The sequence below is a fragment of the Muntiacus reevesi genome, chromosome 3, assembly GCF_963930625.1.
Source record: "Muntiacus reevesi chromosome 3, mMunRee1.1, whole genome shotgun sequence".
In the NCBI taxonomy this organism is placed as follows: domain Eukaryota; kingdom Metazoa; phylum Chordata; class Mammalia; order Artiodactyla; family Cervidae; genus Muntiacus; species Muntiacus reevesi.
The window spans coordinates 269,593,031-269,651,587 of record NC_089251.1 but is presented as its reverse complement, the minus strand read 5'-3'; the positions used below and the strand labels follow the sequence as shown (position 1 = coordinate 269,651,587).

The following is a 58,557-nucleotide window of genomic DNA, read 5'->3' as shown; positions in this document are numbered from 1 at the left end:
GGTCCACCTACTCCAGTATGGCCTCATTTGAACTTAATTACATCGGCAATGATCCTATTCTGAAAAAGTTCATATTGTTGAGTACTTTTTGTTAGGAATTCAACATATCTTTTGAGGAGTGCGAGAATATTCAACCAACAACAGATGGTAACCATGAGGAGAGCATCCCACAGAAACCAAAGACATTGCCTTGATTCCAGAATTTATTTCAAGAAGGAGTCCTACTACAGTGGGGGTAGAAGATCGAAGAATCTTGTTAAGTATGTATTCCCACCTACTATTTGGTTTGCTTATGGACTAACTGGGTTTGATTGACAGGTGTATGCTATCATGAGTTAATGATATTAAAAAAACTGAATGCCTTCATATAAAGCCTGAATGGCCCTGGATACAGGATAGCGGCCCTATCCTTTCTCGTAGTTTCCCCCTGCTATCCCGTTTGGAGAGAAATGTTGGTGTATAATTTTGATGAGCAAATGGGATAAGTGATTGTTGTGATGAGGCTGTCACTCTTTGCCAGAGAACTGTCTTTGATGTCTAAAGGATTACTTGGGACCTAGATGAAAGAGTCATAAAATAACAAGCCTAACCAAGGGGATGCAGCTAGCATTTAGGAAATGCACACATTTTTCTGTATCTCCTCTTTTCCTTTGATCAAATGTGTACACATTATTAATAAAAAGAAATACAAATTTTAAAAAGACATGAAGAGGGAATGGTCAAATGAACCCTGCCATAGTGCATAAGAGAAAAAAAAATCTCAGCAATTTCACATCAGGCCCTTTGTTGAGATCCTATACAAGAACAGCAGGATGATTGGGATTCTTAAATGACAGTGGCTGAAATGGCTAATAAAAGCCTGCTAATGACACAGAATCAAATCACCAAACAAACCCATCTCAAAATCCAGTTTCTCTCGAAGGGAAGGGCATGAACTTTATGGTTGGCACTGTCTCTTAATGTAGGACCTTAGGCAAGTTACTTAATCTCTCTCAAGTTTGCTATGTATAAAACTAAGGATAACTACCTAGCAAGGCTGTAGTGACCATTAAGCCAAACGCAGGACACATGTAACAGGTGCTTCACTAAATCGAAGCCTTCCACCTCCCAGCCCTGCAAATATATGCAAAATACAATCTTTGCACACTACCCCTCACCTACTCTTCATCTCATTCTCTTCCTCTCTCTCTCTGCCAAAGTTCTTATTTATAGTCTAGCAGAGGGTATATAAACAGGAAATGACTTGCATTTATTTTTAAAAACCAGTGTAAAACAATGGAGTATACCCCTGGCTACTTAAGTGCTGACAAACTCGACATTCCTAAAAACAGCAAACACATATTGAGTGATCATTCATGCCAGGCATGGTGCTAGGCATGGAGTATTCACTAGTAAGTGAAACATCTTCCCTCCCTGATGGAGTTCAGTTTAGTGAACTGAATGGTGAAGAAGCAATGAATATATAATTGAAAAATATGTTCAGTGCCCATAAAGAAATGATCAGGTGCAATGATGGAGACTAATGAAAGGGCAGGTGGGATACTTAGTTTAGGAAGGATGGCCTTTCTGAGATGACATTTAAACTGAAACCTGAAAGATGAGAAGCTAGATGTGTAAAGAACAAGAGCAAGTGTCTTCAAGACAGTGGAATCAGCATGTCCAGCGAGGCAGTCAGGAGCTAGAAGTGTTTGAGGAGGAGTTCTGGCAGTGTCAGCAAGATGGAGGGGCTGCCATCGGGTAAAAATCCAGTTTCTTACCATGGCCTCAATGTCCCACCTAAACTGCCCCGGTCCCCCGCCCCGCCCCCCCCACATATCCTCCCCAGGTGTCCACATCACCTAGTCTTTCTGTCCTTTATGTGCTGGTCTCACTCCCACCTCAAGAATGAGAGGTGTGCTGCATTTGCTGTTCTTCTGTCTAGAACGCTCTGCCTGGATGATTCTCATAGCTTCTGGCCCCCGTGGTCAGTCAGGCCTCAGATCAAGTGTCATCTCTGGAGAGAGATTGCTAATTACCACCCCTCACCCAACATTAACTTTGGTGGTATTTTCCTCTTCCCATCCCTCACCACTATGAAATGTTATTTCGTTGATTTTTTGAAGTTTGTTTTTTTTGTTTGTTTGTTTTATACTCTCCCCTAAAATAGAAGTCCCATGAGTTTATATTTCTTATTGCTATAACCTAGAACCATATCTAGACTATAAATGAAACTCAAATAGTACTTGTTGAATTTACAATGAATGAAATAAAGCTTAAAGAGGTAAGGCGAGGTATTAGAAAAGAACTAACCAAATTGTGTGAGAGTAAGGACTTCCTGGAAGAGATATGTTTTCAGTTATTAAAATCAAAGGGGCAAGAGAGCGAAGGTGGCGTGCAGGTAACAAACAAGAATTGTGGAAATCACTCGTTCATCCCCGTCCTTTTTCACTAGATTAGGAACACCTTTAGCACTGGACGGAGAAGGTGATGGCACCCCACTCCAATACTCTCATCTGGAAAATCCCATGGACGGAGGAACCTGGTGGGCTGCATTGCCTGGGGTTGCTAAGAGTCGGACAGGGCTGAGCGAGTTCACTTTCAGTTTCATGCATTGGAGAAGGAAATGGCAACCCACTCCAGTGTTCTTGCCTGGAGAATCCCAGGGACCGGGGAGCCTGGTGACCTGCCATCTATGGGGTGGCACGGAGTCGGACACAACTGAAGCGATTTAGTAGCAGTGGCAGTTAGCGCTGAAGCCGCGTTTTACTAATCTTTCACCAGCGCCTGTCCCGGGACCTGGCACACAGATAGGGTTTTACACAATGACTGACTGTGAGGTGCGCAGAAGGGTCTATTAACTCGGCTGCGGTGCAGTTTGTGGCTGGCCACTAAGCTTGGCAGCACCCGTGCGAGGGAGCAGACGGCTTTGCGGAAGACGGCCTCGGCGGGTGGGGGTGGGGGGTGGGGTGGGAAGCGCCCCCCGCGCCTGCGCGTTATGGCGGGGAGCCGGCAGCGTCGGCGCGCGCCTGCGCAGTGCGGTCTTTCCCGCCTCCGACAAGATGGCGGCGGCCGAGTAGCGCGGGGGCGGGTTGTGGCCGCAGGAAGCCCGGCCGCTGCAGCGGGCCGAGGCGGGATGCTGTTCCCAGGGAGCGCCGTTGGCCACCGGTGAGGAAGGTCAAGCACAGAGCTGCCTTCCCGAGCCCCCCGGCGCCCCCTACGTACACCCCCGTCTGCTCGAGTGCGGTCGCCGCTTTGCCTACTTCGCTACCGCCCTGTGCTGTCGGGTCCGGAGCTCCGGCGGCGGCAGGGGCTGTGTCCGGCAGGAGAGGAAGCGCCCGTGCTTCTGTCCGCGGGGCGAGCGTCTGGCAGGTGGGTGAAGCTGCAAGCTTCGGTGTCTCCTCTTGGGGCAAAGCTTTCTTGGCTTTGCCCCGCCGTGGCTCAGACCCTGGTGGTGTTCAGCCAGAGTCCACCGCTGCTTTGTCTCCACGTCCCGCCCCCTCTCCGCGCCCCACTCCAGGCCTCCGGCTGGCCCCTGACTTTGCGTGCCCTCCATTCCCACGCAGGGGCCGGGGGTCGCAGCGCCGGCCGCCCTCCGCAACCTTTCCTGCCTCCTGCTGAAGCGTCAGCCCTTGCAAGCGGTCCCTCCTTCGCGTTAGGTGGGTGGGTCGTCTGCCTGTTTTAGTCACCTCCCCATCTTCCTGGTCTCGACCTTTTGCTTCCTTGAGAAGTCTTTTTAACTGTCTGGAAAGCTTTCCCAGGCTTATAGACTTACAGAGAAAAGCTTGCTATCCAGACGCCAGTGGATTTTGTTCATCTTGTCGGGGGGATCCAGCCCCCAGGAGACTTTGATGGTTTTGAGGAATGGTGCCAGTGACGGCAAGTGATTCTTCATCTAAATTAATCCTTTTCTGACTACAGCGAGTCTTCGGTCTCTAACCTTTTTTTGGAGGGGGGGGGGGCAGACGGAGGGACATATGTATACTAGATCCAGGGAAAGAATTGAGAAGTGGTCCTGGTTTTAAAAGAAGGCTTTGTGAGGGTAAGAAATGTAATAGCCCAAGAAAGGATAAGCGATTTTAGTGATTCTTTTATTCACTGTTAGCTAAATCGTCCGTTGAAGCTTCACAATCTTGTGTTGTCCAAGCCCTTTGTTTTATTTGGAAAGGACTGAAATGGAGAAAACGCTTTTTAAACTTGAAACTTCTCAAATTTCTTGGGTTCTCAATTGTTACTAGTACTACTTGGCAATCTTTCTTGTACTTGATATTTTCTGCAAAATTTAGATTGTGCCAGTGTCATTTCTTCTTCATTTATTACTAGGGCAAGAGTAGTCAGAATTAATGGTGTAAAAAGTGCAAACTGAAGGAGGGATGTGGTAGTGGAGGTTGCCATGTCTGATTTTTCCCAATTTTTTCCTGTAATTGGATAATGTGTCAAGAGCAGCAGAATGGTGAAAAATGAAGCTATGAGTATAAATGGTAGTGTATCCACTGAGATTGCAATGGGTGGAGCTTTTAAAATTAAATTGAGTGATATCCTTTTTTTGAAGCCATGCTAGGTGCTCTCCAGAGTTTCTAAAGCACAGACTGTTGTTGCCTTATTGGAAATTTATGCTAAAAGTCTTTTAACAGGTGGGTTACAATTGGCCTGACAGATTTAACTTTTTGTTCTACCTCCTGACACACATCTGCCTTAACCTTTATTGTAGACTTTTAGCCTCTTGATGAATTTCTTAAATTTGGAGATAGAATTGTTCATTTTAAAAGGAGAGGAGATATTTTAAGTGTTTGATTCCTGTACGGGCAGATTCATTCACTTGTTTGTTGCTGTGTTATGCTAAGTCGCTTCAGTCACGTCCATCTCCTTGCAGTCTCCACAGGACAGCCAGACTCCTCTGTCCATGGGACTTCTCCAGGCACGAATATTGGAGCAGGTTGCCATTTCCTCCTCCACAGGACTTTCCCGACCTAGGGATCAGAGCCACATCTCTTCTGTCTCCTGCGTTGGCAGGTGGGTTCTTTACCACTAGCGCCACCAGGTAAGCCTGTTTGTTTCCTGCACCCGAGGACTGCGTGTTTTTACAGGCACTTGTCTCTCAATTCTGTGCTTTTAGCTGACGGGGTAGTGCTCAGCCCTAGGCAGTAGCTCATTGCCTGAGGCATTGTGTCAAGACCTGTCTGACCACAAACAAGCACTCTTCCACACTTATGGAACCCGTTTTCTCTCTCTCTTTCTTCCCCTCTTCCTGTCTTTAGGAACCCTCCCGTCTTTGTGTCTATTCATTCAATTCTTTAGCCTACTGCTCTTTTCATTTGCCTCCCCTAGTCACCAGGATCCCATGGTCATCAGTTTTTACCAGCCCATCATTGATACCTTAGAATACTTAACTTTATGTCAATTTATCTTTCTAGTGCCCAGTTCTGAACAGGCCTAATCACTATCTTGATCCCTGAAGGATACAAGAGACAGTTGTGTGAGGATTTTGGATTGTTTTCATACCAGTTAGTGTTCTGTTATCCTCCAGATCTATAATGTCGATTGTGAGGGGTTTTTTTGTCTTACTTCATGAAAGTGTTTATAGCAAATAACTTGATCTTTTCCTTTCCTGAGAAAAATCTCAAGCATCTGAGGTATAATCTTTTCTATCCTGATATCATTTCTTTATTTACTCTTCTCTGAAAAGAAGGAATTGTCCTTCCTTTTCTTCAAGAGCAACCTTCTCCAGATGTGTCCATGATCATCCCTCTTTATCTTTCTTTCTCAGTAATTATCCATGATCACTCCTTTTTAAGTTTTGCCCTCTCTAGCCTCCATGCATGCTTAAATATACCTTTGCCAGGGCTGCCAAACACCGTGCTGTGTGCCGTGCAGCTCACAGAAGCCAGTCTGAATTTTGAGCCTGCTGTGCCACTGTATTTTTATTCTTTAATCCTAGGAGCCTGGTGTAGTTGTTGTTCAGTCGCTCAGTTGTGTCCAACTCTTTGCAACACCAAGAACTGCAGCATGGCAGGCTCCTCTGTCCTCCATTACCTCCTGGGGTTTGCTCAAATTTATGTTCATTGAGTCGGTGACACTACCTAGCCATCTCATCCTCTACCACCTCCTTCTCCTTTTGCCTTCAGTCTTTCCTAGCATCAGGGTCTTTTCCAGTGAGTTGGCTTTTCGCATCAGGTGGCCAAAGTATTGGCGCTTCAGCTTCAGCATCAGTGCTTCCAGTGAATATTCAGGGTTGATTTCCTTTAGGATTGGTTGATCTTCTTGCAGTCCCAGGACGCTTAAGAGCCTTCCCCAGCACCACAATTCTCAATTCTTTGACACTCAGTCTTTATGGTCCAACTCTCACATCCATACATGACCACTGGAAAAACCATAGCCTCGACTCGACGGACCTTTGTCGGCAAAGTGATGTCTCTGCTTTTTAGTATGTTGTTGAGGTTTGTCATAGCATTTCTTCCAAGGAGCAAGCATCTTTTAATTCCATGGCTGCAGTCACCATCCACAGTGATTTTGGAGCCCCAAAAAATAAAGGTCTGACACTGTTTCCACTGTTTCCCCATCTATTTCCCATGAAGTGATGGGACCAGATGCCATGATCTTAGTTTTCTGAATGCTGAGTTTCAAGCCAACTTTGTCATGCTCTTCTTTAACCCTTATCAAAAGGCTCGTTAGTTTCTCTTCACTTTCTGCCCTTAGAGTGATATCATCTTCATATCTGAGGTTATTGATATTTCTCCCAGCAGTCTTGATTCCAGCTTGTGCTTCATCCAACCCAGTGTTTCTCATGATGTACTCTGCGTAGAAGTTAAATAAGCAGGGTGACAAGATACAGCTTTATTATAACTCTTTCCCAGTCAGTTGTTCAATGTCCGATTCTAACTTGCTTCTTGACCTGCATACAGGTTTCTCAGGAGGCAGGTAAGGTGGTCTGGTACTGGTGTTTCTTTAAGAATTTTCCACAGTTTGTTACGATCCACACATTCAAAGGCTTTAGCGCAGTCAATGAAGCAGAAGCAGACGTTTTTCTGGAATTCTGTTGCTTTCTCTATAATCGAACAAATGTTGGCAGTTTGCTCCCTGGTTCCTCTGCATTTTCAAAACCTAGCTTGTACATCTGAAAGTTCTAGGTTCACATTCTTTTGAAGCCTAGCTTGAAGGATTTTGAGCGTAACCTTTTTAGCATGTGAAATGAGTGCCATTGTATGGTAGTTTGAACATTCTTTGACATTACCTTTCTTTGGGATTGAAATGAAAACTGTGACCTTTTTCAGTCTTGTAGCCACTACTGAGTTTTCCAAATTTGTTGACATATTGAGTGCAACACTTTAACAGCATCATCCTTTAGAATTTCAAATAGCTCAACTGGGATTCCGTCACCTCCACTAGCTTTGTTGGTAGTAATGTTCCCTAAGGCCCCCTTGACTTCACGCTCCAGGATGTCTGGCTCTGGGTGAGTGACCACAGTGACTGGTGTACTGTTCTCTGTGTATTCGTGCCACCTCTTCTTGATATCTTCTCCTTCTATTAGGTGTGTACCATTTCTGTCCTTTATGGTGTCCATCCTTGCATGAAATGTTCCCTTGATGCCTCCAGTTTTCTTGAAGAGATCTCTAGTCTTTCCCATTGTGTTGTTTTCTTTGCATTGTTCACTTAAGAAGGGTTTCTTATCTCTTCTTGGTATTCTCTGGATCTCTGCACTCAGTTGAGTATATCTTTCCCTTTCTCCCTTGCCTTTCACTTCTCTCCTTTCCTCAGCTCTTTCTAATGTCTCCTCAGACAATCACTTAAGCTTCTTGCATTTCTTTTTCTTGGACTAGTTTGGTCACTGCCTCCTATACAATGTTACGAACCTCTTTCCAGTGATGAACCTCGTATATAAACTCATATAAAACATATGAATCTCTTTCAATAAACTCATATATGAACCTCTTTCAGTTTTACGAATCTGGTAGACACTTTCTCTACCAGATCTCATCTCGAATCCATTTGTCACCTCCACTGTATAATCATACGGGATTTAATTTAGGTCGTATCTAAATGACCTAGTCGTTTTCCCTACGTTCTTCACTTTAAACCTGAATTTTGCTATTAGGAGCTCACGACCTGAGCCACAGACAGCTCCAGGTCTTCTTTTTGCTGTCTGTGTAGAGCTTTTCCATCTTCAGCTGCAAAGAACATAATCTGATTTTGGTATTGACCATCTGGTGATGTCCGTGTGTATAGCTGTCTCTTGGTTGTTGGAAAAGGGTGTTTGCTATGACCAGCGTGTTCTTTTGACAAAACTCTGTTAGCCTTTGCCCTGCTTTTGCCCTCCAAGGCAAAACTTGCCTATTATTCTGGGTGTCTCTTGGCTTCCTATTTTGTATTCCAATCCCCTGTGATGAAAAGGACATCCTTTTTTTTTTTTTTTTTGGTGTTTGTTCTAGAAGGTGTAGTTCGAGAACTACAGCAGTTCTACTTCATAGAACTGTTCAGCTTCAGCTTCTTTGGCATTAGTGGTTGGGGCAGAGACTTAAGATAACACTGATATTGAACAGTTTGCCTTGGAAATGAACTTAGATTATTTTTTTTTTTCCTGAGATTGCACCCAAGTACTGCATTTAGAACTCTTGTTGACTTTTAAGGGCTACTTCCTTTCTCCTAAGGGATTCTAGGCCACAGTAGTAGACATAACAGTCATCTGAATTAAATTCACCCATTCTCATCCATATTAGTTCAGTGATTCCTAAGATGTTCATTCTTGCCATCTGCTTCACCACATCCGATTTGCCTTGATTCACGGACCTGCCGTTCCAGGTTCCCATGCAAAAAAAGAGCAATAGCTCTTTACAGCGTCGGACTTGACTTTAACCATCAGACACATCCACACAACTGAGCGTCATATCCGCTTTGGTCCAGCCACTTCATTCTTTCTGGAACTAACGACTGCCCTCCACTCTTCCCCAGGAGCATATTGGACACCTTTTGATTGTGGTGCTCATCTTCGGTGTCTTATTTTTCTGCCTCATGCTGTTCGTGGGGTTCTCGCAGCAGGACTGCTGGAGTGGTTTGCCGTTCCCTCCTCCAGTGGGCCACGTTTTGTCGGAACTCTTCACCAGGACCCGTCTGTCTTGGCTGGCCCTGCACGGCATGGCCCATGGCTTCACTGAGTTACACAAGCCCCTTCACCACAACGAGTCTGTGATCCATGAAGGGGTATAGTAGGAAGGACATTTACTTTTAAGCTTCAAAGATCTGATTTTGAAGTCTACTGAAACCAGTTACTGTCTGTGTGGCTGTGGGCAACTTACTACTCAGGCTGTGTTCTTTGTCTGTAAAGTAGAATGTTATACGAGGAAGACATGGCAACCCAATGCAGTATTCTTGTTGGAGAGTCAGCATAGACAGAGGAGCTTGGTGGGCTGTAGTCCATGGGGTCACAAAGAGTCGGACAAGACTGAGCGACTAAGGACACCACAGAATGTTATACTTACCTCACAGAGTTGTAATCGACGGAGTTTAACACACGTTACATGTCTTTCCAAGGGTTTGGTGCATTATGGAGTTCTTAAAAGTGTAAATTATTCTTTCCTTTGCACTCTGACTTCCCTTACCATCGCAGCACCGAAATTGGTTTTTAAAAAGTCATCTTGATGATCTAATTACCAAAGCTAACGGCCTTATCTCAATCATCCAGGTTTTCTTAGACCACTTCTGAAATATACTCCATAGGAATGAAATGATCTGATTTCTTGTTTCTTGGCTTTATAGTTCCTGATTCTCTTACGTCTGAAAGTTTCTTTACATTCCCTGCAGTGTCTCGATTTTGCTCTTTCCCCTAAACATAGCTGTTTCCTGTATCAGTTAGGATGCAAATAGGATTTAAAAACAGAAGAAGTGTATTAGCTCAGGTAATTGGCAAAGGCATAGGTAGGATTAGTTTAAAGGGCAATTTGTGCATAAGCTTGGCTTTGCTCAGTCCTCAGTCCTCAGTCAGCACAGAGGTTCTGTGTTTCCGTTTCCTCTAAACTGCCCTCCCATTTGGGTTCCTGCTCAGACTGGCTTCCCCTCTAGATTGAATCCAAGTGCTTTCCATCTTTATCTGTAGTGTGGCGACCTTTGTGCTCAGGTTTATCCTTTCATAGTTGCATGTTTCTCTTTCTGCTCCAGGCATCACATTCTGACACAACCACCAAAGACGGGAGGAAGTTTGCCCTCTCATCTCTTGATGAAGCAAGTAAACCTTTTACAGAAAGCCTGTATCAGATTTCATTTTGGCCTTATTACTTATGCCCTAGTTGCAAGGGGACTAGAAAAACCAATATCTAGCATTTCAGTCTAGGAAGAAATTAAATGAATGGCTACAGGGAAGATAACCAACATTGTCAGTGACATATATTGATAATATTGTATGGAGAAGTAAGCTTAAATGAATGAGAATTTTCAGATAGTAGTGGCATTCTTAAAGCACTGCTTATCTCAAGAGCAGGTATAAGCTGTGCTTAGGACTGAATCAGTCATTTAGATAGTCATGAATGACTAATTAAAATGGATTACTATATAAAATTAGTATATTTGAGTGGTATATCCCAGTTCTTTTAAGGTTGTTGTTAAGAACATTTACGCGTGCACTGTGAGGAATGGATACAGGTAGCAACTAACAGGGAATAGACCTGTGGTTCTTCTTGAAGATGAGTGGTGTTTGGAAATCTGTGGGTCTGGTAGAGACGAGATATACCAAGTGTCCTGTGATGTTTGCCCGCAAAACAAGAATTGTCCCTTCCAGAATACCAATAGTGCCCCTGTACACTGAAAAAACAAATGCTTTGGTTTTTTCCAAAGAATTCGCTGAGATTCCTCTGTATACTTATATTGCAAGTGACAGAAAACCAAATTCAGACTGGCTACACAGTAAAGGGCATGATTAGGTCTTGTCCTTGAACTTCATCTGGGGCTTCATCCAGTCTGAAATCATCAAGGACTTGGCTTAGTTTCTCTGGTCCTGCTCTGGCATTCCTCTTGTTTTGGTTTCGCTCTCAAGCGAGCTTATCTCATGGTAGCAAATTACTGTAGCACTTTCAGACTTAATACTCTCATTTCATATGTAAAGTAAAATGAAGCATATCTTTTGTTATTTGGTTTTGCAAGTGTTTGTTGAATGTCATCACTGTTGAAACTTCCCTGAACACCTGCCCCTAAAAGTGGATTACTTCCTCTGTTATGTTACAACTTCACAGAACTCTGTTGCATGCCATGTTCTATGGTTATTATGCTCATATGTCTCATGCATTAACTTGCCTTAATTGTCTGTGTGTTCTTAATGTGTAGAATACTCTCTGACTTAGTGGTACACAGTAACCATTTATGGATGAATGAGAGGAAGGAAGGATATGGAAAGGGGCAGAGAAACATAAGAAGTCCCCATTCCTTCCTGTTACTGAACCCTGAATTGTGAACGTTGTACTCCTACCACCAAAGTATGTGTGTCATGCTCTTGTGATTGAGAATGAATTCATTTGAAAGCTTTACTGAATTCTAGTAGTGTTCCATCATTATTTTCTCAGCAAAACTAAAACCAGTTACCATCTTTTGTTCTTTCAACAAGTATTTTTGAAAGCCTGCTATTGGCAGTCATGTGACACAATGGTAAACAAAGTAGAGCTGTGCTTCCTGAGCTTAAATATCAGCGAGGGGCATAGACATTATTCATGTGTGCACACTCAGTCGCACACACACGTCAGGGAGCTCACAGGTTTTGAAGCAGAATAAGATAGATTCAGGGGATTAAAAAGTAACAGGATACTGTAATACTTCAGGTAGTTTGGTGAGAAAAGGCTTTTTGAGAAGCCCTTTTCTGAGTGAAGTGGATTAAGCCATGGAACTATCTGGAAGGAAATGTTCGGGTAGAGCAAGCAGCAGCTTCTAACGTGGAAATGTCCTTGGCATGTTGGAAGAGCAGCATGTGGGAGGCCGTGGCTGAAGCGGGGGTGGGGGGTGTGTGGCAGGGCAGGTCAGAGGGTAGGTGTGGGCAGGGTAGACCAAGGGGAGTTCTGAAGGTCATTTAAGGACTTGATTTTATTAGCTAGAAAGTCTGGAGAAGGCAATGGCACCCCACTCCATTACTCTTGCCTGGAAGATCCCATGGATGGAGGAGCCTGGTGGGCTGCAGTCCCTGGGGTCGTGAAGAGTCAGACACGACTGAGCGACTGCTCTTTCACTTTTCACTTTTGTGCTTTGGAGAAGGAAATGGTAACCCACTCCAGTGTTCTTGCCTGGAGAATCCCAGGGATGGGGGAGCCTGGTGGGCTGCCGTCTATGGGGTTGCACAGAGTTGGACACGACTGAAGCGACTTAGCAGCAGCAGCAGCTAGCTAGAAAGTCACTCAGTCGTGTCTGACCTTTGTGACCCCATGGACTGTACCAGGTCTCCCACATTGCAGGCGGATTCTTTATCAGCTGAGCCACAGGGAAGCCTCAAGGGAACTTCCCTGGTGGCTCAGATGGTAAAAGCATCTTCTTGCAATGCAGGAGACCCGGCTTTGATCCCTGGGTGGGGAAGATCCTCTGGAGAAAGAAACAGCAACTCTCTCCAGTACTCGTGCCTGGAAAATTCCGTGGATGGAGGAGCCTCGTAGGCTACAGTCCATGGGGTCGCAAAGAGCTGGACACAGCTGAGTGGCTTCACTTTCACTTTTCACTTTCTAGCCAGAAAATTGGAGATGATATATCTTTGGAAATCTAATTATTATTTTTAAGTTATATTATTTTAAGTACTAATTATGATTAAAGTTCTCTCTGTGCTAAGTAACTAGCATATGATAGACTTAACACAATTTAAATGTTAAATAATTTATCTGAATAAAATGGTACTGAGATAAAAGTTGAAATTTTAAAGTTACCCTTTGAAGGAACTTCTTAAAATATTTAGGATACTTTACTTAGGTTTGTGATTATTTTCTTCAGCTCTTATGTACCCCATTACTAAAGTTTTCTGTAGTCATTAAAGAAAATTCAGGAAATGCAGAAGTACAGATGACATTCATAAGCTCAACATATGAAGAAAACCAGTTGAGTTTTCGTCTCTCCCAACCCTTCCCTCCCGCTTTCAGTACCCTCTGTCCCTCTCTTCTTCCCTCTGTCTTTCACTTTCTTCTTTGTGCCTATGACTTTTTCCCCCTGTTACAGTGTAAACATGTGTATATGTCTAATTTTTAAAAAATTAGGTTATATTCATTTCTTGGAATATTTGATAAATCTTATTTTTATTGACTGTATAATCCCATTGTAAAAATTATTTTTCTTAATTGTTTCCTGGAGTTGGTTATTTAGTTTAGGTTTTCTATTTTATCATCATGTGGGCAGTGAATGTCTTAACACATGGATTTTTTTCTCTTTGTCTTTTTCCTTAGAATGGAATGATTGGCACTGGAGTAATGTAATGGAATAAGGTTTCATCTTAGACATTGTTAAGGTTCATGATACATGTTGCCACATTGTACCATGTCTTGTAAGCCCAATAAATGTTAACTGGTTTGAAAGTAACGGTAGCTGGGTGGTGGTGGGGAGGTGAGGACCTACGGAGTTGCCAAGCTTGAGTGATAGGCTAGGTTAGCCTTTTATTTCCAAATATTTCTTTCTTTTTTATCTTTAATATATATTTCAAGGTGTATATAAAAGCACCATGGAGAACTTTACATGTTACTGCAAACACACAAACACACATGAACTTATTGCTCAGGTCAAGACGCACAGCGCTGCCGCCACCCCAGAGCTCCTGCCCTTCTGGTTCCCGGTCTCCAAGAGGAAGCTTTCAGCATTTCCCTCCAGGCCTGTTTGCTCAAGTTCGTTTTGTTTTGTTTCTGTGAAACCCTTCATCATGTTTAAAGAAGTTCCCTTCTGTACCGGTTTACTAAGAATTTTGTGTTTTGTTCTGTTTGTTTGAATTTAATGCTTTTTTTGTTGTTGTTGCAGCTTTTCATTACTGTATGACTTTTCTCCTTCACTATGTTAATATATTGAATTACATATTATTTAAAATCTTAAACCTAACCTGATTTCTGAGGTAAACCTAATTTGGTTTTACAGTATTACTCTTTTTATGTATTTCTGGATTCAGTTTGATATTCTGTTAATAGTTTTGTATCAGTGAAGTGGCCTATATTGTCCTTGTCAGGATTTGAAATCAGCGGTTATCTCATACTAGCCTTATAAAATGAGCTGACCCTCATTTTCTATTCTGAAAAAGTTTAAGTAGGACTGAATTGTTCCATTAAATTTCTGTGAGAATCTGGCCGAGAAGCCATCTGGGCTGGTAATTTTCTTTGTGGAAAGATTTTTAATTACTCCTTTGATTTTTAATTTTTAACCTTCTCAGATTTTCTGTTGATTATTTTGGTAGTTTTCCCCCTAAGAAGTTGTCCTTTTCATCTAAACTTTTTAAATTTACTAGCATAAAATTATTTATAATAAATATTAGTATCCGTTTAATGGTTGCAGTAAAGAATTATCTTACTGTATCTGTTATAGGCTAAAACTACCTTCTGTTTTTCCTCATTCAGTCTCCCTGGGAATTTAGTAGTCATTCAAAGGAACCAAATTTTGAATCTTGCTGATTCCTTTTCTTTTTATTATATATTTGTTCTCTATTGCATTGATTTCCACTCTTTATTTCCTTCCTTCTACTTTTTGGGATTTACTTTTTTGTTCTTTTGCTAACTTCTTGTAGATCACTACTTTTCAGCATTTCTCCCTTTTAAATATATGCATTTAAGGCTGAGCATTTCCCTCTAAGTACTGTTTCAGCTAGCAATATTACTCAAATTTTAATATATAGTACTTTTATAATTCACTTTAAAATGGTTTCTAATTTTCACTGGTATCTACTTTAACACTTGGATAATTTGAATGTATTATATTTCTCGATTTCTGAACACATGGAGATTTTCTAGTTGTTTTCAAATGTCTTTTATTTCTAACAACATAAGGTATGTCATCAGAGAACGCTTAACAACATAGCAATGTCATCAGAGAACAATCTCAGTGTTTCAAAGGTCTGTGATTTCAGACCTTTAACATTTGAGATCTGCACTGTGGCCCCAGTATATTATTTTTTCCCTATAGCTATTGAATGTGGTGTTCTAATATATTTACATTGGATCTTGCTGGTTAATTCCGTATTTCAAATCTTCAGGGTCATAAGTGACCTTTTGTTTGCTTGTATCAATTACACAGACAAGAGTGTATTAAAATATCCCATTTACCACTGTAGATATTTCCCCTTGTATTCTCTCAGCTTTTGCTTTATTTATTTGAGACATTGCTAGTAGATGAACATATATATATACACTGTGCTTGGTTGCTCAGTCATGTCTGACGCTTTGCAACCCTTTAGACTGTAGCCCTCCGAACTCCCCTGTCCTTGTGATTTTTTAGGCAAGAATACTGGAGTGGGTTGCCATTTCCTTCTCCAGGGGATCTTCTCGACCCAGGGATTGAACCCACATCTCCTGTGTCTCATGCGTTGCCAGCAGATTCTTCCCCTGCTGAGCCATCAGGGAAGCCTAGTATTTGGATAGAAATGTGTAATAGTTATATCTGCTTAGTGACTTACTGTTACGAAGTATTCCACTTTTATTCTGAAAGTGCTTTTTGCATGAAGGTCTAGTTTGTCTGGGATTGATATAACAACACCAGTTTTCTTTTTATTGTTTTCTAAGGCTGATCTACATACGTGGTTTTAAAAAATCATATTCTGTGCTCGCTTCGGCAGCACATATACTAAAATTGGAACGATACAGAGAAGATTAGCATGGCCCCTGCGCAAGGATGACACGCAAATTCGTGAAGCGTTCCATATTTTTAACGGACCACCAGCCCAGGTGGGATGCATGAATCAGGTGCTCTTGCCTGGTGCACTGGGAGGACCCTGAGGAGTCGGGTGGGGAGGGAGGTGGGAGGGGGGATCGGGATGGGGAATACGTGTAACTATATGGTTGATTCATGTCAATGTATGACAAAACCCACTGAAATGTTGTAAAGTGATTGGCCTCCAACTAATAAAATAATATTTAAAAAAAAAATAAAAAAAAAAATAAAAAATCATATTCTGCTTTTATGTTATCAAAGCCTGATTGTTTCTTGTCGTATCATCTTGGGTGTTTCTAGCATTGTAACATGTAACTTGCTTCAAATGTAGACACTAATAAGATACTGAGATAATGTCTTACTTGGTTGAATTTAAAAAGTAATGAGCATGATTTTGAATAAGTACTGAAGTTGTTTTAGGTTTCTCTTATTTTAAACATTAAAAAATGTAGTTTTGTCAGGAAGAGACTTAAAGATTTATATTCTTGAGCAGATATTACCGGCGTGCAGTATACATATCAAAACCTGCAAGAGAAAACGAAATGAAAATAAATATGCTGTCCCTGTCTCTTCCCTGGTGGCTTAGACGGAAAAGAACCTGCCTGCAATGCAGGAGACCCTGCTTCAGTTCCTGGGTTGGGAAGACACACTGGAAAAGGAATGGCAACCCACTCCAGTATTCTTGTCTGGAGAATTTCCTGCACAGAGGAGTCTGGTGGGCTATAGTCCATGGGGGTCACAGAATCAGACACAACTGAACGACTCACACTTTGACTTTTCATCCCTGTCTCTCTTAGTTACACATGTCCCCTTCACAGAAGCAATCACTGTGTGATTAACACAGGTAACAGTGTAATCACTGTGACCAGTTTCTTGATTAGCTTTTCACACTGTAGTCCACAGAAACCCAAATTTTGCAAATTCAGCTTGTTAGGTGGGCAAATATATACACTACTGTGGTAAACTCTAATTTGTGTCTTCATCACAAGGTAGCATTCTAGAACATGCATTTTAAATCATAATGATAACTCTCATTCAAGCTCCAGAACAGTTTTTTTTTTACTTCAAAAGTTACAAAGCAGATACTGGAAGAGGATAAACAGCTTTCTGCTTCAGTCTGATTAGCCAGTCCTTCAGTTTCGAAATCCTACTGGTTTGGGCTTTAACAGAAGTGGTCCCGTGGTTAAGATAATTGGGGAAATTCTGACAAGGATGGCTCATTTGCTAGTTATTCAAGGGGGTGGTTAGGAGGAATTTCTGTTATGGATTACAGTAAGGTGAAAGAATCTGTGTATTTTGCTTATTCTCTGTCTACATGAGCAACAAGTGCTGAGTAGGGCTAGAGGATCGGCTTCCGGGGTCATTCACTCACTCATCTGGCTGGCAAGTTGGTAGTCATTGTAAGGACACTCAGGTAACCTTATGGAAAGGCCATCCTGGGACCCAAATGTTGACCTTTCCATAAGGTTACCTGAGTGGCCTGAGTGTCCTGATAACCCAGAGGCTGGCTCCACAGTAAGCAATCCAAGGGACCAGGGTAGAAGCCACAGTGTCTTACAGTGACGTAGCCTCAGAAGTCACACGCTTCTGCAATGTTTTATTGGTCACTCATGTGTGCTTAGTCATGTTCAATTCTTTGTGACCCTGTGAACAGTAGCCCAGCAGGCTCCTTTGCTCTTGGGATTCTCCAGGCAAGAATACTGGAGTGGGTTGCCATGTCCTCTTCCAGGGGATCTTCTGACCCAGGGACCGAATTCGAGTCTCCTGCGTCTCCTGCATTGGCAGGTGGATTCTTCACCGCTGAGCCACTGGGAAGCCACTGGTCACTCAGGTCAGCTCTGTTCAGCATAGGTGAACACTGTGCTAAAGCTTGCATATCAGAATTTAAAGATTTTTAAGGATAGTCTTTGAAAGTGGCTCTGGTGCCACTCCCCATTTAAATAAGCATTGGATCAGCGATCTTACAACTGCTGTTTTTGGTAATCTCAAGGTGAATTTATTCAAAAAAGTAATGCTTTTAGGGTGCTGCATACTTTTCTATTATGCATTGCTCAGGAAAATGCCTGTTTGATTGCCAACGTTTTCACAGTGATTTATTTTTTGTTGTATTTGATGCCTGATAAGAACAACATTCACGTAATCTGGGAATATCTAAAGAATTAGCATTCTGGCTTCCTCTTAGAAATTGTAGAATACATCCTCGAGCTTTAATGTGGTGCTGAGATCTTGCCTGCCTTATCTATTGATGTTACTGCTTTAATCTAGCCATTGGATCCAGGTGTCATTCAGAACCCTCACTGTATATAGGGCGTTTTTATTCAGAAAATAATGAATTCTGACTATACTCTTCACAAAATAAGGTGGTGTGAGTGGTAAAGAACCCACCTGCCAGGGCAGGATATGTAAGATACGTAGGTTCAATCCCTGGGTTGGGAAGATCCCCTGGAGGAGGACATGGCAACCCACTCCAGCATTCTTGCCTGGAGAATCCAATGGACAGAGGAGCCTGGTGGGTTACTGTCCATAGGGTCGAAAGAGTCAGACACGACTGAAGTGACTTAGCACATACATACTCAGGCTGCTGTAATAGTGTGGAAGAGCAAGGCTGCCCCTGTAAGAGAAGAAAAAAAAAATTGTCCCTGTATTCTTTGTGACAGAAATCTTCAGAGGAGTAGGTATTTGAAGATTTAAATCTCATAGGGAGAGGGCCAGGAAATTTGTGAATCAGGTATCTGTTTATTTTAAATGTATCCAAGTGAAATATCAGATAGATAGTTGGATATTCACAGAAGAGGGTTAGGATTTAAATTTGAGATTTAACATCATTCAGTTCAGTTCAGTCACTCAGTCGTGTCCGACTCTTTGCGACCCCATGAACTGCAGCACGCCAGGCCTCCCTGTCCATCGCCAACTCCTGGAGTCCACCCAAACCCATGTCCATCGAGTCAGTGATGCCATCCAACCATCCCATCCTCTGTCTTCCCCTTCTCCCCCTGCCCCCAATCCCTCCCAGCATCAGGGTCTTTTCCAATGAGTCAACTCTTTGCATGAGGTGGCCAAAGTACTGGAGTTTCAGCTTCAGCATCAGTCCTGCCAATGAACAGCCAGGGCTGATCTCCTTTAGGATGACCTGGTTGGATCTCCTTGCAGTCCAAGGGGCTCTTCAGGAGTCTTCTCCAACACCACAGTTCAAAAGCATCAATTTTTCGGCGCTCAGCTTGCTTTATAGTCCGACTCTCACATCCATACATGACCACTGGAAAAACCATAGCCTTGACTACGCGGACCTTTGTTGGCAAAATAATGTCTTCTTTTTAATAGGCTGTCTAGGTTGGCCATAACTTTCCTTCCAAGGCGCAAGCGTCTTTTAATTTCATGGCTGCAATCACCATCTGCAGTGATTTTGGAGCCCCCCAAAATAAAGTCAGCCACTGTTTCCACTGCTCCCCCATCTATTTGCCATGAAGTGATGGGACCAGATGCCATGATCTTAGTTTTCTGAATGTTGAGCTTTAAGCCAACTTTTTCACTTTCATCAAGAGGCTCTTTAGTTCTTCCTCACTTTCTGCCATAAAGGTGGTGTCATCTGCATGTCTGAGGTTATTGACGTTAAAGCCTTGGGAGTAGGTGAGAAAACGAGAGAAAGCAGTCCTGGTACAAGTCCTCAGGCACTCATGTTTTAGAAGACGCCTGAAGAGACAAAACAAACCAATAGAGGAAATCAGAGGGAGGAGGAAAGCCAGAAGAACAAGTAGAGGACAAGAGAAGACATCTACTTCAAGTAGAAGAGAGTGGTCTGCTTGGTCTAATGTTCCTGAAGAGGTTACTGTACTAAGATGAGGCAATGGAATTAGGCCACTGGGTAGTCATTAGTGACCTTGACAATTGAGTTTCAGGAGATTGTTTAGGATTAGGGTGGGTTAAAGAGTAAATTAAAGGTGAGAAAATAGAGATAGGAAATGAAGGCCACTAGATGAAGAAGTTTTGCTGTGAGTAGAACAAAGAAATGGTCATATGTACTTGGTGGGGTGGGGGAGGTGAAGGGGAGCTGAGGTCAGGAGAGGAATTTCCTGGCCCAGAGATCGAAACCAGGTCTCCTGCATTGCAGTCAGATTCTTTACCATCTGAGCTATCGGGAAGTCCTGAGGAATTTCTTAAGATGTGTAATAATAGAGCACATTTGTTCATGATAGTGGTTCAGTAGAAGAGGAGAAACTGACTATACGGGAGAGAGAGAGGTTAGTCAGTGGTTTTCTTGCAAAGACAGGAGTAGTTGGACTCCATGCCCACGTTAGGGTATTGATCTTTGATAGAAGCAGTGCTGCTTTTTCTATTTTAATAGAAGAGAAGCAGTGTAGAAGCACTACAATTCTACCGATCTTACGGGACTTGGCAAAGAAAGTTTTTTTAAAGATTTATGAAGTAAATATAAGTTTCAGTTTTAAAAATATTTATCTATATTGAAAGAAGGAATTAAATTTGTTAGTTTGCCTTGATTTTCCTTTCTCTCTTTCACTTTCATAGTGTGAAGTGTTCATGTTGAACTCTTACTGTGATTCATTCTCTCAATCCCTAAAATGAATCTGTGTATTAGATCTACTCTGAGTAGTGCAAGTGACCCAGAGGTTTCTGATTTGATTGACACAATCCAGTAATGCCAGGTAGATTTGGTTTTGTCATTTTACTTAAGAATAAATTTGGATTGTTTACCCTGTAATAGAAAACATTTATCTTCAGATACTCAGAAATGAAATAATTTCATAGGCTATACATTGCCTTACATGCTAAAATTCAGCATAAAGCAGGAGGGAGGGACGACATTAAAAAAAGCAGGAAATGGTAGTATTAGGCAATGCTATCTTCAGTATATCGGGTATTGAAAAGGTCATTGTTTTCTCATCCAAGGTAAGAACTTGAGGATACCGTGTAAGAATAAAAGTCTTGACCCAAGTATTTGGTTTGAGGTTCTAATAAATAAACATCATTGTTACGCCATAAATTTATTCTTGCATATACAGTAGATTTTGTCTTTAATGTCAATTTAAAAATTGGACTTTTTCTTATCAAATCAAATGTATTTCCAGGGCTCTTTTGTGTGCTATAAACTGATAAAATGATTGGCCAAGTGATCTAAGTATTTTAAATGTTAAGGTGATGGTAGTTTTAATTGTGTTTTGGAAAAAAGGCTATTTTTTAAAAACTCATTCTGTGTGCTCCTTTTTCTTGAATTCACAGTGATACCGTAAACATTTGGTGCTGTTTTGGTAATTTAAGTCCCTGAACTCTTTAGTGTTGACATCTCATCTTTATGGAGGAGGGTTTCTAAGTTTGTATTGTAAATTGTACCTTTGGGAGCAGTGTTATAGCTGTTTTAGGTTTTTAGTAAAGATCAAAGCTGAAAACATTAAACAAGACAACAAGACATGATTTTAAAAAGACACATGGGGAGACATAAAATTCTGCTTTAAACATTTATTAAAAAAAAATTAATCAGAATTTGATTTTTTTTTCCCCAGACGAAAGATTGCTTAAAACATTGGATGACCAGAAAGTGGAATTTTATCAGATTAGAGCACATTAAGAATTTAGAAAAAACGTTTCCTTTACTAACGAGGAGATGTTTGAATATTTTTTAATTTGGTAAAATGATTGTCAGAGGTGATTTTTTAGTTCTTTGTCTTATTAAAAACATAAATTAGTAAGTATGCTGTCAAAATTGTCAAAATAAGACTAATTAAAACAATTAAGTTTATTATAGAGTGTAAAATTTTGTGTTTTTTTTTTTCCTGTTGTCATGTTTTTCAATTGAAAAAGTCTTTGGTCATTAGTTTTAACTATAAATTAGTAGTATATGCATATAATGCTTGGTTATTTCTTCTCTAAAGTAAGAAATATCAACTGGTTCTATTAACTTTTGTAAATCTTGCCATAATCATGTATCCTTCCTTATTTGAAATGTCTGTATTTTTCATTGCCTATAAGAAGATGTCTAAAGTTTTTAGCCTACCAGACAAAATGTAAAACTGCCCTAAAATTCCTAAATATCTTTAAAGGCTACTTCTCTTGCTACTTTCTCTCTGAACTCATTCTTGATTGCCTAGCCAGAAATTATCAAATCTCTCATCCTTTGGTACAGATGTTACCTCGTATTAAAACTTTTCCTGTGCACATTTGTAAGTTGATATCTTACTCCTCTTTGTATCATCTACATTCATACATTCAGCAGTGTTATTGGATGTCTGCTGTGCCCCAAACACTGTTGTAGGTGTGAAGGCAACAGCAGTGCATGAGAATCCAGGTCCCTATCCTCATGAAATTTATGTTCTAGTTTGGGAATGATAATGAGGGAGACAAAATTAAATAAACAGATAGATGCCTAGAGCCTTTTAGATGTTAAATGTTTTGAGGAGAAAACAGTGTATATGATAGAAGGTTTAAGGACAGTACCAGTGTTGATTTGATGGCGATGGAAGATCTCTTTGAAGATGTGACATTTATGCCAAAGCTGAACGATAACAGTGAAGATTTGGGAGCAGAGTTCTCGAACTGAAAGACACACAGTGCAAAGGCATTAGAGAGAGGAAAGAACGGGGGAGGTGGGGGAAGAGGGTGGGAATGGAAGCAGGAGGTAGGTTATACAGTCTTGTAAGCAGAGGTAAGGGATTTGAAATTTATTCTAATTTAATTTCGAAGCCTGAGAATTGTTGTTTAGTTGATAAGTTGTGTTTGACTTTGCAACCCCATAGACTGTAGCCCATCAGGCTCCTCTGTCTGTGGGATTTCCCAGGCAAGGCTACTGAAGTGGCTTGCCATTTCCTTCTCCAGGGCATCTTCCCCACACAGGGATCAAACCTGCATCTCCTACATTGGCAGGCGAGTTCTTTACTACTGAGCCACCAGGGAAGCCCCGCATTTACGGGTTCATGTGATTACATTGGGCCCACTCAGGGCCACGCTCCCCCTCCTTTATTGAGAGTGTACTATACAACCAGCACAGTACTAGGCACTGATGTGTATTGCTGAGCAAGCAAAGATTTTAATCCAAAAGCCACATAAAAACAAGACGGAAGTGACCTCCATTCTCAAGGAAAGTCCATGTCAAAATGTCCAGGACCATAGTGCTCTGGAATTGGCCTACTTGAATCATAGGAGTTTGACTGTGGTTGTAAGAGTTATTCCTTACAAGTTACAAGGTAACTTTCTCATGTCTCTCAGTTCAGCTCAGTTCAGTCACTCGGTCGTGTCTGACTCTGTGCGACCCCATGAACTGCAGCACACCAGGCCTTCCTGTCCATCCCCAAATCCCAGAGTCCATCCAAACCCATGTCCATCGAGTTGGTGATGCCATCCAACCATCTCATCCTCCATCGTCCCCTTCTCCTCCTGCCCTCAGTCTTTCCCAACATCAGGGTCTTTTCAAATGAGTCAGCTCTTCACATCAGGTGGCCAAAGTATTGGAGTTTCAGCTTCAGCATCAGTCCTTCCAATGAACACCCAGGACTGATCTCCTTTAGGATGGACTGGTTGGATCTCCTTGCAGTCCAAGGGACTCTCGAGTCTCCTCCAGTACCACAGTTCAAAAGCATCAATTCTTCGGTGCCCAGCTTGCTTTATAGTCCAACTCTCACATCCGTACATGACGACTGGAAAAACCATAGCCTTGACTAGACGGACCTTTGTTGACAAAGTAATGTCTCTGCTTTTTAATATGCTGTATAGGTTGGTCATAACTTTCCTCCCAAGGAGTGAGCGTCTTTCAATTTCATGGCTGCCATCACCATCTGCAGTGACTTTGGAGCCCAGAAAAATAAAGTCAGCCACTGTTTCCTCATCTGTTTGTCATGATGTGATGGGACCGGATGCCATGATCTTCGTTTTCTGAATGTTGAGCTTTAAGCCAGCTTTCTCACTCTCCTCTATTTCACTTTCATCAAGAGACTCTTTAGTTCTTCTTCACTTTCTGTCATAAGGGTGGTATCATCTGCATATCTGAGGTTATTGATATTTCTCCCGGCAGTCTTGATTCCAGCTTGTGCTTCCTCCAGCCCAGCATTTCTCATGATGTACTCTGCACATAAGTTAAATAAGCAGGGTGACAATGTACAGCTTTGACATACTCCTTTTCCTATTTGGAACCAGTCTGTTGTTCCATGTCCAGTTCATTTTTTGTTTGTTTGTTGTTTTTTGGTTTTTTCCATGTCCAGTTCTAACTGTTGCTTCCTGACCTGCATACAGGTTTCTCAACAGGCAGGTCAGGTGGTCTGGTATTCCCGTCTCTTTCAGAATTTTCCTGTTTGTTGTGATCCACACAGTCAAAGGCTTTGGCAAGTCAACAAAGCAGAAATAGATGTTTTTCTGGGACTCTCTTGCTTTTTCGGTGATCCAGCAGATGTTGGCAATTTGATCTCTGGTTCCTCTGCCTTTTCTAAAACCAGCTTGAACATCTGGAAGTTCACGGTTCACGTATTGCTGAAGCCTGGCTTGGAGAATTTTGAGCATTACTTTACTAGCGTGTGAGATGAGTGCAATTGTGTGGTCGTTTGAGCATTCTTTGGCATTGCCTTTCTTTGGGGTTGGAATGAAAACTGACCCTTTCCAGTCCTGTGGCCACTGCTGAGTTTTCCAAATTTGCTGGCATACTGAGTGCTGCACTTTGACAGCAAGCATCATCTCTTAGGATTTGGAACAGCTCAACTGGAATTCCATCACCTCCACTAGCTTTGTTCATAGTGAGACTTCCTCAGGCCCATTTGACTTCGGACTCCAGGATGTCTGGCTCTAGGTGAGTGATCACACCATCGTGATTATGTGGGTTATGAAGATCTTTTTTCTCATGTCACTACATGGTTCTTTATTGCATCCATACTGGTCTTAACTAAAGCAGATATTTTCAATGCCAGCATTGGATAAATGTCAGCCAAACAGAGCCAAAACAAACTTTGCCATTGTTCTGAGCTTTAGGGCAAGGGTCACAGTGCTCTGGGGCTCATCTTCCCCATGTAAGCTCATTCTTTAGAGTGTGTTCCTTCTTTAGGGTTGCAGGCTACCATATGGCATGCAGAGAAAGTGCCAAACGAGTGACAGTGAATCTTGTCTCCTTTTTTTTAAAGTCTGCTAATTAATAACTTTAGTTACATCTGCCAAGTCCTTCTTACCATGTAATATAGCGTATTCACTACCGTAACACCAGGGCATACATGTTTGACGTCTTTAATATCATATAAGAGCAGTGAAGCAGAATTAACTCTGACAGAGTTAATTTTTGAGTCATTCCAGTTTTTAAATTTCTTTTACCTTTACTTGTATGCCTACCTTCAAGGATTACCTTGATAGTGACGCCTGATAGATTAGCCATACTCCATAAGACAACCCGAAACTGTTTATCTTTAGTTTTAGTTATTTAACTAACTGAACATAAAAATGTGGAAATGCCTCTTGCATTTAAAGAGATTTTGTTCTAGATATCTTCCAGAGAAAGCTGTGGTTACTCATTGATAAAAAGTTGTGGGTCAAGAGAATTTATTGATACTGTCTAAGCTGTTTGAGATTTTTTGTTTTCACTTATTCTGATTATTTAAGAAATGTATTCACTCAATAAATGCTTATTGAGCAGCGCTAGGTGCTAGGATGATAATAACTGAACACGTAACTTCTTTTGGTAATTAATTAATTTATTTCAATTGGAAGCTAATTACTTTACAGTGTTGTAGTGTGTTTTGCAGCACATTGACATGAATCAGTCATGGGTGTACATGTGTCCCCCATCCTGAACCCCCCTCCCACCTCCCTCCCTATCCCATCCCTCTGGGTCATCCCAGTGCACCAGCCCTGAGCACCGTGCCTCATGCATCAAGCCTGTCCGGGTGATCTGTTTCACATATGATAATATACATATTTCAATGCTATTCTCTCAAATCATCCCACCCTCGCCTTCTCCCCCAGAGTCCAAAAGTCTGTTCTTCACGCATGTGTCTCTTTGGCTGTCTCGCATATAGATAGGGTCATCGTTACCGTCTTTCTAAATTCCATGTATATGCGTTAGTACACTGTATTGGTGTTTTTCTATCTTCACTCTGTATAAATAGGCTCCAGTTTCATCCACCTCATTAGAACTGATTCAAATGCATTCTTTTTAATGGCTGAGTAACATTCCACTGTATATATGTACCACAGCTTTCTTATCCGTTCGTCTGCCGATGGACAGCTAGGTTGCTTCCATGTCCTGGCTATTGTAAACAGTGCTGCGATGAACATTGGAGTACATATGTCTCCTTCAATTCTGGTTTCCTTGGTGTGTATGCCTAGCAGTGGGATTGCTCGGTCGTATGGCAGTTCTATTTCCAGTTTTTTAAGGAATCTCCACACTGTTCTCCACGGTGGCTGTACTAGTTTGCATTCCCACCAACAGTGAAAAGACAGCCTTCAGAATGCGAGAAAATAATAGCAAACAAAGCAACTCGCAAAGAATTAATCTCAAAAACATACAAGCAACTCCTGCAGCTCAGTTCCAGAACAATAAAAGACCCAATCAATAAATGGGCCAAAGAACTAAACAGACATTTCTCCAAAGAAGACATACAGATGGCTAACAGACACATGAAAAGATGCTCAACATCACTCATTATCAGAGAAATGCAAATCAAAACCACAATGAGGTACCATGTCACGCTAGTCAGAATGGGTGCTATCCAAGAGTCTGCAGGCAATAAGTGCTGGAGAGAGTGTGGAGGAAAGGGAACCCTCTTACACTGTTGGTGGGAATGCAAACTGAACACGTAACTTTTTAGGAATCATGAGACTCTGAAGGAGAAACAAGCTGCTCTGGGAGATAACACAGTCATCGTTTAGTAACTGTGAGTGGTTGGTTCTGAGACCTTGGAGGATATCAAAACCCAGAGATGCTCAAGTCCCTTTCATTAATATAAAACAGTATAGTATTTACATATAGTCTACATATATCCCTCCCATTATACTTTAAGTCGTCTCTAGGTTTGTTATAATAACCTTGTAAGTGCTATGTAAGTAGTTGCCAGGCTGCTTGGCAAATGCAAGTTTTGTCTTTTGGAACTTTCCCCAGATCTTTTCTGTATAGTTTTGACCCGTGGCTGGTTGAATCCACAGTGGTTGAATGGAGAACCCAAGGATACAGAGCACCTACTGTACGTATATCTAGGTAGGTGGTCTAGCATGATCTGCTCATGAGGATTTGACCAACACTGGCTTGCCACTTCACTGTGGGTGGACCTGAATTAACCTTGAAATTTCTTTGAGCGTCAGTTTTCTATGTATGTGAATAGTAATCTTTAATTGGAGTTCCTGTGCCCTTTTGCAGTAGCACTAGCAATTTTGAATTAATTTGTATTAAGAAAGGCTCCCCCACAATTTATATATGTACCTGAATCTGCCTTTGGCTCCCTTACTTTTCTTCTCCTTCAAATGTGATGATTTCAAATTGTGTCCAAACTAGAGGTACTTAACTTTTGGAGGAAAAAATACAGAAATAATGTGTGTTAGTTGGTAGAAGTGTTATAAAATTTAGAAAAATCACGATTTTTATCATTTCTACACCCAGGGAAGACCCTTGACATTTTAGTGATCTTTCAGTCTTCTCTGTGCACATACATAGTTCATTTAAAAAAAGACAAGGCTAGTTGGCTAGATAGTATCATATTACAAATACAGTATGTATTTAACTTTAATTCATAATTATTATGATCACTGTCATTTAATAAATTTATATAATTATTAGATTATATAAGTTATACAACTATCATAATTTATATAATTTAACAAAATATTTATAATATATGTTATCTAGTTATAAATATTTGTGTATTAATAATTTGATAATTCTGCATTTTCACTTAATGCCACATGAATTACATAATACAATTGTATCTAATTATCTTCTATGACATAATTTAATTTTGTTAAGGTTGGAATGATGCATTTCTCAAATGTTTGGTAGAAGGTGTTTATAAAGCCATTTGAATCTGGTATTTTTGTGTGTGTTGGACAGAGGAAAGGGGAAACATTTAAACTCCTCTAGCTTTCAGTAGTTGTAGAACTATTAAGATTATCTATTTCTTTCTTGAGTCAATTCCCCCCACCTTTAAACTGTGTTCACTTTATATATTTGGGATCTTGTCTGTCTCTAATATTCAATCTTTTAAAGAAACTAACCTTTTGCTCTGAGCTTCAAACTTTACAAAAACGTATACAATGAAAAGGAAGGCATCTTCTCAGCAGAGCTGAGACCTTTCCAGAGGCAGTCAGTGTACTTTTTCTCAATGACATTTTTATCTTTTTACAACCCTTTTATTTTTTACTAAAACAGGATGAACCGTATGAGACGTAGTGATCTGTACTCTCTTGTTTTCTCTCTTCTTTTTGTTTGTTTATACATCAACCTCATTTTTAATGCCAGTGTAATATTCCACTTCATGGATGTATCCTGTTTAATTAAAAGTAGTTATGCTTTTTTCCCAGTAAAAACCTGTCCCATTTGTTTGATATAACCTAAGAACTTGATTTATTAACCCTATTGTAGTAATAGACATAATCATTTCAGAGGTCCAACAAGCCTTCCATGTGCCTTACCCTTTCACAAATAAGTTGAAATTAAAATGTTCGTTGCTCTATAATAGCCTCCTTGGAAGAGGGTATGTTCCATTTAAGTATTTTTAATTACAAACACAACTCTCTTCTGTAATTTAAATGCCATGTGATGTTGTTAGCACTTGAACCCCTGTTTCTTCTATAACTTACCCTAATGTGCAGTTTGAGAGATAGGTGCCGTCTTATGCTTCCTCATGGCTGCCCTTGCCACTTATTTATTTATTTATTTTTCATTTATTTTTATTAGTTGGAGGCTAATTACTTTACAGTATTGTAGTGGGTTTTGTCATACATTGACATGAATCAGCCATGGATACACATGTGTTCCCCATCTCGATCCCCCCTCCCACCTCCCTCTCCACCCGATCCCTCTGGGTCTTCCCAGTGCACCAGCCCCGAGCACTTGTCTCATGCATGCAACCTGGGCTGGTGATCTCTTTCACCATAGATAATATACATGTGTAGATGCTGTTCTCTCGAAACATCCCACCCTCGCCTTCTCCCACAGAGTCCAAAAGTCTGTTCTGTACATCTGTGTCTCTTTTTCTGTTTTGCGTATAGGGTTATCATTACCATCTTTCTAAATTCCATATATATGTGTTAGTATGCTGTAATGTTCTTTATCTCTCTGTCTTACTTCATTCTGTATAATGGGCTCCAATTTCATCCATCTCAGTAGAACTGATTCAAATGAATTCCTTTTAATGGCTGAGTAATATTCCATGGTGTATATGGACCACAGCTTCCTTATCCGTTCGTCTGCTGATGGGCATCTAGGTTGCTTCCATGTCCTGGCTATTATAAACAGTGCTGCGATGAACATTGGGGTGCACGTGTCTCTTTCAGATCTGGTTTCCTCGGTGTGTATGCCCAGAAGTGGGATTGCTGGGTCATATGCTTGCCGCTTATTTCAAGTTCATCTTCTTACATGTCTTTGAGATGCTACCTTTACTATGACTAACTTTTCATATACTTCTGGAATTTAAAAAAATGTGTTCCCTTGGTTGATCTGCCAGTATCATAGCTTTTTAAAGTCTTTTTATTTTTAAATGACTTTGTACTTATAAAAGAGAAAAATAAGAGAGTTCCTATGTACCCTTCAGTTAGTTTCTCCTAATGTTAACATCTTATATATCCATAGTATAATGATAAGAGCTAAGAAATTAGCTTACTGATACAGTACATTTGACTTCGTACTCTTTTACTTATAATGGCTTTGCAGCAATTATTTAATATGTCATAGGAATACTCTTGCTCTTCCCTTCATATTTTCCCTTTTTTTTGCTTGTTTTTTCTTTCCAGTTGTCTAGCTGTAGCAAACAAAATAAAAAAAAAATTTATATAGTATTTATTTGGGGACCATGTAAAATTAACTCAGGGAGAAAGAACATCATTATGCTACTGAATCTTTAGTACAGAAGCAAGATATGTCTTTCCATTTGTTGAAATCTACCTTTGTGTCTCTCAGAAGTGTTCCATAGTTTTTCTCATACATGTTTTGAACTCTTTATTCAGTTTATACCTGTTTTTTAAAAAATTATAGATAAGATCTTTTCTTTCATTTTATCGTTTATCTGGTTTCTCTTTGTACATATAAAGGAAAGATTTCTTTATGATTTGTACTTGACTAAACTGCTAGATTATCTTGTTGTAGTAATATTTAGTTGGTTCTTTTGGATATTCTAGTTATTTAATTGTACCCCTACCAGTAGTATTCCTTTCTAATTTCATTCTCTGTGTTGACTGATAAAAATGAGTAACAGTGGTAAAAATGGGGCTTTCCCTGACTCTAGTAATATAGTATATCTAGTATTTCCTCATCGGGTGGTGTTGGCTTATTGTGGGTCTGAAATATATTGTGTTTAAAAAGTGTGCTTTTATATCCAGTATTTTCAGTAAGAATGGGCATTGAGTTTTTAAGGCGTCTTTTCATCACCTTCGGCATGATAATATTTTTCTTCTATGTAGCTCTATTAATGTGTTGGGTGATATCAGTTTTACAACAGTGACTTTTGTTGTAAATTTTTGTTGATCTAAGTCAAATCCCTTGTGACTATACAGTGGAAGTGAGAAATAGATTTAAGGAACTAGATCTGACAGACAGAGTGCCTCATGAACTATGGACGGAGGTTCATGACATTGTACAGAAGACAGGGATCAAGACCATCCCCAAGAAAAAGAAATGCAAAAAGGCAAAATAGCTGTCTGAGGAGGCTTTACAAATAGCTGAGAAAAGAAGAGAAGCCACAAGCAAACAAGAAAAGGAAAGATACACCAATTTGAATGCAGAGTTCCAAAGAATAGCAAAGAGAGATAAGGCAGTCTTCCTCAATGATCAGTGCACAGAAACAGAGGGAAACAATAGAATGGGAAAGACTAGAGATGACTTCAAGAAAATCAGAGATACCAAGGGAATATTTCTTGCAAAGATGGGCTCAATAAAGGACAGAAATGGTATTTACCTAACAGAAGCAGAAGTTGTTAAGAAGAGGTGGCGAGAATACACAGAAGAATTGTACAAAAAAAGATCTTCACAACACAGATAACCACCTTGGTGTGCTCACTCACCTAGAGCCAGACATCCTGGAATGTGAAGTCAAGTGGGCCTTAGAAAGCATCACTATGAACAGAGCTAGTGGAGGTGATGGAATTCCAGCTGAGCTACTTCAAATCCTAAAAGATGATGCTGTCAAAGTGTTGCACTCAGTAGGCCAGCAAATTGAGTGGCCACAGGACTGAAGAAGGTCAGTTTTCATTCCAATCCTTAAGAAAGGCAATGCCAAAGAATGCTCAAAGTACTGCACAATTGCACTCATCTCACACACTAGTAAAGTAATGCTCAAAATTCTCCAAGCCAGGCTTCAACAATATGTGAACCATGAACTTCCAGATGTTCAAGCTGGTTTTAGAAACGGCAGAGGAACCAGAGATCAAATTGCCAACATCTGCTGGATCGTCACAAAAGCAAGAGGGTTCCAGAAAAACATCTATTTCTACTCTACTGACTATGCCAAAGCCTCTGACAGTGTGGACCACAACAAACTGGAAAATTCTGAAAGAGACGGGAATGCCAGACCACTTGACTTGCCTGTTGAGAAACCTGTATGCAGGTCAGGAAGCAACAGTTAGAACTGGACATGGAACAACAGACTGGTTCCAAATAGGAATAGGAGTACGTCAAGGCTGTATCTTGTCACCCTCCTTATTTAACTTATATGCAGAGTACATCATGAGAAACCCTGGGCTGGATGAAGCATAAGCTGGAATCCAGATTCCTGGGAGAAATATCAATAACATCAGATATGCAGATGACACCCTCCTTGTGGCAGAAAGTGAAGAAGAACTAAAGAGCCTCTTGATGAAAGTGAAAGAGGAGAGTGAAAAATGTGGCTTAATGCTCAACACTCAGAAAACAAAGTTCATGGCATCCGGTCCCATGATTTCATGTCAAATAGATGGGGAAACAGTGGAATCAGTGGTAGACTTTATCTTTCTGGGCTCCAAAATCACTGCAGATGGTGACTACAGCCAAGAAATTAAAAGATGCTAACTCCTTGGATGAAAATTATGACCAAGCTAGACAGCATATTAAAAAACAGAGACATTACTTTGCCAGCAAAGGTCTGTCTAGTCAAGGCTATGGTTTTCCCAGTAGTCATGTATGGATGTGAGAGTTGGACTATAAAGAAAGTTTAGCACCAAAGAATTGATGCTTTGGAACTGTGATGTTGGAGAAGACTCTTGAGAGTCACTTGGACTGCAAGGAGATCCAACCAGTCCATCCTAAAGGAAATCAGTCCTGAATATTCATTGGAAGAGCTGATTTTGAAGCTCAAACTCCAATACTTTGGCCACCTGATCTGAAGAGCTGACTAATATGAAAAGACCCTGGTGCTGGCAAAGGTTGAAGGCAGGAAGAGGAGGGGATAACAGAGGATGAGATGGTTGGATGACATCACCGACTCAGTGGTCATGAGTTTGAGAAAACTCCACCACTTGTTGATGGACAAGCATGCTGCAGTCCATGGGGTAGCAAAGATTCGGACATGATGAGCAACTGAATTGAACTGAACTGAGTGCTTCCTTGGTGGCTCAAATGGTAAAGAATCCACCTGTAATGCAAGAGACCTGGGTTTGATCCCTGGGTTGGAAGATCCCTTGGAGGAGGGCATGGCAACCCACTCCAGTAATGCATCACTAGCTGTATTTCAGCGCCACAGGCTTAAATGATAATTTGGATGCATGTGTGCCTGCTAAGTCATCACTTAGCAGACATCTCAGACTCTTTGGTACCCCATGGGCTATTGCCCATCACGCTCCTTTGCCCATGGGGTTTTGCCAGAAAGAATACTGGAGTGGGCAGCCCATCCCCATCTCTTTCCTATGCTTCAAGCCCTGACAGTCACTTTCCTTTACTTCACGTACACACACACACACACACACACACACACACACACACACACACACAGACACACACAGACACACACACACACACAGACACACACACACACACACACACACACACACACACACACGAAGAGAGAGTGGGGTGTTTTAGACTTTAAGGCCGCTATAACAAATTGCCATGAACTGGGTAGCTTAAAAGAATCGATATTTATTGTCTCACAGTTTTGGAGCCTCTAAATCTGATATCAAGTTGTTGACACGACTGTGTTTCCCTGAAATCTGTAGAGAAATCCTCACTTGCCTCTTCCTCAGTATTGGTGGCTGGCCAGCAGTCTTTGGTGTTCCTTGGCTTGCAGTTGCACGACACCAATCTTTGCCTTTGCCATCAAACAGCCTTCTCCCCGTGTGTCTCTTCCTCCATTTGGTTGACTTCTTAGAAGGACACTAGTTATTGGATTAGGGGTCCACCTACTCCAGTATGGCCTCATTTGAACTTAATTACATCGGCAGTGATCCTATTCCCAAATAAGCTCATATTGTTGAGTACTTGAGGTTAGGAATTCAACATATCTTTTGAGGAGTGCGAGAATATTCAACCAACAACAGATGGTAACCATGAGGAGAGCATCCCACAGAAACCAAAGACATTGCCTTGATTCCAGAATTTATTCCAAGAAGGAGTCCTACTACAGTGGGGATAGAAGATCGAAGAATCTTTTGAAGTATGTATTCCCAACTACTATTTGGTTTGCTTATGGACTAACTGGGTTTGATTGACAGGTGTATGCTATCATGAGTTAATGATATTAAAAAAACTGAATGCCTTCATATAAAGCCTGAATGGCCCTGGATACAGGATAGCAGCCCTATCCTTTCTCATCGTTTCCCCCAGCTATATTGTTTGGAGGGAAATGATGGTGTATAATTTTGATGAGCAAATGCGATAAGTGATTGTTGTGATGAGGGTGTCACTCTTTGCCAGAGAACTGTCTTTGATGTCTAAAGTATCACTTGGGACCTAGATGAAAGAGTCATAAAATAACAAGCCTAACCAAGGGGATGCAGCTAGCATTTAGGAAATGCACCCATTTTTCTGTATCTCCTCTTTTCCTTTGATCAAATGTGTACACATTATTAATAAAAAGAAATACAAATTTTAAAAAGACATGAAGAGGGAATGGTCAAATGAACCCTGCCAGAGTCCAAAAGAAAAAAAAAAATGACAGCAATTTCACATCAGGCCGTTTGCTGAGATCCTATACAAGAACAGCAGTATGATTGGGATTCTTAAATGGCAGTGGCTGAAATGGCTAATAAAAGCCTGCTAATGACACAGAATCAAATCACCAAACAAACCCATCTCAAAATCCAGTTTCTCTCGAAGGGAAGGGCATGAACTTTATGGTTGGCACTGTCTCTTAATGTAGGACCTTAGGCAAGTTACTTAATCTCTCTCAAGTTTGCTATGTATAAAACTAAGGATAACTACCTAGCAAGGCTGTAGTGACCATTAAGCCAAACGCAGGACACATGTAACAGGTGCTTCACTAAATCGAAGCCTTCCACCTCCCAGCCCTTCAAATATATGCAAAATACAATCTTTGCCCACTACCCCTCACCTACTCTTCATCTCATTCTCTTCCTCTCTCTCTCTCTCTGCCAAAGTTCTTATTTATAATCTAGCAGAGGGTATATAAACAGGAAATGATTTGCATTTATTTTTAGAAACCAGTGTAAAACAATGGAGTATACCCCTGGCTACTTAAGTGCTGACAAACTCGACATTCCTAAAAACAGCAAACACATATTGAGTGATCATTCATGCCAGGCATGGTGCTAGGCATGGAGTATTCACTAGTAAGTGAAACATCTTCCCTCCCTGGTGGAGTCAGTTTAGTGAACTGAATGGTGAAGAAGCAATGAATATATAATTGAAAAATATGTTCAGTGCCCATAAAGAAATGATCAGGTGCAATGATGGAGACTAATGAAATGGCAGGTGGGATACTTAGTTTAGGAAGGATGGCCTTTCTGAGGTGACATTTAAACTGAAACCTGAAAGATGAGAAGCTAGATGTGTAAAGAACAAGAGCAAGTGTCTTCAAGACAGTGGAATCAGCATGTCCAGCGAGGCAGTCAGGAGCTAGAAGTGTTTGAGGAGGAGTTCTGGCAGTGTCAGCAAGATGGAGGGGCTGCCATGAGGTAAAAATCCAGTTTCTTACCATGGCCTCAATGTCCCCCCTAAACTACTCCTGTCCCACCCTGCACCCCCCCACATATCCTCCCCAGGTGTCCACATCACCTAGTCTTTCTGTCCTTTATGTGCTGGTCTCACTCCCACCTCAAGAATGAGAGGTTTGCTGCATTTGCTGTTCTTCTGTCTAGAACGCTCTGCCTGAATGACTCTCATAGCTTCTGGCCCCGGTGGTCAGTCAGGCCTCAGATCAAGTGTCATCTCTGGAGAGAGATCGATAATTACCACCCCTCACCCAGCATAAACTTTTGGTGGTTTTTTCCTCTTCCCATCCCTCACCACTATCAAACGTTATTTCGATGATTTTTTGAAGTTTGTTTTTTTGTTTGTTTGTTTTATACTCTCCCCTAAAATAGAAGTCCCATGAGTTTATATTTCTTATTGCTATAACCTAGAACCATATCTAGACTATAAATGAAACTCAAATAGTACTTGTTGAATTTACAATGAATGAAATAAAGCTTAAAGAGGTAAGGCGAGGTATTAGAAAAGAACTAACCTAATTGTGTGAGAGTAAGGACTTCCTGGAAGAGGTATGTTTTCAGTTATTAAAATCAAAGGGGCAAGAGAGCAAAGGTGGCGTGCAGGTAACAAACAAGAATTGTGGAAATCACTCGTTCATCCCCGTCCTTTTTCACTAGATTAGGAACACCTTTAGCACTGGACGGAGAAGTCGATGGCCCCGCACTTCAATACTCTCATCTTGAAAATCCCATGGACGGAGGAACCTGGTGGGCTGCAGTCCATGGTGTAGCAAAGATTCGGACATGACTGAGCAACTGAATTGAACTGAACTGAGTGCTTCCTTGGTGGCTCAGATGGTAAAGAATCCGCCTGTAATGCAAGAGACCTGGGTTTGATTTCTGGGTTGGAAGATCGCTTGGAGGAGGGCATGGCAACAAACTCCAGTAATGCATCACTAGGTGCATATCAGCGCCACAGGCTTAAATGCTATTTTGCATGCATGTGTGCCTGCTAAATCATCACTTAGCAGACATCTGAGACTCTTTGGTACCCCATGGGCTATTGCCCATCACGCTCCCTTGCCCATAGGGTTTTGCCAGAAAGAATACAGGAGTGGAAAGCCCATCCCCATCACTTTCCTCTGCTTCAAGCCCTGACAGTCTCTTTCCTTTACTTCACGTCCACACACACACACACACACACACACACACACACACACACAAAGAGAAAGTGCGGTGTATTAGATTTTAAGGCCCCTATAACATATTGCCATGAACTGGGTAGCTTAAAACAATGGATATTTACTGTCTCACAGTTTTGGAGCCTCTACATTTGATATCAAGTTGTTGACACGAGTGTGTTTCCCCTGAAATTTGTAGAAAATCCTCACTTGCCTCTTCCTCAGTATTGGTGGCTGGCCAGCAGTCTTTGGTGTTCCTCGGCTTGCAGGTGCACGACACCAATCTTTTCCTTTGCCATCAATCAGCCTTCTCCCCGTGTGTCTCTTCCTCCATTTGGCTGACTTCTTAGAAGGACACTAGTTATTGGATTAGGGGTCCACCTACTCCAGTATGGCCTCATTTGAACTTAATTATATCGGCAATGATCCTATTTCCAAATAAGTTCATATTGTTGAGTACTTGAGGTGAGGAATTCAACATATCTTTTGAGGAGTGGGAGAATATTCAACCAACAACAGATGGTAACCATGAGGAGAGCATCCCACAGAAACCAAAGACATTGCCTTGATTCCAGAATTTATTCCAAGATGGAGTCCTACTACAGTGGGGGTAGAAGAACAAAGAAACTTTTTAAGTGTGTTTATCCAACTACTATTTGGTTTGCTTATGGACTAACTGGCTTTGATTGACCGGTGTATGCTATCATGAGTTAATGATATTAAAGAAACTGAATGCCTTCATATAAAGGCTGAATGGCCCTGGATACAGGATAGCAGCCCTATCCTGTCTCATAGTTTCCCCCTGCTATCCTGTTTGGAGGGAAATGATGGTGTATAATTTTGATGAGCAAATGGGAGAAGTGATTGTTGTGATGAGGCTGTCACTCTTTGCCAGAGAACTGTCTTTGATGTCTAAAGTATTACTTGGGACCTAGATGAAAGAGTCATAAAATAACAAGCCTAACCAAGGGGATGCAGCTAGCATTTAGGAAATGCACCCATTTTTCTATATCTCCTCTTTTCCTTTGATCAAACGTGTACATATTATTAATAAAAAGAAATACAAATTTTAAAAAGGCATGAAGAGGGAATGGTAAAATGAACCCTGCCATAGTCCAAAAGAAAAAAAATCACAGCAATTTCACATCAGGCCCTTTGTTGAGATCCTATACAAGAACAGCAGTATGATTGGGATTCTTAAATGGCAGTGGCTGAAATGGCTAATAAAAGCCTGCTAATGACACAGAATCAAATCACCAAACAAACCCATCTCAAAATCCAGTTTCTCTCGAAGGGAAGGGCATCAACTTTATGGTTGGCACTGTCTCTCAATGTAGGACCTTAGGCAAGTTACTTAATCTCTCTCAAGTTTGCTATGTATGAAACTAAGGAAAAGTACCTCGCAAGGCTGTAGTGACAATTCAGCCAAACGCAGGACACATGTAACAGGTGCTTCACTAAATCGAAGCCTTCCACCTCCCAGCCCTGCAAATATATGCAAAATACAATCTTTGCCCACTACCCCTCACCTACTCTTCATCTCATTCTCTTCCTCTCTCTCTCTCTCTCTCTGCCAAAGTTCTTATTTATAATCTAGCAGAGGGTATATAAACAGGAAATGATTTGCATTATTTTTTAAAAACCAGTGTAAAACAATGGAGTATACCCCTGGCTACTTAAGTGCTGACAAACTCGACATTCCTAAAAACAGCAAACACATATTGAGTGATCATTCATGCCAGGCATGGTGCTAGGCATGGAGTATTCACTAGTAAGTGAAACATCTTCCCTCCCTGGTGGAGTCAGTTTAGTGAACTGAATGGTGAAGAAGCAATGAATATATAATTGAAAAATATGTTCAGTGCCCATAAAGAAATGATCAGGTGCAATGATGGAGACTAATGAAAGGGCAGGTGGGATACTTAGTTTAGGAAGGATGGCCTTTCTGAGGTGACATTTAAACTGAAACCTGAAAGATGAGAAGCTAGATGTGTAAAGAACAAGAGCAAGTGTCTTCAAGACAGTGGAATCAGCATGTCCAGCGAGGCAGTCAGGAGCTAGAAGTGTTTGAGGAGGAGTTCTGGCAGTGTCAGCAAGATGGAAGGGCTGTCATGAGGTAAAAATCCAGTTTCTTACCATGGCCTCAATGTCCCACCTAAACTGCCCCTGTCGCCCCCCCCGCCCCCCCACATATCCTCCCCAGGTGTCCACATCACCTAGTCTTTCTGTCCTTTATGTGCTGGTCTCACTCCCACCTCAAGAATGAGAGGTGTGCTGCATTTGCTGTTCTTCTGTCTAGAACGCTCTGCCTGGATGATTCTCATAGCTTCTGGCCCCAGTGGTCAGTAAGGCCTCAGATCAAGTGTCATCTCTGGAGAGAGATCGCTAATTACCACCCCTCACCCAACATTAACTTTTGGTGGTTTTTTCCTCTTCCCATCCCTCACCACTATGAAACGTTATTTCGTTGATTGTTTGAAGTTTGTTTTTTTTTTTTTGTTTGTTTTATACTCTCCCCTAAAATAGAAGTCCCATGAGTTTATATTTCTTATTGCTATAACCTAGACACATATCTAGAATATAAATGAAACTCAAATAGTACTTGTTGAATTTACAATGAATGAAATAAAGCTTAAAGAGGTAAGGCGAGGTATTAGAAAAGAACTAACCAAATTGTGTGAGAGTAAGGACTTCCTGGAAGAGGTATGTTTTCAGTTATAAAAATCAAAGGGGCAAGAGAGCGAAGGTGGCGTGCAGGTAACAAACAAGAATTGTGGAAATCACTCGTTCATCCCCGTCCTTTTTCACTAGATTAGGAACACCTTTAGCACTGGACAGAGAAGGTGATGGCACTCCACTCCAATACTCTCATCTGGAAAATCCCATGGACGGAGGAACCTGGTGGGCTGCAGTCCATGGGGTAGCAAAGATTCGGACATGACTGAGCAACTGAATTGAACTGAACTGAGTGCTTCCTGGGTGGCTCAGATGGTAAAGAATCCGCCTGTAATGCAAGAGACCTGGGTTTGATCCCTGGGTTGAAAGATCCCTTGGAGGAGGTCATTGCAACCCACTCCAGTAATGCATCACTAGCTGCATATCAGCGCCACAGGCTTAAATGATATTTTGCATGCATGTGTGCCTGCTAAATCATCATTTAGCAGACATCTCAGACTCTTTGATACCCCCATGGGCTATTGCCCATCACGTTCCCTTGCCCATGGGGTTTTGCCAGAAAGAATACTGGAGTGGGCAGCCCATCCCCATCTCTTTCCTCTTCTTCAAGCCCTGACAGTCTCTTTTCTTTACTTCACGTCCTCACACACAAACACACACACACACACACACACACACACACATACACACACACACACACACACATACACACACACACACACACACACACACTAGGAGAGAGTGGGGTGTATTAGATTTTAAGGCCGCTGTAACAAATTGCCATGAACTGGGTAGCTTAAAACAATGGGTATTTATTGTCTCACAGTTTTGGAGCCTCTACATCTGATATCAAGTTTTTGACACGACTGTGTTTCCCCTGAAATCTGTAGAGCAATCCTCACTTGCCTCTTCCTCAATTTTGGTGGCTAGCCAGCAGTCTTTGGTGTTCCTTGGCTGCAGGTGAACGACACCAATCTTTGCCTTTGCCATCAAACAGCCTTCTCCCCGTGTCTCTTCCTCCATTTGGCTGACTTCTTAGAAGGACACTAGTTATTGGATTAGGGGTCCACCTACTCCAGTATGGCCTCATTTGAACTTAATTACATCGGCAATGATCCTATTCTGAAAAAGTTCATATTGTTGAGTACTTTTTGTTAGGAATTCAACATATCTTTTGAGGAGTGCGAGAATATTCAACCAACAACAGATGGTAACCATGAGGAGAGCATCCCACAGAAACCAAAGACATTGCCTTGATTCCAGAATTTATTTCAAGAAGGAGTCCTACTACAGTGGGGGTAGAAGATCAAAGAATCTTGTTAAGTATGTATTCCCACCTACTATTTGGTTTCCTTATGGACTAACTGGGTTTGATTGACAGGTGTATGCTATCATGAGTTAATGATATTAAAAAAACTGAATGCCTTCATATAAAGGCTGAATGGCCCTGGATACAGGATAGCGGCCCTATCCTTTCTCGTAGTTTCCCCCTGCTATCCCGTTTGGAGAGAAATGTTGGTGTATAATTTTGATGAGCAAATGGGATAAGTGATTGTTGTGATGAGGCTGTCACTCTTTGCCAGAGAACTGTCTTTGATGTCTAAAGGATTACTTGGGACCTAGATGAAAGAGTCATAAAATAACAAGCCTTACCAAGGGGATGCAGCTAGCATTTAGGAAATGCACACATTTTTCTGTATCTCCTCTTTTCCTTTGATCAAATGTGTACACATTATTAATAAAAAGAAATACAATTTTTAAAAAGACATGAAGAGGGAATGGTCAAATGAACCCTGCCATAGTGCATAAGAGAAAAAAAAATCTCAGCAATTTCACATCAGGCCCTTTGTTGAGATCCTATACAAGAACAGCAGGATGATTGGGATTCTTAAATGACAGTGGCTGAAATGGCTAATAAAAGCCTGCTAATGACACAGAATCAAATCACCAAACAAACCCATCTCAAAATCCAGTTTCTCTCGAAGGGAAGGGCATGAACTTTATGGTTGGCACTGTCTCTTAATGTAGGACCTTAGGCAAGTTACTTAATCTCTCTCAAGTTTGCTATGTATAAAACTAAGGATAACTACCTAGCAAGGCTGTAGTGACCATTAAGCCAAACGCAGGACACATGTAACAGGTGCTTCACTAAATCGAAGCCTTCCACCTCCCAGCCCTACAAATATATGCAAAATACAATCTTTGCACACTACCCCTCACCTACTCTTCATCTCATTCTCTTCCTCTCTCTCTCTGCCAAAGTTCTTATTTATAGTCTAGCAGAGGGTATATAAACAGGAAATGACTTGCATTTATTTTTAAAAACCAGTGTAAAACAATGGAGTATACCCCTGGCTACTTAAGTGCTGACAAACTCGACATTCCTAAAAACAGCAAACACATATTGAGTGATCATTCATGCCAGGCATGGTGCTAGGCATGGAGTATTCACTAGTAAGTGAAACATCTTCCCTCCCTGATGGAGTTCAGTTTAGTGAACTGAATGGTGAAGAAGCAATGAATATATAATTGAAAAATATGTTCAGTGCCCATAAAGAAATGATCAGGTGCAATGATGGAGACTAATGAAAGGGCAGGTGGGATACTTAGTTTAGGAAGGATGGCCTTTCTGAGGTGACATTTAAACTGAAACCTGAAAGATGAGAAGCTAGATGTGTAAAGAACAAGAGCAAGTGTCTTCAAGACAGTGGAATCAGCATGTCCAGCGAGGCAGTCAGGAGCTAGAAGTGTTTGAGGAGGAGTTCTGGCAGTGTCAGCAAGATGGAGGGGCTGCCATCGGGTAAAAATCCAGTTTCTTACCATGGCCTCAATGTTCCACCTAAACTGCCCCTGTCCCCCCCCCCCGCCCCCCCACATATCCTCCCCAGGTGTCCACATCACCTAGTCTTTCTGTCCTTTATGTGCTGGTCTCACTCCCACCTCAAGAATGAGAGGTGTGCTGCATTTGCTGTTCTTCTGTCTAGAACGCTCTGCCTGGATGATTCTCATAGCTTCTGGCCCCAGTGGTCAGTCAAGCCTCAGATCAAGTGTCATCTCTGGAGAGAGATTGCTAATTACCACCCCTCACCCAACATTAACTTTGGTGGTATTTTCCTCTTCCCATCCCTCACCACTATGAAATGTTATTTCGTTGATTTTTTGGAGTTTGTTTTTTTTGTTTGTTTGTTTTATACTCTCCCCTAAAATAGAAATCCCATGAGTTTATATTTCTTATTGCTATAACCTAGAACCATATCTAGACTATAAATGAAACTCAAATAGTACTTGTTGAATTTACAATGAATGAAATAAAGCTTAAAGAGGTAAGGCGAGGTATTAGAAAAGAACTAACCAAATTGTGTGAGAGTAAGGACTTCCTGGAAGAGGTATGTTTTCAGTTATTAAAATCAAAGGGGCAAGAGAGCGAAGGTGGCGTGCAGGTAACAAACAAGAATTGTGGAAATCACTCGTTCATCCCCGTCCTTTTTCACTAGATTAGGAACACCTTTAGCACTGGACGGAGAAGGTGATGGCACCCCACTCCAATACTCTCATCTGGAAAATCCCATGGACGGAGGAACCTGGTGGGCTGCATTGCATGGGGTTGCTAAGAGTCGGACAGGGCTGAGCGAGTTCACTTTCAGTTTCATGCATTGGAGAAGGAAATGGCAACCCACTCCAGTGTTCTTGCCTGGAGAATCCCAGGGACCGGGGAGCCTGGTGACCTGCCATCTATGGGGTGGTACAGAGTCGGACACAACTGAAGCGATTTAGCAGCAGTGGCAGTTAGCGCTGAAGCCGCGTTTTACTAATCTTTCACCAGAGCCTGTCCCGGGACCTGGCACACAGATAGGGTTTTACACAATGACTGACTGTGAGGTGCGCAGAAGGGTCTATTAACTCGGCTGCGGTGCAGTTTGTGGCTGGCCACTAAGCTTGGCAGCACCCGTGCGAGGGAGCAGACGGCTTTGCGGAAGACGGCCTCGGCGGGTGGGGGTGGGGGGTGGGGTGGGAAGCGCCCCCCGCGCCTGCGCGTTATGGCGGGGAGCCGGCAGCGTCGGCGCGCGCCTGCGCAGTGCGGTCTTTCCCGCCTCCGACAAGATGGCGGCGGCCGGTTGTGGCCGCAGGAAGCCCGGCCGCTGCAGCGGGCCGAGGCGGGATGCTGTTCCCAGGGAGCGCCGTTGGCCACCGGTGAGGAAGGTCAAGCACAGAGCTGCCTTCCCGAGCCCCCCGGCGCCCCCTACGTACACCCCCGTCTGCTCGAGTGCGGTCGCCGCTTTGCCTACTTCGCTACCGCCCTGTGCTGTCGGGTCCGGAGCTCCGGCGGCGGCAGGGGCTGTGTCCGGCAGGAGAGGAAGCGCCCGGGCTGCGTCCGTGCTTCTGTCCGCGGGGCGAGCGTCTGGCAGGTGGGTGAAGCTGCAAGCTTCGGTGTCTCCTCTTGGGGCAAAGCTTTCTCGGCTTTGCCCCGCCGTGGCTCAGACCCTGGTGGTGTTCAGCCGGAGTCCACCGCTGCTTTGTCTCCACGTCCCGCCCCCTCTCCGCGCCCCGCTCCAGGCCTCCGGCTGGCCCCTGACTTTGCGTGCCCTCCATTCCCACGCAGGGGCCGGGGGTCGCAGTGCCGGCCGCCCTCCGCAACCTTTCCTGCCTCCTGCTGAAGCGTCAGCCCTTGCAAGCGGTCCCTCCTTTGCGTTAGGTGGGTGGGTCGTCTGCCTGTTTTAGTCACCTCCCCATCTTCCTGGTCTCGACCTTTTGCTTCCTTGAGAAGTCTTTTTAACTGTCTGGAAAGCTTTCCCAGGCTTATAGACTTACAGAGAAAAGCTTGCTATCCAGACGCCAGTGGATTTTGTTCATCTTGTCGGGGGGATCCAGCCCCCAGGAGACTTTGATGGTTTTGAGGAATGGTGCCAGTGACGGCAAGTGATTCTTCATCTAAATTAATCCTTTTCTGACTACAGCGAGTCTTTGGTCTCTAAACATTTTTTTGGGGGGGGGCGGGGCGGACGGAGGGACATATGTATACTAGATCCAGGGAAAGAATTGAGAAGTGGTCCTGGTTTTAAAAGAAGGCTTTGTGAGGGTAAGAAATGTAATAGCCCAAGAAAGGATAAGCGATTTTAGTGATTCTTTTATTCACTGTTAGGCTAAATCGTCCGTTGAAGCTTCACAATCTTGTGTTGTCCAAGCCCTTTGTTTTATTTGGAAAGGACTGAAATGGAGAAAACGCTTTTTAAACTTGAAACTTCTCAAATTTCTTGGGTTCTCAATTGTTATTAGTACTACTTGGCAATCTTTCTTGTACTTGATATTTTCTGCAAAATTTAGGTTGTGCCAGTGTCATTTCTTCTTCATTTATTACTAGGGCAAGAGTAGTCAGAATTAATGGTGTAAAAAGTGCAAACTGAAGGAGGGATGTGGTAGTGGAGGTTGCCATGTCTGATTTTTCCCAATTTTTTCCTGTAATTGGATAATGTGTCAAGAGCAGCAGAATGGTGAAAAATGAAGCTATGAGTATAAATGGTAGTGTATCCACTGAGATTGCAATGGGTGGAGCTTTTAAAATTAAATTGAGTGATATCCTTTTTTTGAAGCCATGCTAGGTGCTCTCCAGAGTTTCTAAAGCACAGACTGTTGTTGCCTTATTGGAAATTTATGCTAAAAGTCTTTTAACAGGTGGGTTACAATTGGCCTGACAGATTTAACTTTTTGTTCTACCTCCTGACACACATCTGCCTTAACCTTTATTGTAGACTTTTAGCCTCTTGATGAATTTCTTAAATTTGGAGATAGAATTGTTCATTTTAAAAGGAGAGGAGATATTTTAAGTGTTTGATTCCTGTACGGGCAGATTCATTCACTTGTTTGTTGCTGTGCTATGCTAAGTCGCTTCAGTCACGTCCATCTCCTTGCAGTCTCCACAGGACAGCCAGACTCCTCTGTCCATGGGACTTCTCCAGGCACGAATATTGGAGCAGGTTGCCATTTCCTCCTCCACAGGACCTTCCCGACCTAGGGATCAGAGCCACATCTCTTCTGTCTCCTGCGTTGGCAGGTGGGTTCTTTACCACTAGCGCCACCAGGTAAGCCTGTTTGTTTCCTGCACCCGAGGACTGCGTGTTTTTACAGGCACTTGTCTCTCAATTCTGTGCTTTTAGCTGACGGGGTAGTGCTCAGCCCTAGGCAGTAGCTCATTGCCTGAGGCATTGTGTCAAGACCTGTCTGACCACAAACAAGCACTCTTCCACACTTATGGAACCCGTTTTCTCTCTCTCTTTCTTCCCCTCTTCCTGTCTTTAGGAACCCTCCCGTCTTTGTGTCTATTCATTCAATTCTTTAGCCTACTGCTCTTTTCATTTGCCTCCCCTAGTCACCAGGATCCCATGGTCATCAGTTTTTACCAGCCCATCATTGATACCTTAGAATACTTAACTTTATGTCAATTTATCTTTCTAGTGCCCAGTTCTGAACAGGCCTAATCACTATCTTGATCCCTGAAGGATACAAGAGACAGTTGTGTGAGGATTTTGGATTGTTTTCATACCAGTTAGTGTTCTGTTATCCTCCAGATCTATAATGTCGATTGTGAGGGGTTTTTTTTGGTCTTACTTCATGAAAGTGTTTATAGCAAATAACTTGATCTTTTCCTTTCCTGAGAAAAATCTCAAGCATCTGAGGTATAATCTTTTCTATCCTGATATCATTTCTTTATTTACTCTTCTCTGAAAAGAAGGAATTGTCCTTCCTTTTCTTCAAGAGCAACCTTCTCCAGATGTGTCCATGATCATCCCTCTTTATCTTTCTTTCTCAGTAATTATCCATGATCACTCCTTTTTAAGTTTTGCCCTCTCTAGCCTCCATGCATGCTTAAATATACCTTTGCCAGGGCTGCCAAACACCGTGCTGTGTGCCGTGCAGCTCACAGAAGCCAGTCTGAATTTTGAGCCTGCTGTGCCACTGTATTTTTATTCTTTAATCCTAGGAGCCTGGTGTAGTTGTTGTTCAGTCGCTCAGTTGTGTCCAACTCTTTGCAACACCAAGAACTGCAGCATGGCAGGCTCCTCTGTCCTCCATTACCTCCTGGGGTTTGCTCAAATTTATGTTCATTGAGTCGGTGACACTACCTAGCCATCTCATCCTCTACCACCTCCTTCTCCTTTTGGCTTCAGTCTTTCCTAGCATCAGGGTCTTTTCCAGTGAGTTGGCTTTTCGCATCAGGTGGCCAAAGTATTGGCGCTTCAGCTTCAGCATCAGTGCTTCCAGTGAATATTCAGGGTTGATTTCCTTTAGGATTGGTTGATCTTCTTGCAGTCCCAGGACGCTTAAGAGCCTTCCCCAGCACCACAATTCTCAATTCTTTGACACTCAGTCTTTATGGTCCAACTCTCACATCCATACATGACCACTGGAAAAACCATAGCCTCGACTCGACGGACCTTTGTCGGCAAAGTGATGTCTCTGCTTTTTAGTATGTTGTTGAGGTTTGTCATAGCATTTCTTCCAAGGAGCAAGCATCTTTTAATTCCATGGCTGCAGTCACCATCCACAGTGATTTTGGAGCCCCAAAAAATAAAGGTCTGACACTGTTTCCACTGTTTCCCCATCTATTTCCCATGAAGTGATGGGACCAGATGCCATGATCTTAGTTTTCTGAATGCTGAGTTTCAAGCCAACTTTGTCATGCTCTTCTTTAACCCTTATCAAAAGGCTCGTTAGTTTCTCTTCACTTTCTGCCCTTAGAGTGATATCATCTTCATATCTGAGGTTATTGATATTTCTCCCAGCAGTCTTGATTCCAGCTTGTGCTTCATCCAACCCAGTGTTTCTCATGATGTACTCTGCATAGAAGTTAAATAAGCAGGGTGACAAGATACAGCTTTATTATAACTCTTTCCCAGTCAGTTGTTCAATGTCCGATTCTAACTTGCTTCTTGACCTGCATACAGGTTTCTCAGGAGGCAGGTAAGGTGGTCTGGTACTGGTGTTTCTTTAAGAATTTTCCACAGTTTGTTACGATCCACACATTCAAAGGCTTTAGCGCAGTCAATGAAGCAGAAGCAGACGTTTTTCTGGAATTCTGTTGCTTTCTCTATAATCGAACAAATGTTGGCAGTTTGCTCCCTGGTTCCTCTGCATTTTCAAAACCTAGCTTGTACATCTGAAAGTTCTAGGTTCACATTCTTTTGAAGCCTAGCTTGAAGGATTTTGAGCGTAACCTTGTTAGCATGTGAAATGAGTGCCATTGTATGGTAGTTTGAACATTCTTTGACATTACCTTTCTTTGGGATTGAAATGAAAACTGTGACCTTTTTCAGTCTTGTAGCCACTACTGAGTTTTCCAAATTTGTTGACATATTGAGTGCAACACTTTAACAGCATCATCCTTTAGAATTTCAAATAGCTCAACTGGGATTCCGTCACCTCCACTAGCTTTGTTGGTAGTAATGTTCCCTAAGGCCCCCTTGACTTCACGCTCCAGGATGTCTGGCTCTGGGTGAGTGACCACAGTGACTGGTGTACTGTTCTCTGTGTATTCGTGCCACCTCTTCTTGATATCTTCTCCTTCTATTAGGTGTGTACCATTTCTGTCCTTTATGGTGTCCATCCTTGCATGAAATGTTCCCTTGATGCCTCCAGTTTTCTTGAAGAGATCTCTAGTCTTTCCCATTGTGTTGTTTTCTTTGCATTGTTCACTTAAGAAGCGTTTCTTATCTCTTCTTGGTATTCTCTGGATCTCTGCACTCAGTTGAGTATATCTTTCCCTTTCTCCCTTGCCTTTCACTTCTCTCCTTTCCTCAGCTCTTTCTAATGTCTCCTCAGACAATCACTTAAGCTTCTTGCATTTCTTTTTCTTGGACTAGTTTGGTCACTGCCTCCTATACAATGTTACGAACCTCTTTCCAGTGATGAACCTCGTATATAAACTCATATAAAACATATGAATCTCTTTCAATAAACTCATATATGAACCTCTTTCAGTTTTACGAATCTGGTAGACACTTTCTCTACCAGATCTCATCTCGAATCCATTTGTCACCTCCACTGTATAATCATACGGGATTTAATTTAGGTCGTATCTAAATGACCTAGTCGTTTTCCCTACGTTCTTCACTTTAAACCTGAATTTTGCTATTAGGAGCTCACGACCTGAGCCACAGACAGCTCCAGGTCTTCTTTTGTTTGTTGTTTTTTGGTTTTTTCCATGTCCAGTTCTAACTGTTGCTTCCTGACCTGCATACAGGTTTCTCAACAGGCAGGTCAGGTGGTCTGGTATTCCCGTCTCTTTCAGAATTTTCCTGTTTGTTGTGATCCACACAGTCAAAGGCTTTGGCAAGTCAACAAAGCAGAAATAGATGTTTTTCTGGGACTCTCTTGCTTTTTCGGTGATCCAGCAGATGTTGGCAATTTGATCTCTGGTTCCTCTGCCTTTTCTAAAACCAGCTTGAACATCTGGAAGTTCACGGTTCACGTATTGCTGAAGCCTGGCTTGGAGAATTTTGAGCATTACTTTACTAGCGTGTGAGATGAGTGCAATTGTGTGGTCGTTTGAGCATTTTTGGCATTGCCTTTCTTTGGGGTTGGAATGAAAACTGACCCTTTCCAGTCCTGTGGCCACTGCTGAGTTTTCCAAATTTGCTGGCATACTGAGTGCTGCACTTTGACAGCAAGCATCATCTCTTAGGATTTGGAACAGCTCAACTGGAATTCCATCACCTCCACTAGCTTTGTTCATAGTGAGACTTCCTCAGGCCCATTTGACTTCGGACTCCAGGATGTCTGGCTCTAGGTGAGTGATCACACCATCGTGATTATGTGGGTTATGAAGATCTTTTTTCTCATGTCACTACATGGTTCTTTATTGCATCCATACTGGTCTTAACTAAAGCAGATATTTTCAATGCCAGCATTGGATAAATGTCAGCCAAACAGAGCCAAAACAAACTTTGCCATTGTTCTGAGCTTTAGGGCAAGGGTCACAGTGCTCTGGGGCTCATCTTCCCCATGTAAGCTCATTCTTTAGAGTGTGTTCCTTCTTTAGGGTTGCAGGCTACCATATGGCATGCAGAGAAAGTGCCAAACGAGTGACAGTGAATCTTGTCTCCTTTTTTTTAAAGTCTGCTAGTTAATAACTTTAGTTAACATCTGCCAAGTCCTTCTTACCATGTAATATAGCGTATTCACTACCGTAACACCAGGGCATACATGTTTGACGTCTTTAATATCATATAAGAGCAGTGAAGCAGAATTAACTCTGACAGAGTTAATTTTTGAGTCATTCCAGTTTTTAAATTTCTTTTACCTTTACTTATATGCCTACCTTCAAGGATTACCTTGATAGTGACGCCTGATAGATTAGCCATACTCCATAAGACAACCCGAAACTGTTTATCTTTAGTTTTAGTTATTTAACTAACTGAACATAAAAATGTGGAAATGCCTCTTGCATTTAAAGAGATTTTGTTCTAGATATCTTCCAGAGAAAGCTGTGGTTACTCATTGATAAAAAGTTGTGGGTCAAGAGAATTTATTGATACTGTCTAAGCTGTTTGAGATTTTTTGTTTTCACTTATTCTGATTATTTAAAAGATGTATTCACTCAATAAATGTTTATTGAGCAGCGCTAGGTGCTAGGATGATAATAACTGAACACGTAACTTCTTTTGGTAATTAATTAATTTATTTCAATTGGAAGCTAATTACTTTACAGTGTTGTAGTGTGTTTTGCAGCACATTGACATGAATCAGTCATGGGTGTACATGTGTCCCCCATCCTGAACCCCCCTCCCACCTCCCTCCCCATCCCATCCCTCTGGGTCATCCCAGTGCACCAGCCCTGAGCACCGTGCCTCATGCATCAAGCCTGTCCGGGTGATCTGTTTCACATATGATAATATACATGTTTCAATGCTATTCTCTCAAATCATCCCACCCTCGCCTTCTCCCCCAGAGTCCCAAAGTCTGTTCTTCACACATGTGTCTCTTTGGCTGTCTCGCATATAGATAGGGTCATCGTTACCGTCTTTCTAAATTCCATGTATATGCGTTAGTACACTGTATTGGTGTTTTTCTATCTTCACTCTGTATAAATAGGCTCCAGTTTCATCCACCTCATTAGAACTGATTCAAATGCATTCTTTTTAATGGCTGAGTAACATTCCACTGTATATATGTACCACAGCTTTCTTATCCGTTCGTCTGCCGATGGACAGCTAGGTTGCTTCCATGTCCTGGCTATTGTAAACAGTGCTGCGATGAACATTGGAGTACATATGTCTCCTTCAATTCTGGTTTCCTTGGTGTGTATGCCTAGCAGTGGGATTGCTCGGTCGTATGGCAGTTCTATTTCCAGTTTTTTAAGGAATCTCCACACTGTTCTCCACGGTGGCTGTACTAGTTTGCATTCCCACCAACAGTGAAAAGACAGCCTTCAGAATGCGAGAAAATAATAGCAAACAAAGCAACTCGCAAAGAATTAATCTCAAAAACATACAAGCAACTCCTGCAGCTCAGTTCCAGAACAATAAAAGACCCAATCAATAAATGGGCCAAAGAACTAAACAGACATTTCTCCAAAGAAGACATACAGATGGCTAACAGACACATGAAAAGATGCTCAACATCACTCATTATCAGAGAAATGCAAATCAAAACCACAATGAGGTACCATGTCACGCTAGTCAGAATGGGTGCTATCCAAGAGTCTGCAGGCAATAAGTGCTGGAGAGAGTGTGGAGGAAAGGGAACCCTCTTACACTGTTGGTGGGAATGCAAACTGAACACGTAACTTTTTAGGAATCATGAGACTCTGAAGGAGAAACAAGCTGCTCTGGGAGATAACACAGTCATCGTTTAGTAACTGTGAGTGGTTGGTTCTGAGACCTTGGAGGATATCAAAACCCAGAGATGCTCAAGTCCCTTTTATTAATATAAAACAGTATAGTATTTACATATAGTCTACATATATCCCTCCCATTATACTTTAAGTCGTCTCTAGGTTTGTTATAATAACCTTGTAAGTGCTATGTAAGTAGTTGCCAGGCTGCTTGGCAAATGCAAGTTTTGTCTTTTGGAACTTTCCCCAGATCTTTTCTGTATAGTTTTGACCCGTGGCTGGTTGAATCCACAGTGGTTGAATGGAGAACCCAAGGATACAGAGCACCTACTGTACGTATATCTAGGTAGGTGGTCTAGCATGATCTGCTCATGAGGATTTGACCAACACTGGCTTGCCACTTCACTGTGGGTGGACCTGAATTAACCTTGAAATTTCTTTGAGCATCAGTTTTCTATGTATGTGAATAGTAATCTTTAATTGGAGTTCCTGTGCCCTTTTGCAGTAGCACTAGCAATTTTGAATTAATTTGTATTAAGAAAGGCTCCCCCACAATTTATATATGTACCTGAATCTGCCTTTGGCTCCCTTACTTTTCTTCTCCTTCAAATGTGATGATTTCAAATTGTGTCCAAACTAGAGGTACTTAACTTTTGGAGGAAAAAAATACAGAAATAATGTGTGTTAGTTGGTAGAAGTGTTATAAAATTTAGAAAAATCACGATTTTTATCATTTCTACACCCAGGGAAGACCCTTGACATTTTAGTGATCTTTCAGTCTTCTCTGTGCACATACATAGTTCATTTAAAAAAAGACAAGGCTAGTTGGCTAGATAGTATCATATTACAAATACAGTATGTATTTAACTTTAATTCATAATTATTATGATCACTGTAATTTAATAAGTTTATATAATTATTAGATTATATAAATTATACAACTATCATAATTTATATAATTTAACAAAATATTTATAATATATGTTATCTAGTTATAAATATTTGTGTATTAATAATTTGATAATTCTGCATTTTCACTTAATGCCACATGAATTACATAATACAATTGTATCTAATTATCTTCTATGACATAATTTAATTTTGTTAAGGTTGGAATGATGCATTTCTCAAATGTTTGGTAGAAGGTGTTTATAAAGCCATTTGAATCTGGTATTTTTGTGTGTGTTGGACAGAGGAAAGGGGAAACATTTAAACTCCTCTAGCTTTCAGTAGTTGTAGAACTATTAAGATTATCTATTTCTTTCTTGAGTCAATTCCCCCCACCTTTAAACTGTGTTCACTTTATATATTTGGGATCTTGTCTGTCTCTAATATTCAATCTTTTAAAGAAACTAACCTTTTGCTCTGAGCTTCAAACTTTACAAAAACGTATACAATGAAAAGGAAGGCATCTTCTCAGCAGAGCTGAGACCTTTCCAGAGGCAGTCAGTGTACTTTTTCTCAATGACATTTTTATCTTTTTACAACCCTTTTATTTTTTACTAAAACAGGATGAACAGTATGAGACGTAGTGATCAGTACTCTCTTGTTTTCTCTCTTCTTTTTGTTTGTTTGTACATCAACCTCATTTTTAATGCCAGTGTAATATTCCACTTCATGGATGTATCCTGTTTAATTAAAAGTAGTTATGCTTTTTTCCCAGTAAAAACCTGTCCCATTTGTTTGATATAACCTAAGAACTTGATTTATTAACCCTATTGTAGTAATAGACATAATCATTTCAGAGGTCCAACAAGCCTTCCATGTGCCTTACCCTTTCACAAATAAGTTGAAATTAAAATGTTCGTTGCTCTATAATAGCCTCCTTGGAAGAGGGTATGTTCCATTTAAGTATTTTTAATTACAAACACAACTCTCTTCTGTAATTTAAATGCCATGTGATGTTGTTAGCACTTGAACCCCTGTTTCTTCTATAACTTACCCTAATGTGCAGTTTGAGAGATAGGTGCCGTCTTATGCTTCCTCATGGCTGCCCTTGCCACTTATTTATTTATTTATTTTTCATTTATTTTTATTAGTTGGAGGCTAATTACTTTACAGTATTGTAGTGGGTTTTGTCATACATTGACATGAATCAGCCATGGATACACATGTGTTCCCCATCTCGATCCCCCCTCCCACCTCCCTCTCCACCCGATCCCTCTGGGTCTTCCCAGTGCACCAGCCCCGAGCACTTGTCTCATGCATGCAACCTGGGCTGGTGATCTCTTTCACCATAGATAATATACATGTGTCGATGCTGTTCTCTCGAAACATCCCACCCTCGCCTTCTCCCACAGAGTCCAAAAGTCTGTTCTGTACATCTGTGTCTCTTTTTCTGTTTTGCATATAGGGTTATCATTACCATCTTTCTAAATTCCATATATATGTGTTAGTATGCTGTAATGTTCTTTATCTCTCTGTCTTACTTCATTCTGTATAATGGGCTCCAATTTCATCCATCTCATTAGAACTGATTGAAATGAATTCTTTTTAATGGCTGAGTAATATTCCATGGTGTATATGGACCACAGCTTCCTTATCCGTTCGTCTGCTGATGGGCATCTAGGTTGCTTCCATGTCCTGGCTATTATAAACAGTGCTGCGATGAACATTGGGGTGCACGTGTCTCTTTCAGATCTGGTTTCCTCGGTGTGTATGCCCAGAAGTGGGATTGCTGGGTCATATGCTTGCCGCTTATTTCAAGTTCATCTTCTTACATGTCTTTGAGATGCTACCTTTACTATGACTAACTTTTCATATACTTCTGGAATTTAAAAAAATGTGTTCCCTGGTTGATCTGCCAGTATCATAGCTTTTTAAAGTCTTTTTATTTTTAAATGACTTTGTACTTATAAAAGAGAAAAATAAGAGAGTTCCTATGTACCCTTCAGTTAGTTTCTCCTAATGTTAACATCTTATATATCCATAGTATAATGATAAGAGCTAAGAAATTAGCTTACTGATACAGTACATTTGACTTCGTACTCTTTTACTTATAATGGCTTTGCAGCAATTATTTAATATGTCATAGGAATACTCTTGCTCTTCCCTTCATATTTTCCCTTTTTTTTGCTTGTTTTTTCTTTCCAGTTGTCTAGCTGTAGCAAACAAAATAAAAAAAAATTTATATAGTATTTATTTGGGGACCATGTAAAATTAACTCAGGGAGAAAGAACATCATTATGCTACTGAATCTTTAGTACAGAAACAAGATATGTCTTTCCATTTGTTGAAATCTACCTTTGTGTCTCTCAGAAGTGTTCTATAGTTTTTCTCATACATGTTTTGAACTCTTTATTCAGTTTATGCCTGTTTTTTTAAAATTATAGATAAGATCTTTTCTTTCATTTTATCGTTTATCTGGTTTCTCTTTGTACATACAAAGGAAAGATTTCTTTATGTTTTGTACTTGACTAAACTACTAGATTATCTTGTTGTAGTAATATTTAGTTGGTTCTTTTGGATATTCTAGTTATTTAATTGTACCCCTACCAGTAGTATTCCTTTCTAATTTCATTCTCTGTGTTGACTGATAAAAATGAGTAACGGTGGTAAAAATGGGGCTTTCCCTGACTATAGTAATATAGTATATCTAGTATTTCCTCATCGGGTGGTGCTGGCTTATTGTGGGTCTGAAATATATTGTGTTTAAAAAGTGTGCTTTTATATCCAGTATTTTCAATAAGAATGGGCATTGAGTTTTTAAGGCGTCTTTTCATCACCTTCGGCATGATAATATTTTTCTTCTATGTAGCTCTATCAGTTTTACAACAGTGACTTTTGTTGTAAATTTTAGATTTTCCATCTCTTGCGGTTAGTTTTTATCAAAGTAGTTTGTATCAAAAGTACACTTTCTAGTAAATTATCTATTTCATTTGGTTTTCAAGTTTGCTTACATAGACTTGAGCAAAGTAGTCTTCTATGATTCTTTTGGTTTCTTTTTGTATTGATATTTTCTTTTTTTTTTTTCATTACCATCTGATAGTACTGACAAATACATCTTTTTTAAAATTCATTAAACCAAAAGAATAAAAGCAGTTTAACTAATTTTTTTAAAATCCCAAACTTCTTAATTTATAATAAAGAATCTTTCAGATTTAATTCTAATTGTGTATCCCTTACCTACCTAAACTTTTCTGCCTCCTTGCGTTAATATCTTAGGGTCCTTGTAGATTTGTTTCTAGTGACCATTTGGATAAAAGTCTAGATAACAGTCCTTTTATAAAACTCTCTTCTCCCCTACCCTGCTCTTAAGGGGTGAGAATCCTTTTAGTGCACACCCTGTCTCCCTGGTGACTCAGAAAGAATCCAATGCTGGAGACCTGAGTTCTGTCCCTGGATCAGGAACATCCATTGAAAAAGAGATTGACTCCCTTCTCCAGTATGCTTGCCTAGAGAATTCCGTCGACAGAGGAGCCTGGCGTGCTCCAATCCATGGCGCTCAAAGAGTTGGACAGGACTGAGCAGCTAACCCTTTCGCTTACTGAGAAGCATGTTTTAAAGATTCAGAGATTTTTCCCATTTCATCAGATAAATTTTGAGTTTGTTTTTTTTTTTTTTAAATGATGCTGGGTGAGTTGCATTTACGATATATTTGGTATGAAATTCTTGTGATTGTTTAAAAGGCTTTCTAAAACAAATTTATGATTTTTTAAATTTTGCATTAAGCAATTTTGACTTAGGTATGGCGGCAACATATTAAAAGGACATAAGGCAAAGTATTACCTCGAAACATCTTATTTTTCTCATAAAATTATATGAGAACATCCTGTTTTCTAAAGCAGAAATGACTTAAATGTTTTGATTCTGGAGGGAGAGAGAAAAAAAATAATGGTATGTTTTAATTGTCCACCTAAAGGGTTGAATTCTTTTTTGTTCCAGTAAAAAGCACTTTTAGTAGTCTCTTGCTCATTTTGTCCATCTGGCTCTTTTTGTGATTGTATGTGGTTATAGCCTCTGTGTCTAAACATAATTCCAGTAATTTTCTCTTTCCCTGTATTATTACTTTTTCTCTTATTTATACTATTTTAGTGGAAAATTGCCTGTTAGGATTTTATTTGGAGTGAGGAATTTTAGGTCTTACGTTACTAAATGCTGTCAGATTCCCACCTTTGTCACATGATTTTTAATGTACTGCCTCTTTGTAGGTAGAGCTGCTTCTTAGTGGTATGGTATAAAATAGATAGGGCTTCCCAGGTGGCTCAGTAGTAGAGAAACCGCTTGCCAGCACAGGAGACTGGGGTTCAATCCCTGGGTCAGGAAGATGCCCTGGAGGAGGAAATGACAACCCACACCAGTATTTTTGCCTGGATCATCCCATGGACAGAGGAGCCTGATCGGCTGCAGTCCATGGAGTTGCAAAGAGTCAAACCCAACTGAGCATGCATGCACACAAAACAGATAAGTGATCCCACCTATGAATTTCTCCTTTGTTTCTCATGTACCTTCTCAGTCCTTTTTCAAAAGAGTGAATTACTTCTTCACCTCTTGTCGATTGGTCAGAGGACTAAGGCTTTTAACAGTAGATTAACTTTAGGTCTTACTAAGGAAGTTACATAGTAAGTGTATTTTCATGATATAACTTACACAGGACTTTTATTTTTAGACCATCCTTTTGTTTCTCAATTCTAACAATATCCCTGTAAATTATATTAGAAAAGGTAGTAAATGTCCATTTTACGAATGGTGAAATGAGTTAAAATTCAGGGGCAAAGGTGAAGGCACGACCAAGACTGAAACTGAGACCCGGATCCCCAAATACTAGTCTAGCGCTCACTCTTTTCAGTCATGAAGGTTTTTGAGGGTGATCCCCACCACCCAGGACTCTTGTTTCCTTCCAGATTTATTGTCCCTAGCTGTTGGAGAACAGACGGAGACCTGTGTCACTTGATTTCCCTTGTTAGGGTATCCCTTCCAGTTGCTGAACTACAATATTGTCATGACTAGCCAGTGTTGTAATTTGTCTGCCTTATTTCGTATAGTGGATTTTTACTGCAGAAACATTTTTTTTATGTCCAGATCTATTAAGTATTGCTTGAGTACAGACTCTGTTATACTTTTTAACTCTTAAGAGATAGGTAGAATTTTATTCCATAGAAATTAAACTACAAAGAGGATCTGGGTCTTTGGAACTTCGGTAGTCTGAACATAATTTCTAACATTCTCTAATTCTTCAGGCCAAGGACCTCTTATTACCTGACTATCATCTGTATCTTTCTTTTCTCCCCTTTTCTTTCATGGTAATGTAATTAATAGCAAGGCTGTGCTTCGTTTCTCTTTGACAGTCTCTACTCCTAAAATCATCTGTTTTCTTCAAGTGTCTTTCAGCCTCAATGTGAGCACAGTGGGTCCTGTGATACGTATGCCATAACATGGCCTATTGTATTCATCCTTTTGGATAAATGTAATATAATTTATATTAGCAGTTTTTATCATCTTTCTTTCCAAAAGAGTTGAAGTCTCAATCCAATCCTCTCCCTTGTGTCTGTTTTGTTTAATGACCGCCTTTTTAATGAGGCCTTTTTGGAACTTCATATTTCCCCATGGATAATGTTTAAGACTAGCCTTTTATCAAATGAAAAGTGGTAGACTGCAATACCTAATCTCATTAATCCATTTGGGCTATAAAATTATGTGACTGTTGGGCAAAATCCAGAAATAAATTAATATGACCAATATAAATATATTTCTTATCAATAACTGCATTTCCCAAATCTTGTCTGTAAGACCATTTAAAATATCTCTGAAACCTCAAAAAAATTCTAACCTGATAGAAATCTTACCCACCTGTGAAAAGGCAGGTGTTTTTCAAACACTACTGACGTTCTCTTCTATGTTAACTCTTATTTGTCTTTCATTAAACCCCGGTATTTCGGCTTCTCAGAAAGGCCCTGCCACTCACACAGTGTTGTTTTGGTACTGAAACTGCTACATTAACACAGTTCTTGTTAAATGTCTCTGAGGTTTTATTTCTTTATCCCTTTCTTTGTAACAAGCAGCCACTCTATTTTTTCAGTAGTGAATTTCAAAATCCTTTTTAACCTTATAGGTCCAGGGGTAGCCAAGGATGGCTGCAGCTTCCTATGATCAGTTGTTAAAGCAAGTTGAGGCCCTGAAGATGGAGAACTCAAATCTTTGACAAGAGCTAGAAGATAATTTCAATCATCTTACAAAACTGGAAACTGAGGCATCTAATATGAAGGTATCAAGACTGTGACTTTAAATTGTAGTTTATCCATTTTTATTCCATGTTTCTTCCTGTAAACTTTGGGTTAGACACTTCACTTACTTAGAAGTGTATTTTTTAAGTTAAGCAGTAATCTGTAAACTCTTTCTTGCAAAAGTTAACATTGATATTTTCAGTCCAGATGTTTTTAATTCATCCAGCAAATCATATAAAGAAAATGATTATAAAACCACAGTTGACTAAGTAGTTAGTCCTTAGTTATTTTTAAGCTTAAAAATGAGAGACCAACTTTACCATCACTATAGTGAGGCTGAGCATTCTATGTAATTCACAGAAACTAGCCTCACAGCTGCCAAATTTATCTTAAGGATTAAAACAAAGCATAGTCATCATCCCCAACCCCCTCAGATCTTGTCATCACTTAAGTGCTGCAGTGATAGATCGTCAAGAAATTTGGGGTGACCTAATGAGAAGAGTCCCGAAGTGAAGATTAGTACCTGATTCTATTTCTGGTTTTGCCATAAGCTGAGCTACAGACTGTCGGGTGCCCTTCTGGAATTAAATTGCTTTATTTGAAAAAGTAGTCATTGCACTAACAGAAGATGTCCACGACACTCAAGCCC

At 41.0% G+C, this 58,557-nt stretch overlaps 1 long non-coding RNA gene and 1 other non-coding gene across 2 annotated transcripts; both read left to right on the top strand.

The window, feature by feature from the left end:
* Positions 1 to 3,032: 3,032 nt before the first annotated feature.
* On the top strand, positions 3,033 to 15,895 carry LOC136163553 (uncharacterized). Its single transcript, XR_010662264.1, has 3 exons — positions 3,033 to 3,348; positions 4,850 to 5,017; positions 15,672 to 15,895. It is a non-coding gene; the product is annotated as an uncharacterized lncRNA (long non-coding RNA).
* On the top strand, positions 15,709 to 15,815 carry LOC136165588 (U6 spliceosomal RNA). The gene has a single exon (XR_010662597.1). It is a non-coding gene; the product is annotated as a U6 spliceosomal RNA (small nuclear RNA).
* Positions 15,896 to 58,557: the final 42,662 nt, after the last annotated feature.